Below are 72,089 nucleotides of genomic sequence, written 5' to 3'. Positions count from 1 at the left end.
CTGCAATCCAAATTTCAGTAGAGGGAGGGTAAACCCGTTAAAACAGATGCTTGGGCAAGTTGGTAACTCATTTTCACCGGAACAGCGCGCACTAAGACACGCACAAGAAGGGAGACACGACACACACGAGCGCTGACTTTCAACTGGTGTTTATTGTTTGGAACGAGGCATATATACACAGTTCCAACAACACAAGGAAAACAACCATCCATTCATAGATTCATAGTCAATTCATGCATGGCACACTGAACAAGAACGATAACAATATTATCATTTTCCCTTCACTAAAAATGCCAATTCTTTTGAACTGATCGATAAAGAGGGGCTACTGACGCATGCGTCTTTAGACCAGGCGATGTGCGCTGCTTCGATTATTTCGCGTGTTAATTGGTCACTGTGTTTACTTAAAATTCGTGTGCTAGTGAAGTCAGGGTGGCAAGTTTTGTTTTCACAGTCTCTACAATGAATCCCGAGATGCCCTTTTACTGTGTTATGCACGTTATTATTGTGCTCCTTCAGGCGTTCATTGAGGCATCTCCCCGTCTGACCCACATACAGCTTGCCGCATGACAAGGGAATGGCATACACTACACCTTCTTCACATGACACGAATCGATTTTCATGCTTGATGTCGCATTCTCTGGGAACGAAATCAGTATTAACCATTTTGCACATCTTCCCAAGCTTATCTGGAGCCGAAAATATAACCTTAACTCGTGCTCTATTCGCTATCTTCTTTAGTCTGTGGGAGAAATGATGAATGTAAGGTACAACAGTAAATTTTTCTTTTTCCTTCCGCGTCTCTGAATCTGCCTGCTTCCCTTTTCCATTTTGGCTCAAGCTACTGAGAATAGATTCGGACACTGATACTAGTAGCTGCTTCGGATAACCAGCCTTAACGAGCCGATCGGTTTGGAGAAGGAAACTATCTTGTATGGAGTGCATGCAGGATTTGTTAAGCGCGTTGTGATAGCATGACTTCACCACGGCACGTTTCACCAGCTTAGAATGAGATGACGTAAAAGAGAGCAATGGCTTTCTGCTTCGTGGCTGGTAAGACCAACACATGTGATGGTGCATTAATCTGAGTTTGAGGTCTAAAAATTGGATGACATTGTTTTCTGGCACTTCAGTAGTTAGTATGAGGGGATGAAGGCACTCAACAAAGTTAGCTTTGATCTGCGTAAAGACTGCGTCAAATTCTTCCACATTAGAGTCTATAAGAACGAGCAAGTCATCTACATATCGAAAACATTGTACAACCTTTCACCCTTTCAATTTTTCTTGAAGCATTCTACCCTTTTGTGCTAACAACAAGTCACTAAGCACGGGAGCTATGCATGACCCGATGCAAACTCCTCGTTTTTGCAGGTAAAACTCACCATCCCAGGAAATGAAGGTAGAAGTTAAATACACTTGAAGTAGTTCTAAAAAGCCTTCGGCGGATATGCCGTTCTTGTTTTGGAATTCAATTACTCCTTGCTGGTCAATACATTCTTCTAAGCACGCAAAGAGCTCGTCATGTGGTAGTGAATAATATAGGTCCTTGATGTCAAAAGAGCAGGCCATCAGTCCCTTGTTCTTGTTAGTTTCTAAAAACTGGATTACATCCTGCGAATTTTTTACCTGGAAAGGATCGTCCAACGTGAGCGAATTTAAGATCTTCTTTAGAAAAACGGCTACATTTTTCTGCCATGTGCCTCTCTCAGATACGATCACACGAAACGGACACTCTGGTTTGTGGGTTTTTGCGCTAAAAAACACTTGTAAACTAAGGCCTTCACTTTTATCGGCTCTTTTCGTTAACAGATCAAGGTTAAGTTTTTTGCACACTCTCTCTTGGCCTTAGCTTTAATTCTTTTCAGATTAAGGTTCTTGGCCACAGAAAACGAAGACAGAATAGCTTCCCTACCCTTCTTGACGTACAAATGGGAGGGTAGCACTAGGAATCCCCCTTCCTTGTCGGCTGGGAGCAAACACAGCGAATTTCCCTTCAAATAGGAGACAGTTCGCCGAACCGAGACGGTGTTCACTGGGGCCTTGCAACGCAGAAGCGCATCAACTCCTTCAGACACGCACCTATCGGATTCTGCCACCGGTGCCAACCTGGACACCTGCCTCACCATGCTCAGAAGTTCTGCGGGCGACCTTTTGGGTTCCGTGGCGTACTTCGACCCCTGGGAGAGAACACGACGCACTTCCGTAGGCAGCGACACGTTCCCTGCGGTGTGGATTACATTCTCTGTCGGGTGCTTCTTTCTGGCCGGTGATGCCCGGAGCTGGAAAAGGGTTTGGTGCCACAAGAAGTCAGCCGTTGTGTTCGCTAAATCAGAAAGCTCTTTCCATTTCTTCTTTCTATGTGGTGGGGCTTCGGTTCTTTGCAGCAGAAGAAAAAGACTGCGCCTGTAAAACCGAGCTTGTCTGTTCCATTCAGCCTTCAGGATGTGGCAAATTCTTGAGCAATGGCCATGCGAAGGCTCGAATCCTCCAAACAGCTGCAGAACGTATGTTGGAACACGTTTTTCCTTGACGAGAAAAGCCAATGATCGAGCGTTGCATACGGCGACAGCAATGTAGGTGACGAGAATACATGGATGGACGGACAGACAATTAATAGGGCCCGATGTACTAGAAATGAAATTCGTTAAAACAGATGCTTGGGCAAGTTGGTAACTCATTTTCACCGGAACAGCGCGCACTAAGACACGGACAAGAAGGGAAACATGACACACACGAGCGCTGACTTTCAACTGGTGTTTATTGTTTGGAACGAGGCATATATACACAGTTCCAACAACACAAGGAAAACAACCATCCATTCATAGATTCATAGTCAATTCATGCATGTCACACTGAACAAGAACGATAACAACATTATCATTTTCCCTTCACTAAAAATGCCAATTCTTTTGAACTGATCGATAAAGAGGGGCTACTGACGCATGCGTCTTTAGACCAGGCGATGTGCGCTGCTTCGATTATTTCGCGTGTTAATTGGTCACTGTGTTTACTTAAAATTCGTGTGCTAGTGAAGTCAGGGTGGCAAGTTTTGTTTTCACACTCTCTACAATGAATCCCGAGATGCCCTTTTACTGTGTTATGCACGTTATTATTGTGCTCCTTCAGGCGTCAGACGGGGAGATGCCTCAATGAACGCCTGAAGGAGCACAATAATAACGTGCATAACACAGTAAAAGGGCATCTCGGGATTCATTGTAGAGAGTGTGAAAACAAAACTTGCCACCCTGACTTCACTAGCACACGAATTTTAAGTAAACACAGTGACCAATTAACACGCGAAATAATCGAAGCAGCGCACATCGCCTGGTCTAAAGACGCATGCGTCAGTATGTATCAGCAGCGCGAACACCACACAGGAAGAAGAAGGAGAAGAAGGTAAAGAGCGCTCTTTACCTTCTTCTCCTTCTTCTTCCTGTGTGGTGTTCGCGCTGCTGATACATATGGATCGCAACCAACTAGCCCGACAGATGGTGTTATGCGTCAGTAGCCCCTCTTTATCGATCAGTTCAAAAGAATTGGCATTTTTAGTGAAGAGAAAATGATAATGTTGTTATCGTTCTTGTTCAGTGTGACATGCATGAATTGCCTATGAATCTATGAATGGATGGTTGTTTTCCTTCTGTTGTTGGAACTGTGTATATATGCCTCGTTCCAAACAATAAACACCAGTTGAAAGTCAGCGCTCGTGTGTGTCGTGTCTCCCTTCTTGTCCGTGTCTTAGTGCGCGCTGTTCCGGTGAAAATGAGTTACCAACTTGCCAAGCATCTGTTTTAACGAATTTCATTTCTAGTACATCGGGCCCTATTAATTGTCTGTCCGTCCATCCATGTATTCTCGTCACCTACATTGCTGTCGCCGTATGCAACGCTCGATCATTGGCTTTTCTCGTCAAGGAAAAACGTGTTCCAACATACGTTCTGCAGCTGTTTGGAGGATTCCAGCCTTCGCAGGGCCATTGCTCAAGAATTTGCCACATCCTGAAGGCTGAATGGAACAGACAAGCTCGGTTTTACAGGCGCAGTCTTTTTCTTCTGCTGCAAAGAACCGAAGCCCCACCACATAGAAAGAAGAAATGGAAAGAGCTTTCTGATTTAGCGAACACAACGGCTGACTTTTTGTGGCACCAAACCCTTTTCCAGCTCCGGGCATCACCGGCCAGAAAGAAGCACTCGACAGAGAATGTAATCCACACCGCAGGGAACGTGTCGCTGCCTACGGAAGTGCGTCATGTTCTCTCCCAGGGGCCTAAGTACGCCACGGAACCCAAAAGGTCGCCCGCAGAACTTCTGAGCATGGTGAGGCAGGTGTCCAGGTTGGCACCGGTGGCAGAATCCGATAGGTGCGTGTCTGAAGGAGTTGATGCGCTTCTGCGTTGCAAGGCCCCAGTGAACACCGTCTCGGTTCGGCGAACTGTCTCCTATTTGAAGGGAAATTCGCTGTGTTTGCTCCCAGCCGACAAGGAAGGGGGATTCCTAGTGCTACCCTCCCATTTGTACGTCAAGAAGGGTAGAGAAGCTATTCTGTCTTCGTTTTCTGTGGCCAAGAACCTTAATCTGAAAAGAATTAAAGCTAAGGCCAAGAGAGAGTGTGCAAAAAACTTAACCTTGATCTGTTAATGAAAAGAGCCGATAAAAGTGAAGGCCTTAGTTTACAAGTGTTTTTTAGCGCAAAAACCCACAAACCAGAGTGTCCGTTTCGTGTGATCGTATCTGAGAGAGGCACATGGCAGAAAAATGTAGCCGTTTTTCTAAAGAAGATCTTAAATTCACTCACGTTGGACGATCCTTTCCAGGTAAAAAATTCGCAGGATGTAATCCAGTTTTTAGAAACTAACAAGAACAAGGGACTGATGGCCTGCTCTTTTGACGTCAAGGACCTATATTATTCACTACCACATGACGAGCTCTTCGCGTGCTTAGAAGAATGTATTGACCAGCAAGGAGTAATTGAATTCCAAAACAAGAACGGCATATCCGCCGAAGGATTTTTAGAACTACTTCAAGTGTATTTAACTTCTACCTTCATTTCCTGGGATGGTGAGTTTTACCTGCAAAAACGAGGAGTTTGCATCGGGTCATGCATAGCTCCCGTGCTTAGTGACTTGTTGTTAGCACAAAAGGGTAGAATGCTTCAAGAAAAATTGAAAGGGTCAAAGGTTGTACAATGTTTTCGATATGTAGATGACTTTCTCGTTCTTATAGACTCTAATGTGGAAGAATTTCACGCAGTCTTTACGCAGATCAAAGCTAACTTTGTTGAGTGCCTTCATCCCCTCATACTAACTACTGAAGTGCCAGAAAACAATGTCATCCAATTTTTAGACCTCAAACTCAGATTAATGCACCATCACATGTGTTGGTCTTACCAGCCACGAAGCAGAAAGCCATTGCTCTCTTTTACGTCATCTCATTCTAAGCTGGTGAAACGTGCCGTGGTGAAGTCATGCTATCACAATGCGCTTAACAAATCCTGCATGCACTCCATACAAGATAGTTTCCTTCTCCAAACCGATCGGCTCGTTAAGGCTGGTTATCCGAAGCAGCTACTAGTATCAGTGTCCGAATCTATTCTCAGTAGCTTGAGCCAAAATGGAAAAGGGAAGCAGGCAGATTCAGAGACGCGGAAGGAAAAAGAAAAATTTACTGTTGTACCTTACATTCATCATTTCTCCCACAGACTAAAGAAGATAGCGAATAGAGCACGAGTTAAGGTTATATTTTCGGCTCCAGATAAGCTTGGGAAGATGTGCAAAATGGTTAATACTGATTTCGTTCCCAGAGAATGCGACATCAAGCATGAAAATCGATTCGTGTCATGTGAAGAAGGTGTAGTGTATGCCATTCCCTTGTCATGCGGCAAGCTGTATGTGGGTCAGACGGGGAGATGCCTCAATGAACGCCTGAAGGAGCACAATAATAACGTGCATAACACAGTAAAAGGGCATCTCGGGATTCATTGTAGAGAGTGTGAAAACAAAACTTGCCACCCTGACTTCACTAGCACACGAATTTTAAGTAAACACAGTGACCAATTAACACGCGAAATAATCGAAGCAGCGCACATCGCCTGGTCTAAAGACGCATGCGTCAGTAGCCCCTCTTTATCGATCAGTTCAAAAGAATTGGCATTTTTAGTGAAGGGAAAATGATAATGTTGTTATCGTTCTTGTTCAGTGTGACATGCATGAATTGACTATGAATCTATGAATGGATGGTTGTTTTCCTTGTGTTGTTGGAACTGTGTATATATGCCTCGTTCCAAACAATAAACACCAGTTGAAAGTCAGCGCTCGTGTGTGTCGTGTCTCCCTTCTTGTCCGTGTCTTAGTGCGCGCTGTTCCGGTGAAAAAGAGGGTAAACCCCCTCACCACCAAAATTTTAACACAAGGAGCGATTGATAGGACGACCAACATCATCTGGACCCCGGCGCACGAATCTGTCAGAGGTAACGAGGTGGCCTACAGTGCAGCTCGAGATCTTTACCTCCGAGCTGTACAGGGAGGTTCGGCTCAGGCCGAGCATGATAGAGATGGGCGATTAATCTCGTATCAAGAGATTACAGAACACTACAAGCAATGCCGGAGATGTTTTCCCCCACCGAACACGGCGTTAAATAGGAGTCAGGCGACGGTGTGGGGACGCCTGCAGACTGGAGTATACCCAAACCCAGTACTAAATAAACATATCCGATCGGACTGCGAGGACGATAAATGTAAAAAGTGTGGGGCGAGAGGAACCCTCGAGCATATAATTTGGGAGTGCCCTTACTCCCCAGGCAGGGCGCAAAACATTAGCAGTAGGGAAGCCTGGGAAACCTTGTTGCGGAGCTCGGACCTTGAGCTCCAATTTACCGCCGTCCAACTGGCAGAAGAGGCCGCTGGCGAAACCAACCCGGCCAGCATCGACTGCGACCATCCCGTGCGGCTGGGCCGCTCCTAAGTCCCCTCCCCCGTAAAGGGGGATGAGACAGAGCGGCCCAGGCGGAGTGGTCCTTCTCTGTTGGACAGTAAAAGTTTTCAACAACAACAACCGCTGGCTGGGCCCCCGATCGCAACAGTCTCCACATTTGGGGTGACACTTGTCAATGATTGCAACGCTGAACGATATTCTTCCGGAAAAGCGCTGCGAGAGAACAGCCCGAAGACCAGGTGCACACAGGAGAGATGAAGGTTACTAAGTTACATAGAACCATCAAAGCAATGCCGTTCTTTATAGGGCAGTCCAACTGCGGGCAGGCATGCACCCAATGGCGAGACCCTGGTGATGTGGTTAGCGTCTGCTGCCTTACGCGTGCACTTCTCATGGTGGCTGACAGTACGGTCATGATTTTGAACGGCGGCACGCATAGGCATTTTCCCTCATAGGAAGATTGGCGGATAAAGAGCTGGTCTTCTGAGCGTATTCAAATTTTTTTCGGGATGTGCTTAAACAGCGGCCTACGCGCCCAGTCTATATTCTGCTTCATAAAAACGATTCTGCTATTCATGTAGTGGTTTCTCCAACACTACAACGTGCATTCCTTCTTCGCGAGAAACTAATTGCTCCGCTATTACAAGCCTGGCGCAAGATATTGCGTGTGGTCGTTAGAGCACTGCATGGACCTAAGTGTAAGGCCAGAGCCCAAGCCCAGCCCGCCAAGCAGAGCATAAGGCAAGGCTCGGGGCCAGCTCAAAAATTGAACTGCTCACTGCGTGCAAGTATCTTACACAAGTAAAGAAGCTGCCGGCAAATACGCTCACATCGCACCTACACTTAAAGAAATCGGTTTCGTAAACAAAAAAGAGGACATAAGGTGGGTTGGCCCACTTGACATTGCATAACGATCTCATCTGCGAGCACCTATAAAGTTCCAAAAGCGAAATGAAAAGTTCTGCATTCACGCATAACATATTGCTTTGCGTTACCTCTAGAAGTTTAACAAGAGTCATTTTTCACATTCAGCGATGTATATATACTGAAACGTCCTCGCAGCCGTAGCAATGACATCTTGTATTTTTGTTATTGAACACGATTTCGAAGGTTGAATTCATGGTCCCACGATGGCCTTGTTTCAAAACAGAAGAAATGTAAAAACACTTTTTTGAACGAAAACACCTTTTATTGCGTAGTACGTGCATGCTAAGAGACCTAAGTCACCTGGACCAATTCATCATCTTTGTCATCATCATCAGCCTGACAAGGCCCACTGTAGCGCAAAGGCCTCTCCCATGTCTCTCCAATCAACAACGCTGTCCTTTGCCAGTTGTGGCCACCATGTCCCCGCAAACTTCTTTCATCCGCCCGCCTAAATTTCGGCCACGCCCTGCTACATTTGCCTTCCCTTAGAATCCACTCCGTTACCCTTAAGGACCAGCGGCTATCTTGCCTTCGCATTACAGGGCCTGCCCAAGCCCATTTTTTTTTCTTCTTTACTTCGACTAGGGTACAGGGTGAGGGAACAAACGCGGGTTAATGACATCCTAGTCGAACCAATTTACTCATCCCAAATAATGTTTCTGATAGCGCACAGATGTGTTTTGTGGCGTGGGGGGTGAAGAAGACAATCGAATAACACAATCTTAGAAAGAGCGGCTGCCTGTCGAGTGATCGAATGAAGGTCCTTCTCCAACGGTTTCTATGAGGCTTCATTATCCAGTCGCGAGGGGCAACAATAAACTGAGCGTATCCGGAGAATCGTTAGCAGAAGCGAGAGCCTGTTTTCGCTGATAGGTGAATTAGTCCAACCACATTGGTGCACAGTACTTTTGTAGCCGAAAGCACTCGTGCAAATGAGCCATATTTCAGCCGTTGCAACGCTCTTAAGAACACCGCATTAGTTCAGTGGTCTGGTGGATTCTGAGGTTTAGAACCTATGGGAGCGATCTTTCTTTGCCGCTCTTCAATCCCAGAAAAGCGCCATTTAACTTCTCTATAGCATCATTCAATGAAGCCGGGGCGTGTCCGAGGTTACTTGACCACTGCACTGTCACTGACACTAAGAGCCTTATGTGAAAATACTGGAAGGTATCTGGCAACTGCATAGCTACCAAAGTACTTCATAAATTCAGCAATAAAAATCCAATAAGGAAGCGTCACGCAGAGATAGGCGATCTCGCCAATGCTATTCACCGCCTGTTTACAGGAGGTATCCCAAGGCCTAGGTTGGGAACAGTTCGGGATAAGAGTTACTAAAGAATACATAAGTAATCTGCGATTCTCTGATGACATCGCCTTGCTGAGTCACTCAGGATATGAACTGCAAAGCATGATCAATGAGTTAGACAGGCAGAGCAGAACGGTGGGGCTAAAAATTAACATGCAGAAAACTAAAGTAAGGTTCATCAGTCCAGCAAGGGAACAGCAGTTAACTGGTAGCGAGGTGCTCGAAGTAGTAAGAGAATATGTCTACTTAGGGCAGGTAGTGACCGCAGATCCGGATCATGAGAGGGAAATAACTAGAAGAATAAGAATGGGGTGGAGCGCATATGGAAGGTTCTCTCAGATCATGAATGGCAGTTTACCAATATCCCTCAAGAGAAAAATCTACAACAGCTGCATCTTACCGGTACTCACCAACGAGGCAGAAAGGTGGAGGCTAACGAAGAGAGTTCAGCTTAAGTTAAGGGCAACGCAGCGAGCTATGGAAAGAAAAATTATAGGTGTCACGTAAAGAAACCGGGAACGGGCAGAGTGGGTGAGGGAACAAACGCGGATTGATGACGTTCTAGTGGAAATCAAGAGGAAGAAATGGGTTTCGGCAGGGCATAAGATAATCGTTGGTCCTTAAGGGTAACGGAGTGGATTCCTAGAGAAGGCAAGCGTAGCAGGGGGCGGCCGAAAATTAGGCGGATGAGATTGAGAAGTTTGCGGAGACACGGTGGGCGCAACTGGCAAAGGACAGGGTTAATTGGAGAGAGACATGGGAGAGACCTTTGCCCTGCAGTGGGGGTAGTCTGGCTGATGGTGACGATGATAAGCAGTCTAGTTCAGCTTTCTTTCATTCCGCATCAACGAAAAACTTTCTGGTGGTTATTTTAATGCTAGGATTCTTAAGTTTCCAAGCGTTCCAAGTAGCAAGCAAAAAAAAAAAAGACCTGCATAGTTCCTCGTTTTTCTCTCGGCTCTGTTTCATCCGTGTCAGTACTAGAACGCCCGAAGTGCCGCCTCTAATAATAAATAAGAAGCCGGACACATGCCGTTTATGTACTGACCCGAGCCCGCAACCTCAAGCCCGGCTAGGCCCAGACCCGGCGAGACATCGCATTTTCCAGCCCGTTGCTGTCCTTGGGGCGTGCTGGGCCCGTGCTTTCGGGCTGACCCGAGCCCGTGAAATGCTCTAGTTGCCATTAGAAATGACTTATGATGAGAAAAAAAAAGGCCACTGCGTATTATTTGCTTCCTCCAAATGCACGATTTTGTGTCTAACAGGCGACGGTTCTCAGAGCACTTTTAAGTGGCGTTTTAAATTGCGCAGGATACTTAAGTGCAAACTACGTGCGCGTGGAGCTTCACACACATGCAGCTGACTATAAGCCGAGTAGAACAAGCATGAAAACTTCATATACAGTCGAGTCTATTTATAACGAACCTGACGGTCGCGCGGATTGCTGGTTGGTTTGGTTAGTTTATTGGGGTTTAACGTCCCAAAGCTACTCAGGCTATGAGAGACACCGTAGTGAATTTCTCCGGAAATTTCGACCACCTGGGGGTTCTTTAGCGTGCACTGACATCGCACAGCACACCGGCCTCTAGAATTTCGCCACCACAGAAATTCGACCGCCGCGGCCGGGATCGAACGGATTGATTCGTTGTATCTTAGGTTCGTACTTAATGCAAAAGTGTACGGAGTCGGACAGTGTGGCGTTTATTGTTTTGAATAGTCTGTTAAGCACGTCTGCTTTTTCAAATTAGACGCTATGCGGTGCTTTCCGAGGTCACCAGAGCAGTCACATACTCATCGCCCGATCCGCTTGCTACCAACAAGTAACCGCCGAGCAAGCGTTTACGGCGGGTGATGGTAGCTCGTCCTCTACGCCGTCCTCTTCTTCAGAATCATTTATTTATTTATTTATTTATTTATTTATTTATTTATTTATTTATTTAAGCGAAAAGCTTCACTGCGCGGGTCAGCCACACTTCGCGTAAGCCGAACTGGTGAGTTATGCGCATGCGCGAAACCTAGTGATGTCACGCGCAGCGTAGGGGGTCACTCCTCGCCGCCGCCGATTCCGTCGCCTGACCTTTCGGCACAGCCACGCACTACTGCGCATGTGCGTCACCTCCTCGCTGTCACTACAACTGCGCGCTTCGCCTCCTCGCCCACCGTTTGACCTCTCATTGCAGCCGAGTGTTGCTCGCGTCGCGGCCGGCAACCCTCCTCTCCGCATTCCTGCGGGCAGTTTTAACCGCGCCGATTTCCATCTCCCCCTCCGCCTCTGTACAGGCAGTGTGTGGACGGCCGTCAAACCAAGCATAACTGAAGTTTTTTGCTTGTATATCCAGGCTTAACCAGAGCTCAGCCACTGCCTGTTTTTTATTTATTATTTATTTATTTATCACAGTAAACACACCGCTATAAATGGCATACTGTGGGTGGGGACGGGGTGAGGTGGAGGGTTTACAAAGAAAGGGGAATAAAAAAGTTAAGGTGAATTGTCATGTGGACCAAAAAAACACTGCTAAAATTAACCACAAAATTAGACCTTAGACTTCAATCAACCAAATGACCAGGCAGGCTTTCGTAAAGGACACTCGACAATAGACCATATTCACTACCATTCAGGTGTTAGAAAATGTGCAGAACATACCCGACTATACCCGAATATATATTCACTATCATTCAGGTGTTAGAGAAATGCCCAAAATATACCCGACCCCTATATGATTACGAGAAAGCATTTGACAAAGTTGAAACCTCGGCAGTCATGCAGGGATTGCGTAATCAATGTGCAGAAGTGTCTTATGTGAAAATACTGGAAGATATCTATAACCACTGCAGAGCTATCATATTCCTCCAGTAAGTTAACAGTAAAAAGTTGGAGGACACTTAATCGGGGGAGCCGGCGACCTAAAATCGGGGGCTGCATAAACAAATCGTATCATGCGTGGTTCAGGTGTCCACCAAGATAAGTGAGACTGTTACTGCATCATTTCCTTTCCTCAAAAAATTCGATTTGTCCAATGAGCAAGGCGTCGCGCTGAACGGTCGATGACTTCCGTGGACTCCCTGGCAGCGCTGCAACACGCTTTCGCTGTCTCTTAAAAGGCGGAGCGTAATCTTTGTTTATGAGGGATTAACGTCCCAAAGCGACTCAGGCTGTGAGAGACGCCGCAGTGAAGGGGTCCGGAAATTTCGACCACCTGGAGTTCTTTAAAGTGCACTGACATCGAGCAATACACGGGCATCAAGCATTTCGCTTTCAACGAAATTCGACCGCCGCGACCGGGATGTCTAAGTAGTAAGCTGGTTCACTAATTTCTGATAATTTACTTTTGAACTATCACAGCTAGGCATCCTGTTGCAATTAGAGACTTGTAGCCGGTCGTTAGTAATAACCAAAACAGTTTTAAGAATTTCGAAAACGCGATTATCTTCGACGCTGTGGCTCGACAAAATTTGGCTACATCGTGCTGAAATACATGAGCTTTCGAAAAGCATGGAGCCTAAGCAAACTTTCCAGCGCACGTAACTAGTCAAAAAAGCCAAATTTTCCTCAGCCACAATGTCAAGGGTAATGGCGTTTTCAAAATTATAAAAACTGATTTCGCTATAAGTAATGAGTGGCTGCAAAACTCTAATTGTAACTAGGCGCCTAATTCTAATAGTTAAGAAGTGAATTATTAAAAATAGTTAACCAGCTTACTACTTAAGACGATTCACCGGTTTTCTGGTGTCCGCCAACACTGGTAATACTATGCTGAAAAAGCCATATTTTTACCTCAAGAAACCTATATTTGCGAATCAGTTAAAGCTTGCCTGAAACACCTACACAACCGGTAGCTGTGTTTCCCCAGAACCTTAAATAAATTATTCGGTTTTGTATTTATTTACGCATTTATTCATTAATTTATTTATTTATTCAATCAATCATTCATTCATGCAGCTACACTGCTTTTAAGGGCGTTAGTGTAAGGGGCAGGGAAAGAAACAACATGTGAGCCCGGATGACAATATAAATTCATAACAGACCTTCTTGTTGGTCGAGTAGGTAGCTGCTCATTGTATATATTTAAAGGCGCCAAAAAACACACGCACGCAAGCGAGGACAAGGAACAGAGCGCCTCGTGATAAGCAACGCTCAAAAAACTTTTTCCTGGCCTTATGCAATGATATCGAAGTTTCACAGACGCCCTATCTCGTTGTCTTGTGTGTTTTATGGCACGTTAAAATATTTGCATTATAAATTCGGCTGCAGACAGACGAGAAAAAAACACAGCCGCATACCAATGTTTACCATGACAATCAAAGTATAACACGATGACTAGAATAAGATGGAGCAGAAAAAAAGCAGAGGTCAAGCTTCATCAATCAGAACATTTCTCAGATCTAAGATAAAAGATTAAGAGGTCAGGTGACGCAACGTGAGTCTTAAGCTGCGTTTTGTAACATTTATTTCAGAACAGCAGGGCGCTTGTGGGAAATTTCATATTAGGCATGAAAGTAAGAATTGTTGTTGAAGCAATCATGGCCGGTCTCGCCTTGTATTCGGTAAGTACGTGCGATTATGAACACAATGTAGTTCTTCTGACGTTTCGAAACAACCTTGACATTGAGTCTTCGGCGAAGCAGCACTACAAAGCTGCACCACATCTGAAACCTAAGCAGCTGAAAGCCACGTAAATGCTGCAAACATGCGTGTGCTTTTAAAGTAGACTGCTTGCGCCAAAAGAGGTGGCTGAAGGACCAAAAACGCATTCAGAGCGCAAGAATAGCAAAACGCATTCGTCATGACGGTGTTTCTTATTATCGACCTGATGGTATATGCATGCACACTTTTACTCCGAAAAAGCTGCACGCTGTCTCAATTGTGTCTAAACGATAGAAACACAGTTTCAGTAATCTGGTGGTAGGAATCTTGTCACAAGAATTAGCGTGTAAGGCGCAGCTCCTACCTAAGCCTACTGCTCTATAATGCTCTAAAAAGATGTGTTAGTTTTTTTTTATAAATAAAAAAATTCAGGGCTCTCGTGAGTTTCCAGACCTCGAAGAATGAATCTAAGCCTATGTGGCGCTCTGGCGTTCTGAATATGCGTGGACGAAAACGTTTTCTCAGCCTGACAGGAGCTTGTGCCCCCAGCAGTCCCTCAAAAGGCGACCAATTCCAAGTCCAGTGCCCCCAGCGCACAGTGCAATTATCTCATTTCGGGAGCACCACGCAGTACGTGGCGCCCGCATCCTACGTCGACCGAACCCTCTGTCGCAGTTTTTGTCCTTTTTCTCCGTCTCCCAACTGGACTCCTACTAAAAGCGGTGCCTCCGGCTGCGAGTGTCCTGAGATTCGCAATGTAGGCGCCTGCAGGCTGCGTTTCTGGTTCAGGCCCAGGCGATGAAAATTATGCCGTACCCCCAAGAAAGCTGTGCTTGGCAGCGCTAGGCTGTAGCATCGGTCATAAGAAGCCAGCTGCAATAGACACACCAGAAGCTTTGCGTACAAGGCGCGACGGTGCCTGGAAGGAAAACGTCTTCGCGCCATGCGAGTCACACCTTCGCCATTGCATTGATGCTCCTTCCGGCCTACCAGGTATTCTGGTACCGCAGACATGGGCTTAATATTCATCATCATCAGCCTGACTACGCCCACTGCAGGGCAAAGGCCGCTCCCATGTCTCTCCAATTTAATCCTGTCCTTTGCCAGTTGCGGCCACCGTATCCCCACAAGCAATTCATCTGATCTGCCCATCTAACTTTCTGCCGCCCCCTGCTACGTTTGCCTTCTCTTGGAATCCACTCCGTTACCCTTAAGGACCAGCGGTTATCTTGCCTTCGCATTACATGCCCCGCCCAAGCCCATTTCCTCCTCGTGATATATGGCCTTTCAATCTGTTAACCTATCAGGTGTCCTTCTGGTGTATAGCTGTTAGACTACAGAACATCAACAAGTGTTTCAACGTAGGCGACTGCGGCGACCAGATTCGCCGATGCGTGCATACCACAACATCAAGACCATTAAGAATGGTACCACTCATGTCATCATTAGCAGGAGACCTAGATGTCTTTTTGACGCATGTAATACGATAAATTAGATATCCCAGATATTTTCTTCCTGCAGGAATAAACCTACAACGTCTAACCACACACGGGTTCTGTACCTTTAGCAAAGGTTCTCAAATTGTAAACAGGTTCTATAACACGTTGAACGTCTTTTAGACATAGAATGTGATCAACATTTGCCGAATTCATCGGTTATCTTTTCAGTTTTAGCATGGGTACTTCTGAAAGACGGACAGCACTCCGATTAGGGCGAAATTAGTATCCCAGTTTCACGCTCTTCAAACATGTCAGTTGATGAAAGCACGAGAATAAGAAGCAGAAGCATAAAAAGATACTTTTGACAGAAGGCAACCGATGTGCTTTCATTGTCAAAAATATACAGCCCAAGGGATTTTCTTCGAAGCCGCGTAGCACGGGACCCTTATGCACGTTTGACAGTCCTAAGCTTAGAACGCTAGTAGCTCCCGCCTTCGTGAGGTTAGGGTCCCTCAGCATGCAAGAGGAGCCGCGCTGCAGGGCTCAGCAGTAGACCCCTTGGGCTGTAAACTTTTGACAAAGACTGTACATATCGTATTGAACAAGTGCACATATTGAACGAACAAAAACGGACAAGACGCTACTATGCCCCGTTTTTGCGATAATTTTGTATGTCATCTGAACGTCCGACTTTATGCACTGCCGATGTACAGTCTTTGTCAAAAATATACAGCCCATCAGCTGCGTGACTCGTTTCGAATGGCCAGCGTTCCACATGTGTCGAAGGTAAGAATCCCCGTCTTCTACCCACCAGTGCTCAGGACGTGCAAGGCTGCAACAAAGCAGCAAAATGCGGTTTAGTACGAAAACCCTTGCGCTTAATAGTTTTGAGAAAGACTGTATGTACATTTAAACTGAAACCTTCTTATCAGCAATGTACGAGTATGTTTCAATTATTTTTTCTCGTTTCAGTTCTACAACTCCGGAAAAAAGGGATCCCTGCACGTAAGTTGATTCATAATGGTCACACGCGCATCTTTTCGTTGGTTGGACAGGTTGTAAGGCTGCATTGATAAACGGCAGACACCTGGAGATGTGTAAGTCTTTATTCCTTACCGTTGTGGAACATATCCCCATTGGTTCTGTTTTGCAAACGTGCCAGACTGACATGTGTTACAAACACGTACGCGACAATTCTTCAGGTAGAAAGAAATGCTTATGGTGAACACAAGTTTATGGTTTGTTGGGATACTGCCCGAACACAGGCGTACGCAAATCGCAGCCTGTGCTTCTGTTTTCATGGCAGCCGCATCCGTTGATGCCGCACAGTCGTGACCCACCAGGCTCAAATAGAAAACTTGACAGTCAGGAAAAGCTACCATCGCAAGAATAAAACATTTTCATCGCTTGACCCGCCATGGTGGCATAGTGGCGTTGGGGTTGGACTATACTGATCCCAAGGTCGCGCGTTCGATACCGTCCGCAGCAGCCGTATTTCAATGGATGCGTAATACAAATGCGTCCGTGTGCTGTGCGATAAAAGCGCACGCTAATGAATCACAGGTGGTCGAAATTAATCTCGATCCTTCCACTAGGGCGTCCCTCATATCCGCATCGCTTCGGAACGTTAAACCCCACAATCAACAACCCACATTCACTTTCATCGCGTCTAAGGCCGAAAAACAACGCGTAACTCTGGAGGCTGGTCGCACTACAAACTACGGGAGAGGAGACTACTGTGAATGTTCGAGAGCAAAAAAAAATGCTTTATCGCCAAAAAGCCAGAGCAGACACAGCAGGCATGCTTCAAAAGCACAGACATATAACGGAAAGGAGCCAGGCTGCTGCGCAAGAGGCAAGACATATGGCGGAGCTCACACAAAGTAACAGTACGTAATTAACAAACACACGCGGCTTATCGTCTTTTAGCCGCCGCGGTGGCTCAGTGGTTATGGCGCTCGGCTGCTAACCCGAAAGGCGCGGGTTCGATACCGGTCGCGGCGGTCGGCGAAATGCCCCCATCGATGGAGACATTTCGGTACAAGAGAAATGCTAGAGGCCCGTGCGCTGTACGATATCTGTGCAAGGTGAGGAGCCCCAGGTGGTGGAAATTTCCGGAGCCCTCCAATGCGGCGTCCCTCATAGCCTCAGTTGCTTTGGGACGTTAAACCACCATAAAGCAATAAACCAAAACGAACCCGGCATCGGCGGATGTATTTCGATGGAGGCGAAGTACAAAAACTACCGTGTGTTGTTTGATTTCCGTGCACGTTAAATAACCCCAGGTGGTCTAAACTAATCCGGAGACCTCCACTACGACATCCTCCATACCGTGTGATGCTTTGAGACGACAAACGCCAAAATTTACGATTTACAAAATCACAAGGAAATCTGAATGCCTTTTTTCTCTTTTACGAAGTTTCAATGTTTTCAGTTTCCTTCTAGAGTCCAAGTGTCGTTGGAAAACTCGCAGAAAAGGTAAGTACGATAGTACCTGCGCGAGAAACAGTCTATTCACGAAACGAACAACCAGTAGTATTCATTGTACTGCTGAATGTCTGATGCGAAAGCTCACATAATTGCCTCGCTGGCATGACAGACAAGTCGTAAATCAGCTCACACAATTCACAATTCCAGAAATCAGTACCACGGGGATTGCGTGATTCCCTTAAAGCAAATTATGCATGTGTCTAGGGTCTAGCGACCCGAGAAGACACCTGCAAGAGTTGCTCCAGTTTAGCGCTACGACCTGCACTTCTTATAGATTGTTTTCCGCCACATCCTTCACCGTCTTCACCATTGACTGTTTCTTCGGACGTCATGGCTAATAGCGACCGCAGCCCCTTATTCGTGACAGTTCCAAACTTCCCAAGTGCATTTATAATCGTCTAAATTTTAAGAATTACCTTACTATCGCTCTACCTGCATCATCATCATCATCGGTCTGACTACGCCCACTGCAGGGCAAAGGCCTCTCCCATGACTCTCCAATTAACCCTGTTCTTCGCCAGTTGCGGCCACCGTATTCCCGCAAACTTCCCGCGCGGCCGACAGTGGCAACATGCCGTCCATCACGTCCGGGTCACCACGTTGTGGAAGTCTGTGTGGAGGTCGCCCAAGAGGCGACCGCGGCCACGTTTATCTAAAGGCTGCCGAAGAGATGACAAGGGCAGAGCGCCGGCGGCAGCGTCCGGCCGAGGCCGAGGTCCAGAGCGTTCTCTGTTGCGCCAGCCGGCGTTCTCCTTTGCACGCGCCCACAGCTTCGTCCTCTTCGGCATGTTGCCACTGTCGGCCGCCCGGATCTGCAGATTTATTCCCTTTATAACTTATTTAAAATGCATTGCAGCTACTGAAGACCAAACAGGAGGACAATACAGGTCAGAATAAATGCAATTCAGCGCCCCCACGAGGAAACGACAAAAAAAATATAGAATGAATATCAATGCATTGGAAACACGCAGTATAGCACAGAGGAAAAGGAATCAGCAAACAGCAAAGAGGAAATTCAACACGGGGCTATTGGTACAGATTCTTCAAAAATAGGTGCATCATCAGTGGAAAAGACATTTATTGGAAGTGGATCATTCTACTAGGATATGTTGCCTCGAAAAAACCAGTGCTTAAAAGTGTTACTTACGTGGAAAAAATGAGTCTAGATTGTTAAAATACCTATGCCGAGTTTGACACACCGCACATGGGTGAATGAGCAATTGTAAATGGATACTTAGTTGGCGGTTGCAGAGCAGAAACAGGAGCCGCAGTATGGAAAGCATCCTTCTACATCCAAATGTCGAAATGTTGTTTGCAGCCATGAGAGACGATTGTGAATCTATTCCTTGATATCTAGTTTGCATTTCGAAGTGACTCCGCACCCATCTATCCCTTCGTATAAAAAAGTCAGCCTCGAGCCATACCCACTCTTATACACAGCCGGACACCGCAACCCACTTGTGGGCCCATTAAATCGAGCGTAGAGATGCTTTAAATCGTCGCACGTCGGCCCAAAGTGAAGCTTTGTTCTGAAAACTCGAGGCTGGGTCACGTGATCCACTGCCAGAGACCAGCGAGGAGCCGCCGCGGTGTCTCAGTGGTTATGTTGCTCGGCTGATGACCCGAAAGACGCGGGTTCGATCCCGGCCGCGGTGGTTGAATCTCTTTGGAGAAGAAATTCTAGAGGCCCGTGTGTTGTGCGATGTCAGTGCACGTTAAGAAACCCCAGGTGGTCGAAATTTCCGGAGCCCTTCACTACGGCGTCTCTCATAGCTTAGTCGCTTTGGCACGTTAAACCCCATAAACCAACCAAACCAACCAGACCTGCGAGGAATCATTTCTCTGGCAGCTGAAGAAAGAATGCAGCTAATCTGGAAATGAGGCTCAAGTATAAAAGGGGCCGACGACCCCTCTTCTTTCCTTTCGATGAATGCTCCCCATAAGCACCCATCATTTAATCTTCGCGTCGCTCAGCTGCAAATTAATCAAATTAATTAATTAATTTAATCTTCGCAGCAAATTGGCGCCCACGGTGGGATAAGGGCTAGGTTGGCGTACACCTGCTTACCGGCGAGCACCTCGAAGATTTGGGACCAAAAAATTGAAGGGAACACTTTAGCTCCGCCCTGACGGTATGACGCGATAGCTTAATGGATTAATTCCCACATATGCAGAATTGATCTTTCTCTACTTTACATTCACAGATCCCTTGTAGTCCTCATGCCCCTTTCCAACTTTTTAACACTGAACACAACGACATGGCCCACTTCTTTGATTTTGGAGTACGTAATAACGCTCAGCCACTGTAAATGTGTATCCCCTGTGTATGGGGTGAACGGCAACCTACAGTCTGATGACACAATAGCGAACAAACGCCGCGTCATGGTACGTCAGTACAGCTTATTCGACCTTCTTCGGATCATCATTAATCAAAACGCCGGCGTCTTTTAGCAAGTGTTCTGCGACCTTTAATGCGTCACTCTCTCATTTCTCCCCTTCTCCAGAACGCATTCCTCTTCGACAGGTCGTGAAGTGGAACAGTGTAGTATATATGGGCTCCTCAAGAACGCGGAAAGAAATCATCAGAATAGGTTTATATTGTTATAAGTTCTGAACCCATTACAGAAATGGCTTCGGATAGTGCGTCGATACGTGTTGTCCACTGCCGTGTCCCTCGATCACAGCGGCGGACGTAGGAACGTCCTGCTCTAGACCTAGCCGCCGCGGTAGCTCGATCAGTGGTTATGGCGCTCTGCTGCTGACCCGAAAGACGCAGGTTCGATCTCGGCCACGGCGGTCGAATTTCGATGGAGGCGAAAATCTAGAGGCCCATGTACTGTGCGATGTCGGTGCGCGTGAAAGAACCCCAGGTGGTCGAAATTTCCGGAGCCCTTCACTACGGCGTCCCTCATAGCCTGAGTCGCTTTGGGACCTTAAATCCCCATAAACCAAAAACCAAACCAAACCTGCTATAGACCTCATGCAGGCAACCGTAGCGCGCAACAACATGGCGGTCGCATAGGATCGAAGCCACACCAGCGAGTAGCGAGACAGCTGCTGTCCAGCAAGTCCAATAACGAACCCGCCCAAAGGCGTGGTGGAGGGGGCTCTTGTCACTACCCTAGAACGTACAGCCTTTCTCAAAAGTACCCAGGCTGCATGGTTTGCTTCTCATTCGCATAACAGAGCCCTCACGGCTTCCCTAAAGATCAAAAAGGTATTTCAAGGTGAGAACAGGGTTCTTCTTACCCTACAGAGATTCAGAACTTGTGGGCTGGCAAATAGCTTTAATATACGACTGAGAAAAAAAAATGTGCAGCCTGGTTACTTTTGACAAAGACTGTACCTATTACAGAAGCAGGGTGGGCTGCCCCCTTCCTACGTCCGTTTGTGCAGCGCATTTAGGGCAGCGAGCAGCCCTCAGATTGAGCGTTTACTTTCGAACCTCACAACAGCATGGCGGCTGACGGAGCACAGGGTTGCTACGCTGGAGTCTCCTGCCACCCGCCAGATCTGAGAGTGAATACGGTCTAACCGCAATTGCTATGTAAGTTAAATCGAAAAAGGTATCCACGGGCTGCGTCACGGTTAGGTTTCGTATCGCAGCGCGTAAGCGTTACGTAGTATCGAAGTGAATAAAAATGTTACTTTCTTTTCTTTCGACAGCTCATCGCCGCTGTACCTCCTGGAAAACGTGACAGTATCACGAATACATTACGTGTAAGATGAAAATGTACGCTGATCTCTTCTAGAGGAACGGTGTCACAGAACCTGTTTGTACAGAAGCGACTTCTGCCCAAAGATGTGAAAACCCAAACGCAGTTTGCGTCTTTGTCTCTTCGGCGTCCGTGTCTCGTTCGCGCAGTTCTTCGCACCTATAATGAACCAAGTAGCCCGACAAGTTCTACCTCGATATGCAGCGCCAAATATATGAAGTCGCCTCAACAAAATAAAATGCGCTTGCTTCTAGTATATCGTTACGTTATATAACGCCCTGGGTAATTTCGAGTATGCATGGCGCGCCTGAGGCTATTGGCGCGCACTCAGATCATGGACTGCACAGGTTATATATTTGTTAATTTTGTGCACATGAGTTTGTGTTCCTTATCGCAATGGAAAAGACGACGTCCAACGCTGAGCAATAAAATAAACATAGGCTTTTGATAATCCATATCGCAGTGCGTTGCGTACACGCAGGCTGCATTCTACAGAAAATATGAAACCGAGTTACCGCACTAGTACGGGAGTTGAAAGTTTCAGTGAACCTCTCCCGACAGCGAAGGAAGAGCTGCGCTACAAGCAAAAAAAAATTCCAAGGTGATCCTGGGTGGGTCGTTGTAACGCTTCAGTAGCGAAATGTTCGTTATATCCGAGTTCGACAATATTTAGGTTCGTTATATCCGAGGTCAGCTCAATAAGTTCGTTACAGCCAAGGCCCAAACACGAAAGTTCGTTATATCCGAGGTGGCATATATATATATATATATATATATATATATATATATATATATATATATATATATATATATATATATATATATATATATATATATATATATATATAGTTCAGCTAGTATATCCAAGGTTTAATGAAACGTAAAACTGCGCGAAGGACAGGACATAGGTACACAATGTCCTATCTACCTCTGTCCTGTCCTTCCCGTATTTTTATGTTTCATTATGTTACACCCACTAATCCCCCATCCTACACTCCTGATAACTCAGGTTAACATGCTAAAGGTCGTTATATCCAAGGTGGTATACTAAGGTTCATTATATACGAGATTAACTTAGGAAGGGTCGTTATATCTGAGATAGTATTCTAAGGTTGTAGCCCGCTTGTACAGACCCTTCTGATGCTAATGCATTATAAATGAACTACACTGACATTGCTGCGTAAGTTGCGAATCTCATCGGTAAACGTAATACTAAACGTTTTTTGTTGAAGACCGCTCCCAATTTCACCACTTTATCGCTCTCTTCTTCACGAAAACGTCTTTCCTGCTCCCGCATCGTCGCACACGACGTAGACTTCCACCGACTCAGGCAAATACCCAGCCCAATAGCAGTGTAGAGCAAAAATTTCCGCCAAATTCCACCGCTGTATACAATTAGAGCGCGAATAAGTCAGCGGTTTAGCCGAGAGAGGCGGCGCTCTGAGCCTTGCGATCTGTAGTGCTCTGCAGACATTTGGTAAAAGCGCAGAACCACGCCTGACTGGCGAGGAAAGCTACTGAATCGTCTCTTTCTGTTTCGTACGCAGGAGAAGGGAGTCTTCATACCCCAGACGATAATTGGCCTCCTGGTCGACGTAAGTAACCGCCGGCCATTCAACTGCATCCTGCTACGACGCAACGCTGCACATGCTGACATGCTTTTTACCAACAACACAACAGAGGCTTAGTGAGCTAATCACTCTCGCGCACATCTGCGCTGCCCATATGAGCATGCAACGTCGGCAGCTACTTTCCAACAGAGGCATGCTCATCAAACGCTTGACTTTACTCGAAAGGCGTTTATCATATCAAGTAAACTACACTTGAGCTTTTTCTTCGATATTGTCTTTGTTAATGCATACTGCAGGTACTCACCTATGGGCAGAAACGTGGAGGCTAACAAGGAGGGTTCAGCTTAAGTTACGGACAACGCAGCGAGCTATGGAAAGAAAAATGACAGGTGTAACGTTAAGAGATCGGAAGCGGGCGGAGTGGGTGAGAGATTAAACGCGGGTTAACGACATCCTATTCGAAATCAAGAGGAAGAAGTGGGCTTGGGCAGGGCATGTAATGCGAAGGCAAGATAACCACTGGTCCGTAAGGGTAACGGAGTGGATTCCAAGAGAAGGCAAGCGTAGCAGGGGGCGGCAGAAAGTTAGGTGGGCGGATGAGATTAAGAAATTTACGGGAATGCGGTGGCCGCAACTGGCGAAGGACAGGGTTTATTGGACGGACATGGGAGAGGCCTTTGCCCTGCAGTGGGCGTAGTCAGGCTGATGATGATGATGACTGTCAAATGAACCCGAGCTAGATTACATCCCGACGGTGATGGAAGGCACCCTTTCCGCCTTCGTACGGCCTTTTCAATCAAAGGCCTCCATTTTTCTCGTGAAGAGAACGGCTCATGTGTTCATTTTATTGTTATTTTACACTCGCATTTCTGAAAGAGATTGCACGGGTAATAAAGGTTGTTTGGAGTGGTGCAAGCGAGACAGAGGCTCCCGGCAACGAGTATATCTTACAGTGGTATACGGCACTGGGGACCGCAGTACCACCGATGTGAATTATTAAACTGAGGCCTCTGAAAAGGTGGTAGGAAAGAGAGGGAGGCATATTTTTAGAGAAGTCCGCAGGTGGAACATTGTTTAATAAGACAGCATTAGACTTGTCACACCGAAAACCGGTAATGCCCAAGGCAAAATTCGCTGATTGATTAAGAGAGGTCAGGTGATATTGTGACGCCACCACAAGCTGGCCCGATGGGCTACCCTGATTAATCGAGAGGGGTCGCGTGACCTTATGGCGTGATCCAGACCTGCCCACCGGGTTGTGAATAACCTAGTTTCTAGGCAGCAACCTAGATAGAGAATCGAAATCAAAATGTGACTAAAATGTGACATAGGTATGCAAATTACGGCACTGTCAAAGCACAGCGCATAGCTGCTACTCAGCTAGTAGTCACATTATGGCGGTTGATGGACTGACAATTGCAATTGACAATTGTTTACACTCCTTCTTATAACTTTCTTTCCCTTTTACATTATGCCTAATGGCAAACATCTCGAACAAAAAAAAATTGCTAAGAACTCGCACAAACACACAGATGTTGCGACAAATGTTAAATTTAATACTACCGCATTCCATCCGTAAGGTGACTAAAGCGTGTCCATAGTTATTTTTGTTCTCGTAATCGCGACAGCCAACTGCAAGATTCCTATCTTCCGGACAGGACATAAATGCTGTCCTTTCTCCCAACAACTAGCTCACTATTACCCGGCCTCGTTTTTTTGGGGCCCATCCCTGTGTTTGGGCGCCTGAATTTTCGCCAAAGTAAAAGCAGATTGAGACTGCATATTCTTTCTTTGCAGCAAACTCTTAACTCTCACGCCTAGATGAGCTAGCGTTGAAGCATCTACGCGCCAGGAGTTTTGCACTCATCCCTAAGGGTCAGATAGGTACCGACTCGATCTCAACTTCACATATTACTTCGAGCGGCACTGTTTAAACCTTATATTTTTAACTCATTTTTAATGATCTCTATGAATAAAAGAAAACGTGAACAATCATCAAGAAGAGAAAAAAAGACGAATTGCATAGGTGTCCTTAAAAGTACGAAGAATAAGCGAATAACCGAGTCGGAAAGATTTTTTTGACTCCCAGAGACAGCAACTTCTTAAAGAAATTTGAGGAGCCCATCTAAACTCAAGCTTCGATGTCAGACAGATATACTGCCCCGCAACACACCTCGCCCACAATGAAGTCTTGAATATGAGAGTTCAACCTTTTTTGCATCACGATTCATTTGTGCAGTCGGCTTCACCTCTGTAGTTATACTTTCTGCCCGAATGGCGTGCTTGACTCCGGGAACTACTTGCGCCCTCTTTCGTCACTCTCTCTCTCTCCAGCACAGCCATGTGTGGGCAATGGTTATAAAACCAAGAAAAATAAGTGTGTAATTAAACTGCTAGTGGCTTTTCGTACCATAAAGAACTGCCGCAGTTTTTCACCTGCAAACGGACACACCACGTTTTATGTGCACAAATTTCTTCAATATTACCGCAGCGTACATTTGTACGTTTACGAGGTTCACATATTTATAGTAACAATCGCAAGAACTGTTTTTAGTTCGTCTGCTGCAGTATTAATGAAGCCAGAGGGCAGCATCATGTTCATGTGTCTTTCTTACACGCCGGGTATTTTTTGGAGGGTCCAAAATATTTAAGGATAAGGTTTTTGAGGGAAAGAGAAGCGTTTTGCTGACGGTAAGAAGCAGGCGATGCAACTAGTAAAGTATTAATAAAATTCTAATATTTTAACTATTACCCACAGGCACTTGATTGCAATCGGAGATTTGTAGCCGGCCTTTAGTAATAACCGTATCAGTTTTTAGAATTTCGAAAACGCGACTACCCATGCCGCTGTGGCTCAACTATCTTAGGCCATTTCTTAAACCATTCGAAAACCGCACGCTTGCATGAGAGCGCTAAGTAACATCAATGAAATCGCGACTCTTCGCAAAAAGCTTACCTCAAAAACCCTATTTTCAAAAATGTTAGACCTAAAAAAGTAGTAGGGTTCAACAGTTCATAGTTCAACAGAGTAGACGTCCGAAAGCATGTGCCTGGTTGGCTTATGGCTTTGCTTTGCTGGGTCGTCGGCTCATCTGGCGACGACACTACAGTCAGCTTAAGCTCTGATCGAGGTTAAGCTGATCTCATCTGTTCGCGCCACAGATGGAAGTTGACGAAGACGACGATGTGTAACGCACAACGCGAGAGAGCGTTGCATTTTAACACTAGGCGTCATCGGCTGCGACGATAGCATACTGTTCTTGTGCAGTGGCCACCGAAGCTGATCTGTTCGCGTCCCCGCGGATTGGAACACAGTCGCGGCAATATTAAGGCGAAAGCCTTTAACGCCTCATACTGTCGTTAGCAGCCGTGTCGGCAGATGTGTCCGCGTTTCAGCGTCACTACTTAGAATCGAACCAGGGCCTTTGGCATTTGAAGTCATTAACTACTCACTTGGCATTTGAACTAGTCATGACGCAATTAGTCATGAATGGTTAGTCATGACTAGCTAGTAGTTAACCAGTCATGACGACTGGTTAGCCATTAGTCATGGTTATTAATGACTGGTTAGTCATGACTAACCATGACTAATGACTGATTAGTCATTAAGCAGTCATGGCTAGTTAGTCATTAGCCAGTCAGCAGTTATGACAGGTTAATGACTGGTTAGCCATCACTAGTCATGACTGGTTTGTCATGGCTGGTTAGTCATGACTAGCCAGTCATTTATCAGGCATGACTAGTTCGTCATTAACCAATCATGACTAGTTAGTCATCAACTAATTAGTCATGAGTAGCTAGTCATTAACCAGTCATCAATTAACTAGTCATGACTAGTTAGTCATTAACCAATCATGACTGTTAGTCAATAATCAATTATGACTAGTAAGTCATGGGTCATGACCCAATTAGTCATAGCTAGCCAAACCAAGTCGCCCCATAGCCGCCTCGTGTGTGCCAACGGCCGTGCGGCCAAAGTTGTGTGGAGAGGCGTTCACCTCGCGCACTTTAGGTCGTCAAAGTGGCCCCTGAATTTTTTAATTTCATTTCTCAGCCCTCAAACTCAGGGACGCCACAAGACTCTCGGTTGGGTTTGACCCCATGATGGCTTTGGCACTAGAGAACAACCAGTATAGATCCGTGCTTTACGCCCAGTACATTTTCCCGCACAGCAGGCCAAGGAAAGCGGACAGCCAGCAACGCGTGGGGTCGAAGTGAACGAGAAAGGCTAACGCAGCGCGCACATTTGGAGCGGCTTTAACTTCTTGCAGGTGTCCCGTCATGACTTTCTTCTGTACTTTCATTCGCAGTGCTTCGTCCTGTGGCGCATACAGGTCTACGCTGACCTTATGGAGCAAAGGTGACGCCGCCAAAACAACCGACCGAGCAGGCTGGCTTCCAGCGCCTAGCCTGTTCCAGGGCCTGCAGTTCTCGAAACCATCTCTAGTTCTTCAAAGTTCTCATAATGCTCACCGCGTTATCAACATAATAAAGATGATGATGATGATTAAGGTGGCGCGAAAGCATCTATAGCCAAAAAGCGCCATGGAGTAAAAACCCATTTCCTAAGCCATTTCAGCCCAAAGAAGCCTGGCACCAGGCCAGCGGGACGCTTGTACCCATTGCATCACCGGTGGGCACCCCTGGGCACGGGGTGCATATCCCGCATGTGAGGCGGTTGCCAAAAAGTAATAAAGATCGGAGGCCACAACTTTGGACACACATTTTCCGCCTCAGAGGTGGAATTTCCGCTTTTATTGTTTTCATATACATTTTCACTTCGGGCTCGTTTTGTCATGGCGAGAACAGTACATACACAGATGGTAAGGTGAGCCCGAAAGAGGAAGGCCCATACCTGCACCAGTACAGCATCGCGGGTAAGTACATTCGGATAAACTGAAGGTTGAGGTCGATAGAAAACATCGTCCGCACTACCATGCATGTTACAACATCCTTATCAAATGCATTGTGTGATTGTTTCTTTGGCGATGTCAGTGAGCCCAGCAACTAAGAATTCTGATTACGGTCGGAGTCTCCTAACATGCTGGGCATTTCATCTAAGATGTCCTGCAATTTTTAAAAATAGGATTCCTTGTTGAGAAGAGCGCTTTTTCTGCACAGCATTGCCAGCAGTGTGGGGTGTCAGAATACAGCTAAGACACACAAACTACTAGGTTAATTAACTAATATTGAATGGTTAACTTTTTAACTACTACTCTAATTAGTTTCCTTATTTATGCAGGGGCGTATATAGATGAAGAAATGCGCAGAATATAACCAGCCCCTATATATAGCGTTCATTGATTACGAGAAAGCATTCGACTCAGTAGAAACCTCAGCAGTCATGCAGGAATTGCGGAATCAGGATGTAGAAGAGTGTTATGTGAAAATATTGGACGATATTTATAGCGATTCCACAGCTACCATAGTTCTCCATAAAGTCAGCAATAAAATTCCAATGAGGAAAGGTGTCAGGCAGGGAGACGTGACTTCGCCTATGCTATTCACTTCCTGTTTACAGGAGGTATTCCGGGGCCTGAATTGGGAACAGTTGGGGATAAGAGTTAATGGAGAATACCTAAGTAATTTGCGATTCACTGATGACATTGCCTTGCACTCAGGACATGAACGGCAAAGTATGATCAATGAATTATACAGGCAGAGTTGAACGGTGAGGCTAAAAATTTACATGCAGAAAACCAAAGTAATGTTCAACAGCCTAGCAAGCGAACAGCAGTTCGCATTTGGTAGCCAGGTGCTGGAAGTTGTAAGAGAATATGTTTATTTAGGGCAGGTATAGTGGCAGCTTATCCCGATAATGAGAGGGAAATAACTAGAATAAGAATGGGGTGGAGCGCATATGGAAGGTTCTCTCAGATCGTGAATGGCAGTTTACAAATATCCCCCAAGAGAAAAGTATACAACAGCTGTCTTACCGGTACTCACCTATGGGGCAGAAACATGGAGGCTAACAAAAAAAGGCTCAGCTTAAGTTAAGGACAACGCAGCGAGCTATGGAAAGAAAAATTATAGGTGTAACGTTAAGAGATCGGAAGCGGGCGGAGTGGGTGATGAGAACAAACGCACGTTAATGATATCCTAGTTGAAATCAAGAGGAAGAAGTGGGCTTGGGCAGGGCATGTAATGCGAAGGCAAGATAACCGCTGGTCCTCAAGGGTAACGGAGGGGATTCCAAGAGAAGGCAAGCGTAGCAGGGGGCGGCAGAAATACGGTGGCCGCAACTGGCGAAGGACAGGGATAATTGGAGAGACATATGGGAGAGGCCTTTGCCCTGCAGTGGGCGTAGTCAGGTTGATGATGATGATGATGTATAGCTCGCCGTAAGTAATACCCATATCAGTGCTTAGAATTCCGAAAACGCCGTTATCCTTGGCGCTATGATCGAAGCAACTGATCATCAGCAGCAGCAGCCTAACTACGCCCACGAGAAATTTCTCGTATCAGCTCCTGATTAGGCAGCATGTAAATATCGATGGAGCATTCAAGAAGTTAGCAGCGGTCACAGTCGAACTTGGAACAGGCCTGTCTGCTTTCTTCCCCCTTGAGGTCCTTCCACTCATATGCCTTAAGCCGAACTCCTTACATTCGACAGAACCCCGTATTAGAATGCATCTTAAATTGCGCAAAAAGACAAGGGACGAGGGAGAAAGCAACAAAACAGAGCGCGGATCCTGTACAAGGCTGAGCGCGGACCGAAAGTCCTGTACCAGGACAGGAACAGGGTTCTCGCCGGGTGACTCAGCATCTACCATGTGACACCGCGCTGTCTATTCGCGATGCGCGAAATATTTTAAAAGCGGTAGTCGGTTTTGAAACGCGTGTTCAACTCTTGGCCCGTCCACCGGTTGATACATTGAGTTTCCCAAGTAATCCACAAGCTGTTGTCGGTGGCGGGGAAAGGGGTGGCAACAGCCAGTTAGGCATGTGGCTACCAAGGTAGGTGTCCCGCTTGCATAGGCGTTGAGAGGCTGTATTCTCGTGTTCGTTGCAGCCCAAAGTCATTTACCAGCATTGGACGCATCGATGGCTCAGTGGTTATGGCACTCGGCTGCTGATCCGAAAGACGCGGGTTCGATCCCGGCCGCGGTGGTCGAATTTCGATGGAGGCGAAATTCTAGAGGCCCGTGTGCTGTGCGATGTCAGTGCATGTGAAAGAACCCCAAGTGGTCGAAATTTCCCTCGCAGCCTGAGTTGCTTTAGGACGTTATCCCCAATAAACCAAACCACCACCTTCTGCGGAGAATTTCGACCACGTCGGATCCCTGCTAGTGGCCGTGATCTCCGACACTTGTACCCAGATTGGCAGAGAACTTGTCTAGTGCACTGGTCACCCCATAGTATTGCAGAGCCGCAGCAGGAAATTCCTAAAATGTGCACCCTCAAACAATGCCCGAATTCTGAGTGATGCCCTCTACAATGACGGGCGGCAAGCTGGATGTGAAACAAGAACCGCACCAAGTCCGGCAGCTCCCGTATCATTAGTTGCAGCAGGGAGTGCCGGCACTGCAAAGGAGGCGCATAAGATGTGCAATGCCAATATGTCTGAAACATGCGAGTGCCGTGCAATTCTCATTGAATCATTGAGCTGTGTGCAACAAGACTCAACCGCAGTACATCATGAGTGCGGAATCGCAAAAGGTTTCTGGCGCACCTGCCGCATAGTTTGGTGCCTAACTTACTGACTGTGACTCAAATGACCAAGAAAATCCGAACCTCTTGAAATGTGTTGTTTGCAACCCAGGAGCTAGTGAACTGGAGCTGTTCACATGGACTTTCTGCTCAAAACGGGCGCATTCGCTTACAGAAGCGGCTTCCAACTCAGCAACGAGACAATGATTCCTGTGGCAGGCAGTCACTGGCAGTTACAGGACTAGAGATCCTGCGCGGCTAGTACGTGTTACCACAATATCTCTGCCGAACGAGATGCATATCCATGTATACGTCGATTTTTTTAATGTCGCCTTGATTTGTACGTACGTAAAAAAAAACAAATTTTGTCCTAATTTTAAAACCAGGGTGTCGAACCGGAACCGAACCGAAAACCGGAACCGAACCCGAATTTTTGCCCGGAACTGGAGCCGAACCGAACCCGAATTTTTTCCGCCATCTTGGAACTGAACCTGAACCGGAACAAATCGAAGGAACCGTTCCGAACCGGTTCGGGGCACGGTTCTGGACCACTTTTGCTGCCGACTTGTATTGATTTTTTTTTACCACAGCGTATAACGCGCTGTTCTCGCTCATTTAAAAAGCGCCACTGCGGAAACATTAGAACCATTTCGCTAAATTGTCGCTTGCAAAAAAAAATGAAAAGAACAAAGGCAAATATATTGCCCCATGCATCCCACCAATCTTCGTTATTGGGCTATCGCTTCATCGAGAACACGGGTGGTCGCTGCACTGCGCAATGGCGCCGCCCATGGAAAAAGTTCCACCATTTGAGTGCTGTCCTGTAGATGACAGCATCTAATTGGGAAGTTGAATAAATAAGTAATATGGCACTCATGTACAATTAAAAAAAAACAAAATGTTGAATGTGCTCAAAAAAAAAATAAACGTCACGCTAATGAATTTCATTTATCTATCGTTTGACGACGTCGTAATGAGTCGCATTGCACTTGCATGGTAGTCGTATACGAGGCGACGCAAGCAGATGCAATTTGTTCGACTTAGACGTCAGAGTGGTAAGTCGGCGCTGATGGTTGGAAGGCCGCCTTGGGCAGTAATTCGCCTGTCCGTTCTTGAGTTGTATGCAGAAGGGTTGAAATGCGGGCCAGTTGGTATATTGTAAAAGGAAAAAAAAACAGTCACACAAGACGAGGCACAAGAGGAGTTTGGACGCCACAACGACTGGACTATCAACTGAAGTTTATTATAAAATACATAGTCCGAGCAAGGCCAGCATAGCATGCGCAACAGCATCATCACAAATCACTGAGCATAAGAGACAAGAGACAAGAAATCTCATCTATCTTGAACGACCTAAAAAGGCAAATTCTTTTTCGAGTAAGCGCACCGAGGTTGTGCTCACATAATCATGGCCTGACAAACTAATAAGATATGCTTGTATCTCAACCTATACCTCGAAGATAATTCCTTTAGTCGATTTCCCACTTCGTCTCCTATTTCGTTTGTCCCTCACGAAAGGCGTGCGAATGATAAAAGGTCGTGAGCTTAGCAGACATACGAATGAGTATTTTACAAGCCATTTAAGTGCAATAGCAATAGTTTGAAAGTATCTCTAAACGATGTAGGCATGTGGAAGGCAGTGAAATACCAGTTTTTGAAAAGAGGGAAAAGTCATTTCTAAAGCTGTGAAGCACGAGGAAATTATCTTTTTTTTTCCGAGAAAAATCGGGACAGAGTACACGAGGTGCGCAAGAACCTTTGTGCAAAAGCAACATTCGCTGATGATGTATTTAGGCGCCCACGACGCCCGCCAAAGTAAAACTGCCTGCGCAAATTGTACCAATGCGCAGTTTTTAGCATCGGCGCTTGCTGCGTGTCTTTATTTTTGATAGCGACCAAGGGAAACGAAACTAGATTTGATGGCACAAAGGAATAGGTTGATTGGATTCCTGCGCCGCAATTACTGTAGCAGGTCGTCAGCAAATATTCTGTTTGCGCGGAGCTCCCTGCGTGTCTCGTGCACTCGGTTTTATTTTGTGATGAAAAAAGGGCCGCATTTCCTCTCGCTCCAGAACTTCAGAAAACCACACATTCGCCGCTTGAGAAACAAACCTGGCATGGCCTTGAGTATGGCTTCTATCCCTCTTGCTGCTAAACACATGATTGTGTCAAGTAAAATGCTAGTTAGTAAAGCTGGGACAACTAGCTACCTGATTAAGGATATTTCATAGGAAACAACGTCCAAATCGCGAACAGTTTGAGCCTCATAAATTTTTTTTTTTATTTTAAGCTTCGCACAATTAGGAATTTTTAAACCTGATTACTGGGTCTCCATATGTGTCGGCCTATTTATTGTTCAAATAGATTTCAGGAAAAAACATCCGCAATAAAAAAAGTAACCCTTGTTTCTTGCCAGGATAGGACATCCGAACAAAAAAATAACATATCGTACTTGCACGGGTTGCGCTGTTTTCTTGATCCAGCGTCCGACGCTACTACTAATTATTCGTCTAGTACTCGTCTTGCATTAATGTACATATTTTCGTGAGGAACTGTCCCATAATGAAACATTGTTGGAACAACTAAAATGAAAGAATTAATTAAATTGATGTGATTTTTTAAGGAAACAGGGCAAGCTAAAATTTTTTTAATTGGATTTTTTTATTTTTCCAGCATACGAAATTGTCGCTATTTTTCTGAACGAGACTCACTGTCACACTCGTGTTAGAACAATTTTTTTTATACAAAATGACATTTTTATAAACACAGTTGGTTCATGTTGAATGGTACGGCAAAACAGCGCTGACGGACGGGACGGAAGAAGACGGGACAGACACATGCGCTGTGATCCGTGCCCCATTTTACACACATGGGCGTTATGGAGTTCTTCTATGTTGGGAGAAAATAAGAAAACAGGTATGCTGATTTTCTTCAGGCTTAGAATGATTATTGCTTCTTATCTGGCGCCAGCTAAAATGTACCTAGCGTTTTGTTTTGAGCCAGATTTAGCTCACGCTATCCGACAGCCGTGAAGTGCACTGACTAGATTTGATTCGGTGCGATTTCACGAGCAGTATAGATTTATTTTTGGCTCTGGGCCTCGAATTGAACAGTTTCTGCAATGACTAACGCCAAAGAATTTGTGCTAGGAGCATTGAATCTGCACTAGTCAGCGTATGTTTACCATCATGCTGTTGAATTCTGGCAGTGCCGTCCAGCGCAGGGCCCAGCGCCTGTGTGGAGGTTACCTAGAGTCTACTATAAATTCTTGTTCTTCAAAGCTCTCGCTGTCAGCAGCACACACAGACGAGACGAACGTGCTTACTGATCGCAGCTATACACTGGTTGAGGAGAAAAAAGAAATGCCTCCACGGAAAGGAAGAAAACGCAAATGAGTATCCCGCAGTTTTGTCTGGGAGGGCGCTGCAATATGCGCTTACTTGCATTTAGGCGCTGAAAATATTCCTGATGAATGCAGTTGTTACTTTTAATCACGGCTGTATTACCCACCGGGACATTTTTATGTCATCTGGTGTTTCACCTGGATGACATACGGTCCAGTGGCAGTTTAAGTTCGACTGGCAATTACTGCTTCGCTGAAAGTTATACGCAGCACATCACAAAAACGGCGCACAAAAAAGGGCAGCAAATAAATGAGAAAAGTAAGGAATGTTGGGATGACTCCCATGCTACTGGCTGTTGAAATCATACATGAAAATGCATTTGTTGAGGGCAGTTTTGTAATGGAGCTCTCTTTTTCACTTATAGCCAATTATCTGAAAACAAATTTTTCAGCATTTGATCCTTTTTCTCAGGAACCGCAAGATCTAGAATCACTATTTTGCCCAGTTTATATAAGAAAGACAAGGGAAAGTCTACTGAACCAGAATTTATGTAAATTACTGCAGGGTATTTTGTTTCAGAGAATTTTTATTGCCGATTTTGGCCGAAAGATAGCGAGGATCCTGTAAAAAACACGCCAAAAATGGCAGACAGCTATTTCTTCTGGTTCAGCAAAAAGTAATAAAAAGCTAATTATAATGATACTAGTGTCACTGCTGTAACCCTGGTAGATGGCCAGAAAAAGGGTCGCAAAACGTATCTAAAAATACATGGCAGGTACAGGGCCTAACCTGTCCAGTGCCCGAAAGGAGTAGCAGGAAGCATTGTATTGTTTTCACTTGCTTTTGGCGCGTGACAACTCTAGTCGGTTATTATGTGCCAAAGAAAACAATCACAATTATATATTGCCCATCCTACTGTAATTGTCGGTCACTCATTATACACGTTTTGCTGCGGTCTGCACAATCAAGTGGGCCCCGTCACATCTGACTGTAAAAAACAAGACACACTACTTTAGGGATATTTAAGTTTTATAATAGAAAGGAACTAGAAATAAAACTCAGTATTATAAAGTGTAGTAAAAAAGCAGCTCACGTTTTTTTTTTTCGGAACCGTTTGAACCCGTTTGAACCGGTTCGGGCTGGGTCGAACCGGTTCGAACCGGAACGGAATGTGTCTCCGGAGCCGAAACCGAACCCGAACCCGAAAGGCGTGAACCCGAACCGAACCCGAAAAAATTCCGGTTCGACACCCTGTTTAAAACCCATTTTTTGCACTTGCCTTGGTTGCCTCAGGCTTTACACTGCAGTTCGTTTTGTCCATTTCAGTGTTAATGAAAGTAGGAGGAGGAAACTTTATTGAAGACGAGATTTTCAAGCGCGGTCTGGTGTTCCCCGCCCCGTGGTGGGCTCTTCTCGGCCGGACGCCAAGTGCCCGACCGACGATGTTGTTCGGCGACCTGTTCGGCCCGATCCGCGACTCGCAGTTGAACCTCCAGGTCCAAACTGAGCAGCACAGCCTCCCAGTGCGACTGGGTAGAGAGCTGCAGACTCTCCGATGACTTGTCTTGATTACATGTATAGGATGTGCGGTGTGTCTGCCTTTAGGTGCCCGCAGAGAGAACACAGGGGCTGAACTGTTCCGGGAGTCAATGTACGGATTATAAAAAGTGACCGTTGGGAGCTGCCGCCAAATGACTTTTGTTTACTTAGAGATGTACGTGGTTCTGGGAAAATTCGTGTATCCTCCTTGAGACGGGTTGTAATTTCTTAGTAGGTTGTCACTCGTTCCTTTGCCGACCGACCTGAGCTTGGGGTTGCACAACTCCCGGTCCCAGTCAATTATGAATCCTCGGGCAAAATGGACCCCAGCCCCCCCCCCCCCAGCAGATTGGCGCCTATATTTTATTTTATTGATTGTCGTCAATGCTAGGGAAGATCTTGGTGACCGACGACTCCCATGAAAAATGCGTCTCTGTCCGCATGTTCTGCACGTGTGTGTGCGCCGTTTCTTTGTGAACTGAAAACCTTCATGCCATTTTTGTGCCGTAGCCTTTATTCTGTTTCTTCGACTGCCATATTCTATGACCACAGCTTTTAGGTTCAACATAAAGGTGTTCGCATTGGTTCGGCCTTAGCCCCTATTTTGAGCGACATTTTTTTGTTGTATTGACAAACGTATCAAAGATTAGCTTCATTTGACCTCTGATGTTGTTAAGGTATTTCGTTGCATGGACAACTATCTGATTGTACTCATTGATCACGTAAGCTCAAAGCCAAGCATCACTGTTGATGACATCGCCACCTTGTTTACCAGTGCATCCAGAAGGCTGTGTTTTACCTGGGAAGTGCCTAACGATGACAGCTTCCAGTTTTTGTTTTTTTATTGCGAAAGCAATACTATGCTCATGAAAGGCCTTTCGCGTAGCGGCGGCCGGTAGCCACGTTTGACGTCATACCAGGGTGAGAGATGGGTTACCAAGTCGAGTCGTCGCGTGACATTTAGAATGACATACGACTTCATGCCATGCCTAGTGACGTCATAGCGTGATGTCATACAAGGGTGAGAGATGGGCTACCAAGTCGAGTCGTCGCGCAGCAGCGGCCGGTAGGCGCGCGTGACCTTTAGACGCGTCGCGCCGCGTTCCTTTCGTTAGTGGCGCTGCGCTCGCTTTCGCAACCTACCAGGCTTAACCAAAGCTAAGCCCCCGCAAAATTTTATTTCCGGTGATTAGGCGAGAAAAGCCGGCAGCAACTGTGTGTGTGGAGGTGGTACAAAAAGAGGGTGTTGTCCACACCAGGCGGTTCGAGCACCCAAGTCGCCTGATGACGCCATCGGCAGTGCCAATGGTGTCATCAGTAAAGAAGGATTAGGATGCATCATTAAAGATGGATTAGGACGCGGAAGAAACTTCGAGGACCGCAGGCCGCTATTAGTTCTGCGCTGTACAACAAGCACATTGGCAAGAAACTGGCCCCGTATTTCTGCGACAATTTGGGGAGTCAGGCGCGCCGTTATTAACCGGGGCACGTCACTAGTTTCCACTTCTGATTTAGCTCAGCTCTCTCGGTTGGCATGACTTCCGGTCTGATGCGTTGCACGAATTACACTATGCTAATGAGTGTCAGACATTCTGCGTGGCTGTGCAAACTTCCGGAACGTTACAGACCCTCGCGCTACCTCACGAGAAGCGCTTAGTTCCGTCTCGTGGTAGGCGATGTAGTGGCGCCAGCATGAGGCGGCTACCTAAAAGCCCCACGATCTGATGTACGGCTGTGCCAGAATAGATGGCGCGCGAGCAGCGAAAAGTGCGCGCCATCTTAGTTCATTATCCGTGTCTGCTTGTAGAGTCCACTAAATAAACACATCAACGCTGTCACAGCATAGCCTGGTCTTGAAAATTTTATTAATCCAGTCATAGTTATGAAATTTCCAGGGCACAATATATTTTTGTGCGCTGATTCTAGATATGCCACTTAATTTCATGTAAAACAATTCCTTGAGCATTTATGCAATTTTTATGCACGTATTTTCCGAACAGTTTTGAAAAAAATTTGCTTTGAGAAACTCGCTGAAATGTATGCCATTGGGTTCTTTTGATACCAAGGAATGCAATAAGGGTAAAATTATGATCCTGGCTATCACAGAACCATAGTTATAGGGTACTGAAGCTGCCACTTCAGAAACAGGAATATACACACTTTTCTTCTCATTTCTGAAGTTACAACTACAAAACTTTATAACTTAAGTTCTAAGATAGGCAGGAAGACAATTTTACCCTTATTGCATTCCTTGGTGTAAAGAGAACCCAATGGCATACATTTCAGCAAGTTTCCCGCAATATATTTTTTGCAAAGCTCTTCACAAAATGCATGCATAAAAATTACGTAAGTGCTGAAGGAATTGTTTTATATGAAATTAAATGACATATTTAGAATTGGCACACAAAAATACATATTCCCTGAGGATTTCTTAGCTGTGACTTCATTCATAAAATTTTTTTTTCAAGACCAAGCACCCCCCTCAAAAAATGAAGTGTCTAACTCACCAAAGTTTGCACAGGCAGAAATGCAGAGCAACCTCTGCGAATGGCTTTGCTGCCACAGCCAGTGGCTAGTCAATACCAGAGCACACCATTAGCAACAGGCTGCACGTGAATGCAGAGATTTATTTTACTACAGACAAACAGAACTCCGACTCATTGGTCATCAGTTTGAGATCAATCAGCAGTCATTGCTGAGGTAGCAAAGGGGACTTCGCCAAACTTGTTCCATATTCGGTATTCCAGCGACTGCACCTCATAGTCTGCAATGGAAAGGAAGGCATTTTTTTGTCACAACACACCAGGTCGTCTCATACTATTTCTCGAAAATGAGCAGCGACAGATCCCACCAAAGGTGACAAGTGAGGCGTCAGTATTTGCAGCATCTCTTTCAAGAAAAATATCATTATTCCACAAATAGAATTTTAAAAATCCACGTTTCGCATCCAAGTCCCCCCAGACTACGTGAGCACAGAAGACACACTCTTGATAGCTGTCACATTCCACCAACGCATCATTTAGAGTTCAGGCCCAAGTATGAAAAGTGCCCTTTCTTTAAGCAGAGCCTTCTTAGTAATGAAGAGCAAATGCGCAAAGCACCATGAAACACATTTCATCTTACGTACTAATTCCAAAAGTGCAGTGCATCAAAGACAAGGAATGAAGAACAAGGTGAACACACACAGCAATTTGTATGCTCGCCTTGCTCTACGCCCTTGTCTTTGATGCACTGCAACTTGGAGATACGAACCAATAGACTTGAACATCAATGTTATCGGCATACCAAGTTACGTTACACTGAATTCTAGGTTGCATATTTTCTGCTCTGTAATAATACGAGACATTAATTCATCTGAACACTGGTGTTAAGCTTCCAGGTGTTGCATTTTTCCTGGCAGCTACATTTTCATGAGCCAGTCTTTGACTAGCTCACATAGAAACCCATGCAATATAAACTCGGCTGTTACATCACAATAGTGGTAGAGTTCCCACGTATTACCTCACGAATGCCACCTCACACTAGTGTCTTACCCCACACCAGCACTTTGACAGCCTATGTTTACTGCACGACCCACGGCCAAAGCGAGACTCTACCCGCCATCAGCAATGAACTACTGGCAAGTTGAGTGGGATGTCAGGGTAGCCAGTATTGGGATACCTAATATTGGTCGGCATTGGGATATCTTGGGATATCTAATATTGGCCAGCATTGGGATATTTAAAATCGGCCAAACTAATGCAAATGCAAGCGCGAAAATTAAGCTATGCTGGCACAGATGGCACGCGGGCAATGCTGGTTGCACTGTTTGGCTCCAAGGTCTTTGTTGCTGCCACTCGCCTTTTTCTTGACCGCTGCAGCTTAAACGACGCAGTTACTAGATTCTAACAGATGAGCGTCCTGCAGAATCAAAGCACCCGCTACGAAAAGAGTGCAGATGCACTCGTGTGCCACAACCTAATCTAACCTAACATAACGTAACATAACCTAACCTAACCTAAAATTTGAAGAGTGGGATTCTGCCAACATGACAGAGGATTAACCATGGATTGATTGCAATATTATGAACATCGGTTGCCACCATTGGCTGGATGGCCTCCTGCATGGAGAATTCCCGCTTTGTTCCTGAGCTGTACCCAGCTACAGAATGAAATTTAAGGCCTTAACTTGTTGCGAGTGTAAGATGGAAAAAAAATCAAAAGAAACACTGCGTGTGTTTACCAACGTTTGATGCCTATCTTGATTAAACACAAGTTTTAGAGAGAAAGACAATGTTTAAACTGCCTTTAATCTGCTATTACGAACTAGCAATTTCAAAGAAATCTCCGAAGAAAAACATTCTGTAAAGTATACAGGCTATGAGAAAGCGTCTTGCAGGATTAACAAGGAGCTTTTGGCACCCCTTCTAGACCACCAGTGCTTCACTCGTGCCTTGAGTGTACATCAGCCTCATTATCATCGAGTTTCGCCCACCCTCAGACAGGGTTCTTCTCTCAGCGACCTTCACTTTTGTTTAAGAACAGCTGCATCTATATTGGTGCAGGAAATTTCACAAGCTTGCTGCTCCACATCACTCCACATCCCCTCCACATCGCTCCATATCCACATCTACTCCACATCGCTCCACATCCGCATCACTCCACATCCACATCTACTCCACATCCCACATCCACATCGCTCCGCATCCACTCCACATCGCTCCACATCACTCCACATCCACATCGCCCCACATCCACATCACTCCACATTGCATTACATCCACTCCACATCGCTCCACATCCCACATCCACATCGCTCCACATCCCACATCCGTACCACTCCACATCCACTCCACATCCCACATCCACATCGCTCCGCATCGCTCCACATCCCACATCCGCATCACTTCACATCGCTCCACATCCACTCCATATCCCACATCCACATCACTCCACATCGCTCCACATCCCACATCTGCATCACTCCACATCGCTCCACATCCCACATCCGCATCGCTCCACATCTCACATCCACATCACTCCACATCCCACATCGCTCCACATCCCACATCCGCATCGCTCCACATCCACATCCCACATCCGCATCACTCCACATCCACATCGCTCCCCATCCCACATCCGCATCGCTCCACACCCCCCATCCACATCACTCCACATCCCACATCCGCATCACTCCACATCCACTCCACATCCCACATCTACATCACTCCACATCCACATCGACCCCACATCGCTCCACATCCACATCTACTCCACATCCCACATCCACATCGCTCCGCATTCACTCCACATCGCCCCACATCCCACATCGCCCCACATCCCAAATCCGCATCACTCCACATCCACATCGCTCCACATCCACTCCACATTGCATTACATCCACTCCACATCGCTCCACATCCCACATCCACATCGCTCCACATCCCCCATCCACATCACTCCGCATCCCACATCTGCATCACTCCACATCCCACATCTGCATCACTCCACATCGCTCCACATCCCACATCCACATCACTCCACATCCCACATCCGCATCGCTCCACATCCACATCCCACATCCGCACCACTCCACATCGCTCCACATCTCACATCCGCATCACTCCACATCCCACATCTGCATCGCTCCACATCCCACATCTGCATCACTCCACATCCCACATCCGCATCACTCCACATCTCACATCCGCATCACTCCACATCCCACATCCACATCACTCCACATCCCACATTCGCATCACTCCACATCACTCCACATCCCACATCCGCATCACTCCACATCCACATCGCTCCCCATCCCACATCCGCATTGCTCCACACCCCACATCCACATCACTCCACATCCGCATCACTCCACATCCCACATCCACATCACTCCACATCCACATCTACTCCACATCCACTCCACATCCCACATCTGCATCACTCCACATCCACATCGACCCCACATCGCTCCACATCCACATCTACTCCACATCCCACATCCGCATCACTCCACATTGCTCCACATCCATATCTACTTCACATTGCTCCACATCACTGCCCCAGTTACATTTCTCCTGCCTTCACATCCACTATGACAGTTGTGATACACCAAACAGAGCACACATTAGATTTAGTAGAGCAGAACGTTGGGCCAGTTGGTGTATCGACATATTCAAGAAAACTTTGTGCAGAATGACACAAGACGGATGGAGAAACACGTACACACACACGAGCACACAACCGAGCGCACACACAAGCGCTCGTGTGTGTGTAAGTGTGTGTGTACGTGTTTCTCCATCCGTCTTGTGTCATTCTGCACAAAGTTTTCTTGAACACACTAGATGCTCTGCACTGTGTACTGATGAAACAAATTTGCCTCCCAAATACACACAAGCGGTGGACAAAATGAGATCCTACGCCATGAAACAGTACCCAATGAAAACCGAATTCATCTGAAATGGTCAGTCTCATGCAAGAAAAGCTTAACTCTTTCGCTACCGCGCCATAAGCCATCGTTCGCATATGATCGATTCAAATCACCCGCGCAAAAAAGCTTATTTTGGAGAGTCGTGGACGTGCTCCGCCATCTAGCTAGCGAGCTCAACAACTGCTCTTTCGATTGCAGCCTTGGTTTCAGTGTTTTGACATGAGGGGGCGCCATGAAAAATAAAACTGAACGGCCGAGCGTCAGCCGGAGAAAATGGCGTCCGCGTCGCCGCGCGCTCCTCGCAAGCGAAAGCTGACGCCGAGCCCGTCGGCCGGTTTCGGTTTCGTTTTTTGCGACTAAAGCAGCGGTTATTAGTCGGGCAACAATGTACAAACGTCGGATTTCAGTTTCGACAGCAAGACTTCGCCTCGGGAGCCTGGAAAGTCAGCGCGTACTTGCATGTAAGTTCCGTTTTCGTTCGCTGTGAGTTTTCTGCAGTGCATACGGTTTGTAATTGATGACAGTGGTTTATTTTTATGCTTCAAGGTCTTGACAATGTAAGGCGAAGGCAGTTTGCCAAATGCTCAAGGTCGCGCCGCGTTTTTCAACCAAGACGACAGCTAGGTGTCCATATCGGCACATCGCTGCGGAGCGGCGCTCGGAGGTTCGCTCGACTTCTCGACTTTTTTTTGATGCTCTTCACGGCGGAAATGATGAAGACCGTGTGCGGAAACGCTAATAAGTATGCATTGATGAAGATTTTCAGCAAGTTCGGCGTGACGGCTCATGAGAAGATGTGAATCTGTTGCAGATGCTGATGTTCATTGGAATCATCGTATACATTGGAATTGTTGACCTGCCACGACTGTATCGCTACTGAAATACCAGAATAATCTATTCTGGCCCTCTGCCATCAAAAATAATTTCTCAAAATTGGTTTTTCGCTTTTTTTTTGTTTTTTTGCACGTAACGGACCCGGATGATTCTGTGGCGGCAGCATGTATTGGCAAGACTTGTAAAGTGTCCTGGCTTTTGAACCACATCACTAAAACTTATTTCATCGATCCTGATGTTTTAGAGCTTGCCTAAAAAGCCAAATTTTATCACCTGGCTTTCAGGGAGCAGCTCATTCGAGAAATCTTCGTGTATGATGAGGGAAAAGAAGTCCACGCCCCCAATCCTCCCATAGAATCCATTCAACACCAACCGAAAAAAAATGAAAAAAAGGAGAAACTACAAGCTCGGCTATCAGAGAAAAAGGGAGGAACAAAGATAAAACCTTATGTGAAGCACCTGTCAGTCTACCTCTGCTTCACACCTTCACCCCTGATTGCTCTTCACAGTGGCACCACAGTCATGACCCCTGGCTTGACAGGCCATGGAAAGTGCAGTAAATTTTTCTCATAGCTGAAACTGTGAATAATGACAGCTATAAACATGTGCAACAGTTTGTATATTCCAGTTTTCCTCTAATCAAGTTCTGGCTTAGTGCAGCTGGTAATTTTTGTTTTTGCTATATACTTTTTTTGTGTTTTTAGCAAATTTCACAAATAAATGTTCATTTACTTTCGCACACACAACTCTTCTGTCTGTTCCATTCAGAAGTGTAACTAATAAGCTACAATTTCATGCATTGCAATATGTGCTGGGTGTATTAGTTCTTGTGAAAAAAATTTTTCTTTCAGTACACTCCAAATCGTCCATTTTTCCGCGGTAGCGAAAGAGTTAATGAGGGTATGGCATCTTACCGACAGACAGCTTGTACTTCACCAGAGGTGTGACCAGGATAGACTTCGAGTCAAGGCTGCATCCACTCAATGTCCCATGGGTCATTCGGAAATCCACCTGCAACACAGCAAGAAATGCACAGACGATCATATTGTCACAGGCCAGACGGAGAACAGTCGTAGACGTAGAGGGGGACCGCAGAACGGCCGAGAGTTTTAATCGCCCAGAACAGAGCCAGCTCGAGCGCGCCTCACGCGAACGCGACCACTTCGTCCTCGTCACGGCTTAGCGTGCAGGTAGCTCGAGCCAGGTCCGTGGCAATATGATGTGATGCAACAGACATGCATTAGCAGTATTGCTTGTATGTTTCGCTTCTACACTGATCACCTTCCCAATGCATCTTCGGGTTTAATTGTGCCAACACTTTTTTGTACCACTCCTGCATGTGGATAGAGGCTTCTGGAGGTTGGAGGTGGGTTGGTGGAGCTCCTGAAGGGTGGATGTGGGTGGGTTGAGGCTCATGGGTGGGGGATGCATTTTAATGCATCAGAAGCCCCACTGTGAGCACCCACCGGTGTGGGCATACGTAAGACTGCGTACACAGAAGAGCTATCTGCAATGGTTGGCAGGTTTCAGAGTGGAGAGGAGGAAGAGGCCAGAAGGTGGCTGCCACAGGAAGAGCCCTCCCGAAAAACAGTCACGAATGACTCAGCAAAAATGAACATGACGAGGAAAGACTAAAACAAATGGGCAAGAAAACTGGAGGGAACAACAAGGCTTCGTCTTAAAGGAGCACTGAAGAGGGATCTGAGCTCGTCTTTTTGCCACGGGAACTTGATCTACACGTTCCCAGCATTCTCAGGAACTTCTATTTATTGCCCTGTGTGGCCGATTTCCCTAATTAAATTGGATTAACGTACGGCTCCCACCTTTTTTTTTAATTCCCTGTATATGGTGGGAGGAGTCCACCAATGCATGGAGTGTCTTTCAGGCAGTGGCGTGGCGACTTTGCTTTTGCTTTTATTTTGTTTTTTCAGGTTTCCGTGAATGAATAGGTCTAATCTGTCCGTCTAATCTGGCCTGTCCTTCGCTAGTTGCGGCCACCCCACTTCCGCAAATTTCTTAATCTCATCCTCCCATCTAACTTTCTGCCGGCCCCTACTACGCTCGCCTTCTCTCGGAATCCACTCCATTACCCTTAAGGACCAGTGGTTGTCTTGCCTTCGCATCACATGCCCTGCCCAAGCCCATTTCTTTCTCTTGATTTCAACTAGGATGTTATTAACACACGTTTGTTCCCTCACCGAATCCACCCGCTTCCGATCTCTTAACGTTACACCTATCATTTTTCTTTCCATAGCTCGCTGTGTTGTCCTTAACTCTCTTCGTTAGCCTCCACGTTTCTGCCCCATAGGTGAGTACCGGTAAGATACAGCTGTTGTATACTTTTGTCTTGAGAGATATTGGTAAGAAACCATGAATTAAATGGTTTTCAGACTTTACAGGCGTTTTTCTCGAAACATTTTTGGAGTTTTGTGCACCTTTCCCTCAGGAACTATAGGCAAACAAAATTTTCACATGTTAATTATTGGAATTTACTTAACTAGAATCAATAGCCTAGGTACATTTGTATTTTTCTGACTAAAAGAAAACATTCAGATGTGGCAATTTTACTGCATTGACAAAGATAAAAACATGACAAATCTATAGCTTTTGTTAGAAGTGCATAACTTTAGTTCAACTTGGGTAAAGCGTTGGTAGCTACTTTCAGACAAAATTGCAACCCTCTGCGGATAGTAGAATGTTAGAAAAATGTACATTAGCGAAAAAACTAAAAAATTCGAAAAATATTCAACAAAATTTAAAACTAGTTATGCGCTCTACTGCAAGGTGCATCTATGTTTAAGATCCCTTGCAAATTTTAAAGCCACAACTTCTATTGCAACTGCTGTACAACCAAGTTTTGAAACTCATTTTCAAAGTCTCACCCCACTTCAATGCATTGTAAACGCATAATACAATTAAGTGCTCCTTAAATTTTTTTATAGGTGGGTGCCCGGAAGGTACCCCAAATTGATAGAGTTGCTGACGTGACTTCAATCCCTCACGCACTCTCTCTCTGGCATGCACGCAAACACGCACACAACCCTGGTCCTTGGAGACATTGATGAAGATGTCAGTACTGAGATTCATGCCAGAACAAAGAGCACAGGACTCGGCACAACGCTGGTTTCACACAAAAATGGCCTTGAAAGGTTTATTGCCAAAGTGTTCTCTGCAATCTTTGAAATATGTAAGCTGACTATTCACCGGCGGAAAAACAGCCATCTCAGAACCATCTGGGGTGCACTAAAACCATGTCCCTTACTCACCAGCACACACAAAGTGAACCAGGGCGGGAGAAGCCTTGGGGTGCTTGCCAATCTGTTTCAAATAAGCACCCTGAGGCTTTCCCCTCCCTCGGTCACTTTGTGCGAGCCAAGAAACCGTCTGTCCACCCTCTTTCTACTCCAGACTCTGCAGCAGGCCACTGAATGTAGTCAGCGCGTGAAACACTTTGTGCAGCAAATATGATAAGCCCAGAAGGTCACCTCACATTTTTAAGTTTGCCATCGCCAGATTTCTATACTTCGTTTCATACATAGCAAGCAACGCTGCGGAGGTCGCTGAAGTAGTGCGTCCACAAAACTCCGCCGCGTATTATTCTGCCGCATATCAGTCGTTCTTCTCTAAACTCGGGTGATTGATTGGACGAATACAAAGAGCGGTATAAAATGATATGGTAACATTGAAAATGACAGTCGAAGCTGTGAGGCGCTCAGTGTTTGGGCTCTCTGGCCATAATTTTCATGGAGAGTGAACTACTTTTTGGGTGCGGATTTAGTAGGAGCGATTCGCCCTGCCAACCGCGTATCATACCACCAGGTGTACTTTTTGCTTCTCAAAATCTCGCCAAGTCGCAGGACGAAAATGTGGCAAGAGGTAAAACGAAGTCCAGGAGGTGCCAGTCATGGCACTTAAAGGCCTACTTGACCGAAATTTTTCAAACCGTAAAGAGGTTGTTTTCTCATAGTACACCCCCGTATTAGGCTACCCACAAAACATTACGCTCCAGTTTCAAGCAGTTACGGTGAAAAAGGCATGCAAAAATCGGAGTTTTCAATACCGAAACTGGAAAAATGGGCGCCATTGCTGCCCGCCGGAAGTGACGCACGTTTGAGACTGGAGTCCGGACAGGTTCGGAGCGTCTGCTCGTTGCGGCTCGTGCAAAGCACTGGTACCAGTAGCGCGTGCAGCGCTCTGTGCGATAAATACTGGTTATATATAAAAACACACATCTTAAAACGGATGAAACGCCCTAGAAAAAGTTTTAAACGTGTTTTATTTGCTGTAGTAGACTAGAAAACTCCTGGCTCAACCTCAGCGAAGACGATCGCGCCGCAAGGCTAGTGAGCGCTGTTTGCCTGGCAGTATTCGATTACAGCTTGTGCAAAGTTCGGATATAGCGGAGGAAGGAAGCATATTCAAATGGAGGCCAAGTAGAAGTGCTTGTATTATAAAGTCGGCTTTTTTGAGCGGGCACGCGCGTGCCAATAGCACATGTGCGCTCTGCTGTGCGTGCAATATGGTTGTTGTCTTGATAAAAAAAAAATGACCTGCCTTCTCCTTTTCCTTCTCATTTTTCTCCCCCGTCGAAAGGTATTGCTGCCTGTGCACATAAATTCGGAACAGGTGCTCTGAACGCGAGGTAAATCATTAAAAAAAGCCGGATGTCTAAAAAGGGAGCTCAAGAGAATTAAGCGCTGCGTTAAGTGAAAGAATATGCCAGAAGCAAAATTTTTGTTGCAAAATAAATATATATTTTTCTCTTCGAGGACCGCGGCATCAATGCGGTGCCGATGATGGGCTGGTTCATCATTGCGCGCCTCGGTCGGGCAAGCCACTACGCGTTGCGAAATACATGCCGATTCAAATGAACAAAAACTTACGAGCTACATTCATTACAGTATTTACCTAAAACCACTTAAAACCCATGTACTGCAGGGATGGAAAAGTTTTTCTAATCTTTTCAAACCACACAGCTGGGCAGAACGACGTGGTTGCCGAACCCCAGTCAACCGTATACGCCCACTGCGCAAATTACCGTAGGCAGTGTCTCTATCGATTGAGTAATAATGCAGAACATATAATCAAAATTGTTTGAAAATATCATCATTCAAATAACATGCATTCAGCTCTCTGGGATCTTGAAGACGCGGCTCGAATGGCAACGCTGAAGCTTCCTGTAATCGACCTCAAGTCTGAATGGCGAAGAAAGTCGACGTTTTCATTAACGCTCATGTGGCCTTCCAGGATTCTCAGCCCGGCCTGCAAATCTTCGAGGCAGTGGATACACTCGGCGCACGAAGGCATTATTGCGCATTGGGCAGAGCTGTACCTACAATAAACGCGTGCGTATGTTGATTCCTTTTCAGACGAAGCAGACCTTTCCTTAGACTTCTGCCTGGTGTAAACAACGTGCCGTCAAAAGGGCCTTGCTCGATGAGCAAAGCCGTCCACTTTAGCTTCTGAACGGGCTTAGCTTGCTTGTGACAAGCGGTTTCCTCGTCCTCTTTATTCTCCAGATTAGAAACGCTTCGAAGCCTTTCTTCTCCGAATTGTAATCCGGATCGTGGCATATGCTTTGCCGATCGGGCCAGAAACACGTACGTGCTCTGATGCATGATGCAGACTGGGAGAGGTCTGTTGACAAAGCCCAACCCACAAAAGGGGTTAGCGCGAGGCAGAAGCGTCAGTCACCCACCATTATCTTTTTTGAAGAAGAGAGGGGGAATTCACGTTAAAACCTGAGCTCCAGACAGCTTTCGAGATCGGGGGTGAAGGGCAGTGGCCGAGAGGTATACATGGTGCTTTCCGCATTCCTCGTATTCCTTTCCGTGGCCACACACTGCGTCGACATGATGCCATCAGTTTATTTTTCTCGGAGACCATCGAGCTTCGCGGTGAAAACAGCCAGAAACGCGCCTGAAGAAGAGCTTACAAGAGGCGCGCACTCACTTCAGAACGCCTGAAACTGGCGAGCCGGCGATGCCGGTGTCTCAATTGTGCGTCATTTCCTGTCAGGTTTGTTAGTTGTCCGGCACACCGCTAGGGGACTGCGTCGTCTGCTACAGTGGTTTTTGAATGCTTCTAACTAAAATTCTAGATGCTTCACAGCCCTAATATTAAATATAAATATTGATAATAACATGCACAATATATCGAGCGCAAAATTAGCCGAAGTAAACTTTCGGTCAAGTAGGCCTTTAAGATTTATCGCTACTAAATTTATTTATTTATTTATTTATTAAAAATACCTCAAGGGCCCTCGGGTGAGGGCTTTACATGAGGGGTGGGCTAGCAACCTGGTGTTAATAACAGATTTTTTGCGATGGCTTTCTTGAAATGGTCTGGGTTTGTATGAAGGATGGTATGACAAGTTACACTGAAGCAAAAGCTCTGCCCGACAGCAGTACAGGTGGAATTGAAAAAATATTCACTGAGCTCATCATGCTGTGGCTCCAGAATTTTCATCACAGAGGAACAGCGTTTATGGCCGAGGTCATGACTAATACTACACTGCAGCCAAACAAGCCACCAGAGACCAACTTAGAAGTACAGTTTTTGTCAAAAGTAACTAGGCTGCACGTTTTCCTTCGTATATTAGAGCTATTTTGCCAGCCCTCAAGCTCTAAATCTCTGTATGGTAAAGAGAACCGCTGTTCTCACCTTCAAATAACTTTTTGATCTTTAGCGAAGCCATGCAGGCTCTGTTATATGAATGAGAAGCAAACCATGGAGCCTGGTTACTTTTGACAAAGACTGTCGAATTCCTATGTCGAATTGAATACTAAACTATGTTTTTTAAAGGTGATCTTTGTACCATTTCCTAATCGTTGTTGTCAAATTGTGTTTGTTGCCAGAATTCATAACATATGTAGCCTTTATTAATAGGGAACATGGGCCCTGTCAAGCAGCGCTTTTTCCGGCTTTTTGCCCATGTTCCCGACATTGTGTACACATGATGTCAAATAAATCTGTCTGTCTGTCTGTCTGTACTTGTTGTTAGTACACGCTTGAAAAGAACAGTATGATACACAAAGATCGAGACTCATGAGGCGACACAGGATGATGACACAGGCACTCATTGGGCGTTCTCTTTCTGCGCGTATGCCAGATTTTTCTTTTTGAGAAAGCAACCGCTTCTTGGAATATGAAGCCTCTGTACCACATGTGACATTTGTCTGTGTGCAGGGGATTCTGCCGCGAATGTGCCATGCAGCCAGAAGTGTGTCCTATGTGAGATCCAGGAACGGATGAAAGCATCACCGTAAACAGCACTGCGGTTGCGCTTGCAGTTCTGCCTGGTCCCAGAAATATCGAACTAGTGGCGATAGCTTTGCAACAAAATGACTGCTTGCACGCTTGCAACACATGTCGATGTTGAACACAACAGTTCAAATGCCATTCTGCCCCAAGTGTCTACCATGTGTTCAGTTACTGCAACATGACGATGCTGGCATGACAAGGGCAGCTTGGCCAACCAGTGCCATGGCACAAGGTATTCTCCGTCTACTCAATGTGGGGTCAGAGGTCCACAATCATCATTAACAGATATCGTATTTACTCACATAATAATCGCACTTTTTTTTTTTCAAAAAAGTGACGCAAATTTAATGACGCAAATTTAATCATTACGAGCGGTAAATTTTTTACAAAATATTTTTTTGCACCGGCAACGCAAACAAGTTGCAGGCAGACAACCCTTGTCACACAGGCGTGCTACCCGCGGTTGCGCCACTAAATGCAGTTATCTCAAACAGAGCTCGGCGACGTTTACATCATTAACCGAGAAGGTAGAGTGCGAAAAGCGCACCAGCTGGCCCACTTCTAGAACGCACTTTCTTCGCACTAAATCCCATTCCAAGAGCAATGCATCAAAATAGGCAGTGTGTATAGTGCTGCGCGACGGCGCTTTTAGGCAGCCTTCGATCTCGTATGAAGGCGCAGCAGCCGCATACAACAGCAACATCCCGCAGCGCTCAAGCTACGCATTTTACCGCCGTTACGCCGAAAAATGTCCGGTCCCTGCCGCATTGTTGATGTACAGGGTCCGTCAAAAGTTCCCAGGCCACAGGGTCTGCTTTCAAGCGGCGTATACTGCCACTTACGATAGCATCAAAGACATCAAGGGTCTCAGAGGTGAGAATAGTACTTCTACTATCCGCTACAGAGATTTTTGGCTCCAGGGGTGTCGTAGCTGCCCAACTATAGCGCTCTAAAGCAGACCCTGTGGCCTGGGAACTTTTGGACGACCCTGTACTTAGGTGACACATTCACAACGCTTGGAGCACTGGTTTCCGTGCACTTACTGCAATGTTGCCGCTAGCGAGCGCAGCGGACCACGACTCTCTGTACTCCCTAGCAGTCGCTAGGCCTAACTTGTTTCGTATCGAAGCCACAGTGGACGGAGCTTTCGAATTGACCAACGCTATAATGAATGGTCTACTTATGGCGCTGCCTTACTGACAACCTGATTGTTTCATATTAAAAGAAATATATACGATCGATTTCAGTGACGCCTTAGCAGCGGAGCTGGCGTACAAGCAGATCGGGTCATCCGCGCTGCAACGGCGGCCGCTGCTATGCGGCTGTGAACGTAAAACTAGCTTGTAACGCAGTTATTACTCCTAGCAGCAACTCAGTACAAATCAGTGATCCTCAAGGAGGATTCATTTTTGACATTCCCATATCTCAGGCCTTATTATTTACGAGAACAAGAAATTTTAGCTGGATCACCGCATCACTTTGTTCGTTGCACTGAAACCCGGATTGTTGGCAAGCCTTGTGACACCGGCGAACCGTGATTCGAGATAATCGTAGTTAAGTTTGGTATCCGCGGTTAAGCATAACCGCATTTAGACTGCCCATGTGACCGCAGGTCAACCATCAGGCGGCTGCTGCTGTAATGCTGACAGAGTCAAACAGATGGCAAGTACGATCATCGTCGGATAGACTCGACATTTTCGACATTGCAGCGGCAAGTTCGGGGTGCTATCATTACGCGGAGAATAACAAGAAAATGAATTTTGACAACAAAATTCGGGGGTACGATCATTACGCGAGTGCGATAATTATGCGAGTAAATATTGTGACGAAGACGAAGCTGGCAGTGGCGCGGGACGGAGCGCCCGCGTTAGGCCAGCGGCCATTAAATCATCTCATAGCCATCGTTCACCACGCCTCATTCTTCGGCAGGCCGCCGCGTTACATTTGGTGTGAGGTGCTGGGGTCCCTTCATCGCCAGCCTGGTCACGGAGCTTCGGCGTCCTGGGCCTGCCGTGGACGTCGGCCGTGAGTACCTGGTCAGCACCGCACGGCCGTGCCCCAGCCCGCCCGACCTGAACCGACCTCGCCGCTCACCCCAGCCCCGTCCCCCGCCCGGACCACACGACACGACGACCCAAGACCCCACCGACCCAAGACCCCACTGACCCAAGACCCAAACGTGAAGACACCGCCCCCCTGCCCCCGCCGTTCGGTGCGTCCAGAGACCTCGGCCGTCAGCTCCTGGCACCCTACAGCACGGATGCTTCGTGGACCGGGACTCATTCTCCCATCTTTCTCATCGTGGCGGCCAGCACTGCACCATCTTCTACATATTGTTCGATCCTTCACTCAAGACCATCGCCATTTCGCCGTCTGTTCGTCACCGATCGGGACGATTGCTCGGAGGCCCCGGGTAGTGTGACGAAGACGATGCTGGCAGTGGCGCAGGACAGAGCGCCCGCGCTAGGCCAGCGGCCATTAAATCATCTCATAGCCATCGTTCACCACGCCTCATTCTTCGGCTGGCCGCCGCGTTACAATATGATAATTTTCAAGCTTTGAACAACTTTGTCCTAAATTAAACGAATACCGTACAATACCTTCACAGCAGCGGTTGTGACTTCATGACCGTCAGGAGCTTGTGTGCTCCAACACATCGGCTGGGCAGTCCCCTCACAAAGGCGTCTTTTCACTTCACTGAGCAGGCTACCACCAAAAAAATAAAACCTCCACGTGAGTCCCCAGTGATCTGACCTGTGCATAGGACGTCAGGCCCGCGTAGAGGGCAGACGCATTTGTGTCAGAGGGTCTCTCCTCGAAGTGCACCGTGCCCGTCAGTGAAACTTCCTGGGAAGACGCCGGAAACTTCTGGCCTGAAAGGGACAACCAAGCATAAAGACACAGTAGAGATTAAAGGTGCACTGAAAAAGAATCTGAACTCGTCTTTTTGCCACGGGAACTCGATCCACACGTTCCCAACACTCCTAGAAACTTTGATTTATTGCCCTGTGCGGCCGGCCAATTTCCCTAATTTAATTCAAATTAACATCTGGCTCCCGGCTTTTTTTTTTGTTTTTAATTCCCGCATACGGTGGGAGGAGCTGACCAATGCATGGAGTGCCTTTCAGGCAGACACGTGGTGGCTTTGCTTTCACTTTTATTTTTTTTTTAGGTTTCTGTGAATTAATAGATCTAGTCAGAGGTTACATAGCTGCAAATTAGGCCCACAGAAATAAAAATAAGCGTGGACTCTTTGCTTTCGCCGATCACTACATACTATCACTCTGTCGATGGCAGAGCGGCAAGCCACCATGGGACTGGGTGAAAGGTTGGTCGACTCCTTCCACCGTCTGCGAGAAATTAAAAAAAAAATGCAGGAGCCGGGACATTTAATTGGATTTAAATAAGGGAAATCGGCTACACAGGACAATAATTTGAAGTTTCTAAGAGCGATTGGAACAAGTAGATCGATTTCCAGAGGTAAAAATACCAGTTCAGATTCCTCTTCACTGCGCCTTTTAACGCTTTGTGCAGCAGCAAGAGGACACGTGTCCCATTTGCTTCAACTGCTGGCAAACAGAAAACGGAAACACCTACGTACCATATTTTTGCACGCGGAGTGCTACCAAACTATCAAACAAGCCATTCGGTGTGGTTTCATATTTCATTGATTGGCTTCCTTAGTGTTCTGTGTGTGGGGGTAAAGTTTGGATAGATGCAACTTGGCGGGAACAAAAAAAAAATTCAAAACCTGTGGAGCTTTAGAGCCTTTTCCATCAGGCGACTGCCTCAGAATACTTCTTGAAGCAATTTTCATGTCTAATGCAGATTGTGTTAAATGTCCAAAAGAATGAGGCAAGGATACATACCACATTCGAGGCCTTTTTACATTGGTATACAAGTCACTACTGTGTACCCCCTTTTTTTTTTTACAGAACCAGTAGTCAAAACAGCTTCAATGCATGATGTCGTTTTCAAAGATGTTGGCCAAAACAGGTGCCGCCTGTTTTGGGTAACATCTTTTTGAGCAGTGCTGGCAGGACGATGGAAAAAGCATTGGATGAATTTCGTCGTTCGGATTTTCCGGTTCGTTAAAGACTACTTGGCGTTTACACGACCAGGCAGCTTCTGGCAGACGTTTTGAAGTTTTCCAATGAATGTAAACGTGGGCTGAAATTTACAACTGAGGCACCCAGCAACACAGAACTGCTGATTTTCGATTTGGCACCAGCACATGTGTGCTGGTGTTATCAACAGAGACCAGTCAAACCCTTGCTAAACTTCCAATCCGGTCACTCTGAGCTCATAAAAGGGAACACTGCTGCTTCGTGCTTGTAATCAGCTCTCAGGAAATCTTGCCACGAAAGGATACGGGAGAGCGTACCAGTTCAAGCAGGCAGGCTGTGCACGAACAGCTGCCTCACTCAATTTATTTCAAGGGCGGCAGAGAAACTAATCAGACAGCTTAAGAATGGGGCTCCGCCAAAAGCGGAAAGGAAGAAAAAGGCTGGCAATGGTTTTGTACGTGCATTGCATGTATCATAGGCTGAAGAACGTCAGAGGTAGATATGACATTGATGTATGTTTTCTGCTCCTAGAAAACTGAGCACAGTGTGTAAACAGGTCATAGAGAGGCAAGATGGAAAGAGAAATGCTTGTCAGGTGCGTCATGTATCACCAGCTATTCCTTACGAACTAGGAGTGGTTTTTCAGGTCCTCTTTTCATGCAGCACCATGGACATTGAACATGTGGTAATAAGCCACTTATAGAACATGAAAACACAAGGAAAAATGACGACTTGCCGATGTAAGCATGAAAAGTATTACGAAGAAAGGAGAGCAAAAGGTGACCCTGATGCACAGTCCACGTTTCTATGCAAGAAGTGTAAATGCGTCCCAAATTACGAGAACATGCACGTCCCATTCCACCACAAGCAATAAGGTAACATGCGAAACAATGGAGGCCTTCTACATTCATCACAGGCCCTTCCGTTGCATTGTCTGAGAGGGAACTGGGATACCTGTCCTCCCACGTATCTTCCCAGGTGGGGAAGATGCACTCTTTCTCTCTCTCTTCTTTCACTCCTACCTTCCTCCCTTCCCTTGGTTCAGGTTCAGGTGTCCGCCGAGATAAGTGAGACAGATACTGCGCCATTTCCTTTCCTCAAAAACCAACCAACCAACCACGTATCTTTTAAATAACTTTCTGCTAGCAAATATTTTCTTTCAAAGCTCATATTGGTGTCTCATTCTTAAATAAACCCAGCTGATAGTCGGCGCTTGTTCACGTTGTGTCCTAGTCTTTCATCCAGTCTTTGGTGTGCTGTGAGCAAAAATGAAAACATACCAACTTGCCCAAATTTCTGCTTTACTCAGCATTATCTAGTACTACCTACTGCTGTTCTCGGCTGATTTTACGGCAACAAAATTTCTGCTCAGGAGATATATTCACACCTCCGGCAATTTTTCTTGTAGTAAAACATTAAGCATTATCATGGCTTTAGAATAAAGCTCTAGAATGAGTGCATGCATCCAACATAAGGTACTTACCTTACACTGTACGTAATTAGCAAGGAAACAAATTACCAGACCACATCCTTGGAGCCTTGCTATCACCAACAACCTAGATAGTAAAGACGCTGACAGGGTAAAGGTTTTTGGACGGTCCAAATGACTGCTACAAAGGGGTTGCACTGCCCGAAAGACACATCCCACAGAAATGTATACCCACAGGCCGACAACTCCTGGTAAAATCAAATCAAGCTGGCTTCACCGCCTACAATCAAGCAACCGTGGAAGCTACAATGCAGCACTTGTCACCAAGCTCGTAAAGGGATACTGAAGCAAAATCTTAAAATTGAACAAAAACGCTGCAAACAGACTCTCGGAATATGATTACACCGATATCTAGTCGTCACTGCGCACATTTTTCAGCAGATGGTTTTAATATTCAATGTTTTAGGAGCGCGTGCCAAGCCCTCCCAGCCAGCGCGAGGTGAAGAGCGTGATGTCGTGACACCATCATCCAACAGGCAATAGGATGGCGATTACTAAGTTGCATTCCCGCGGCGACAAATATGGCGGCGTCCTTCGAGGCATGATGCCTCACTTCGGACTGGATTCGTCGTTGTTACTGCCTTCTTCAGTGTGTTCAATGGCCATAAATGGGCCGCCGGTCTTTCGTTTCGTCTCCTGTCGCCCATAAGACAATGCACGATTAATAAATTTGCTTTATTTTTTTTATCTAGAGTGACAACTCTGCCTCCTTTAGGCTTAAGTGGGGTGTCGGTTTGTTGACAACAATGGTTTTCCTCCTAACCGCCAGATGGCGCCACTAGTCTAAACATTGTCACACCCCTGTTTTGAAAGTGACAATGGCAGCAATGGCGTAAGGTCTGGAAAAAATAGCTGCATTTAGCATATGTAAGCGTGCGTACGGTTATTGTACATAGACAGCATCGATTAACATCTTGACATATCTGTGCATGCTGTGAGCAGACAACAGACAGATGACGAGCGGCCGACGCAAAACTAAAAACTGGAAAAGCCGCGAATAGCGATGGCAGTCATGCTCCTCGGGAACGGTGGGCGCGCGGGTGTTATGACGTCTAGTCGCAGCTTCCACAGGCCGCCACCAAGCGCAACGATATGGCAATAAATCACGAAAAAAAATGTGTTTATCCGGCTTTTTTGCTAAAATGCTTGTCGCATTTATCACTTTTAGCAGTCAAGCTCTTGTTTACATGTAAAAGAGCAGCTCCAAAAGTTTGGATCAGTATCCCTTTAACCATTCCCATCACACAAACAGTGCGCAATGCAGTTTTAAGCAGTGGAGACTACTCACCAACTGCCCAGAGCAGGTTGAACTTGTCCCTGGTCACGGAGACACTCCCACAGCTGGGCGTCAGGCTCGACTTTCTGATGCAGCCCCTGTAAGAAATGGAGCACAGGTGCGTTCATTGGGCTGCCAAAGGGCCAGTCACAAATAATCCAAGCACCAGTCAACATTTGTATCAACATAGTGCCACTGCCTTTCGTTGTGCAGGCTAACGGAGAGGTTTGAAGTTAAATTAAAGACAGCACGGCAAGCCTAGCGAAAAAGAATAATAGATGCAGCCTTAAAGGAGTGTAGACACCCCACTTTTGGGTACATGTTTCTTTGTTTTCAATGATGCATATCATGTTGAATGGTACGGCAAAACAGCGCTGACGGACGGGATGGAAGAAGACGAGACAGACACATCCGTCACTTCGGTCAGCGCTGTTTTGCCGTACCATTCACATGAACCAACCAGCCTGACTTAGCCCTCTCCTTGAATGCATATCATCATCATCGGCATCAGCCTGCCTATGCCCACTGCAGGGCAAAGGCCTCTCCCGTGTCTCTCCAATTAACCCTGTCCTTCGCCAGTTGCGGCCACCGTATTCCCGCAAATTTCTTAATCTCATCCGCCCACCTAGCTTTCTGCCGTCCACAGCTACGTTTGCTTTCTCTTGGAATCCACTCCGTTAAAGGACCAGCGTTTGTTCTCTCACCCACTCCGCCCGCTTCCGATCTCTTAACGTTACACCGATCATTTTTCTTTCCATAGATCACTGCGTTGTCCTTAACTTTGTTAGCCTCCACGTTTCTGCCCCATAGGTGAGTACTGGTAAGATACAGCTGTTGTATACTTTTCTCTTGAGGGATATTGGTAAACTGTCATTCGTGATCTGAGAGAACCTGCCATATGCGCTCCACCCCATTCTTATCCTTCTAGTTATTTCCCTCTCGTGATCCAGATCAGCGGTCACTACATGTCCTAAACAGACATATTCTCTTACTACTTCCGGCACCTCACCACCAATTGCGAACTGCTGCTCTCTTGCTAGACTGTTGAAATGGATTGCTATGTGGTATTCTCCCATGACAGCTAAACAATTTATCGTCAAATTTATTTCCCGTGCTGTTTCGGTTTCAACAGCCGAACAATGACTGTGACTTCAAAGTGTGGTTATAGGTCACGTGAGGCACGAAAAAACTGTGATATAACCACTGCTTATACATTCATTGTCATCCTGTCTCTTGAGGAAGGCTGGCTTCAGCATTGTAGAGAATTTAAACGCTGAAGCAGCGATTCTATCGCAGTTTTTCCATGTCTCAGGCGATGTCTAACCACACTTTAAAGTCGCAGTCATCAGTCGGCTGTTAAAACCGAAGCAGCATGGCAGAAAAATTCGATTATAAATTATTTAGCGGTCGTGGGCGAATACCACATGATGATTCATGCATAGTAGTGCCTTCCACATCATGTACATAAGAAAACATGCCACCCAAGATAGGTGTCGATACTCCGCAACTGGCAAAGGGACAGGGTTAATGGGAGAGACATGGGAGAGGCCTTTGCCTTGCAGTGGGCGTAGTCAGGCTGATGAGGATGATGAAGAGGCCTTTGCCCTGCAGTGGATGTAGTCAGGCTGATGAGGATGATGGAGAGGCCTTCGCCCTGCAGTGGGCGTAGTCAGCCTGAGGATGATGAAGAGGCCTTTGCCCTGCAGTGGACGTAGTCAGGCTGATGAAGAGGCCTTTGCCCTGCAGTGGGCGTAGTCAGGCTGATGAGGACGATTGAGAGGCCTTTGCCCTGCAGTGGGTGTAGTCAGGCTGATGAGGATGATGAAGAGGCCTTTGCCCTGCAGTGGGCGTAGTCAGGCTGATGAGGATGATGAAGAGGCCTTTGCCCTGCAGTGGGTGTAGTCAGGCTGATGAGGACGATTGAGAGGCCTTTGCCCTGCAGTGGGTGTAGTCAGGCTGATGAGGATGATGGAGAGGCCTTTGCCCTGCAGTGGGCGTAGTCGGGCTGAGGATGATGAAGAGGCCTTTGCCCTGCAGTGGACGTAGTCAGGCTGATGAAGAGGCCTTTGCCCTGCAGTGGACGTAGTCAGGCTGATGAAGAGGCCTTTGCCCTGCAGTGGGCGTAGTCAGGCTGATGAGGACGATTGAGAGGCCTTTGCCCTGCAGTGGGTGTAGTCAGGCTGATGAGGATGATGAAGAGGCCTTTGCCCTGCAGTGGGCGTAGTCAGGCTGATGAGGATGATTGAGAGGCCTTTGCCCTGCAGTGGGTGTAGTCAGGCTGATGAGGATGATGGAGAGGCCTTTGCCCTGCAGTGGGCATAGTCAGGCTGATGAGGATGATGAAGAGGCCTTTGCCCTGCAGTGGGTGTAGTCAGGCTGATGAGGACGATTGAGAGGCCTTTGCCCTGCAGTGGGTGTAGTCAGGCTGATGAGGATGATGGAGAGGCCTTTGCCCTGCAGTGGGCGTAGTCAGGCTGATGAGGATGATGAAGAGGCCTTTGCCCTGCAGTGGGTGTAGTCAGGCTGATGAGGATGATTGAGAGGCCTTTGCCCTGCAGTGGGCGTAGTCAGGCTGATGAGGATGATGGAGAAGCCTTTGTCCTGCAGTGGGCGTAGTCAGGCTGATGAAGATGATGAAGAGGCCTTTGCCCTGCAGTGGGCGTAGTCAGGCTGATGAGGATGATTGAGAGGCCTTTTCCTTGCAGTGGTGTAGTCAAGAGATGAGGATGATGGAGAGGCCTTTGCCCTGCAGTGGACATAGTCAGGCTGATGAGGATGATGATGGAGAGGCCTTTGCCCTGCAGTGGGCGTAGTGAGGCTGATGACGATGATGGAGAGGCCTTTGCCCTGCAGTGGACATAGTCAGGCTGATGAGGATAATGATGAGGGTGATGGAGAGGCCTTTGCCCTGCAGTGGGCGTAATCAGGATGATGATGATGAATCACCAACCAAACTGTCGCACAACACAACACTGACATCTGGCACTTATCGAAGGACTGCACATCAGAAGATAGCAGTTCACTGATCTTATCAATGGCCTGTGTGTGGCAATGCTGCTTCTGAAATGCTGCACAAGGCACTCTGCTGCTGCCAATGTTTGATCCACGCAAGCAGCCATGCTCTGGTTGGACTTCTTTTGCTGTATTCGATACGGTTGTCCATAAACGAGTAACAAGTCACATGCTCCAATGCTGGCACTCGGTTCGATGTTTCAGAGGGAGTTTGCCAACATGGAGTAGGAATTCAGCAATCTGAAGCTTTCAGGGTCCAAGTGACAACTTCAGGCCCACTTGCATGAAACAAATCAAACAGTCTAGTTCCCAGTCTAGCCTTATTCACAGTCTAGACTCTTCACTAGATTTCAGGAAGGGAAAGGTGCACACTATCAAAAAAAAAGAAACAGAAACACGGACTTAAATGTTCAGGTGCCAGCTAGCATTTGTGGTTTTTGGAAGTCTTGAGCAGAATCACAGCAAAAGTGTGAAAGCTGGAGCCCATGTGCAGTTCAGGTGTTAAGTTCCACTGACAAAGAGGGACCGATATATGTGCCTATTCTTTCCTCATATTGAACAGAGAGTCCAGGTTGCAAATAAGGCTGGAATGGGAACTAGACTGAACTATACCATCTTATATGCTTCATGCAAGTGGATCCAGGTCTCATGTGAAGCCCTGCCCCTGCATCTTCGGCCAAATCTTGTTTTCATCGCAGCCCCACCAAGGCACTGTTTCCACACACTGTGTTGGACGAGCTTCAAACGAGAATAGCTTCACGAATTTTAGGAATCTACCAGACATTTTCCTATCTAAGGGGGGAAGCTGGTCTTAGAAAAAAAAATCTTGTTAATGAAGTCACAATAATGGAATCTTCAAGAAACGTGTTTTTCCATGCTGGTTCCAAAGATGCAATTTAATTTTATGTACAACAAGTCATTGGGCACTTAAATAATATGTTATGTAACTTTTTGCCGAGAGCTTTCAATAAATTTTGCTGCAGGAAACTTGCCAGGACGCATTCCACTGGCTTGTCTTGACATCAAGCTATGCAATAAGGGCAAAATTAGTCGAGTTGCAGGCTGTTGAATTTGCCACTTCACAAACGGGAAGAAACTGATGATTTCAAAATTGTATAACTCACCTTCTATAACAGGCAGGGTGATAATTTTACCCTTATTGCATAGCTTGATGTCAAGGGAAACCAATGGCATGCAGTCTAACAAGTTCGCTGCAGTAGAACTTCTTTCAAACTGTTGGCAAAAGTTACCTAACATATTGCATAAATGCACAAGGACTTGTTGTACATAAAATTAAATTACATATTTGGAATCAGCACGGAAAAATGCATGTTCCCTGAAGATTTCATAGTTGTGACTTCATTATAAAAATTTATTTCTGTTTAAAAAGTTTAAAAAGGAACTCATTTCTGCCAGTAACTTGTACAACAGCAGAGCACGGGGAGAACAGTTAAGTAAAAGGGGGCAGTGGATCACCTGTTAAAGAAAGGTATCCGGACGTCCAGTGAATGGAAAGCATTCTTGATGCCGGCCTGCAACTTCAGCTGGAGAAGGAAATCAACATGCTTGTCCCCCTGCAAGGAATTGCCAAGCAGAGACGTTAGTTGTGCAGTCTGAGCAGCACTAAAGATACATAACTGCACCTTGTTACCCAAAATGTTTCGAAACATCAGTTGAGTCAAAAGTTTCCATGCCATACAATAACCTACACCAGGTGCCGTGCCTTTGCCATTGCTTACCTCGAAAGGTTTCATAATAAAATGCAAACAAGCTGTAATCTGCCTCTAAAAACAAAAACCAAAACTGTGCCAAAGATAATGGTGACAACTGCAGTCATCACGTTACCAATGCAGTCATGCCAGGAAGATTGTGTGCTTGTCTCTGTCGACTGTTATTTCCCGCACTGCCATCGCACTATGTGGGACTCTGTATAGGAATCTGTGCAACTAAATGAAGCTGAACACAGGACTCAAACTGCTAAATGCACCTACACTGCTTATCTTGAAATCATTTCAAGTCAACAAGGATTTGCTGTATTACCCAGGAGGCTTACTGCTCCCCAGTACTTCACTACACTGACCTAGCACTTGATCGGAACACTTCCCCTCCTTGGGTCAAAGGTGTGAGATTGGTGGGGGGGGAGGGGGGGGGTTCCTTCAGGGCACACGCTGCAAGATGACTTCAATGTGCACAAATCAAGAAATTAGCCTACACTGGCTACGAAACTCAGAATGTCCACTTTACATAAGCACTCACAACGTTCGGAAGAAGAGCCCGCCCAAACGGTGCTTGGGAAAAAAAAAAACATCATGGAAACAACAAGCATGTCCCCAGGTACACTGCTGAAGGCAGTGCCCTTGCAGCCTGTGTACTGTGTGATGTCAGTGTACGTTAAACAACCCCAGGTGGTCGAAATTTCCAGAGCCCTTCACTACGGCGTCCCTTAAAGCGTGAGTCTCTTTGGGACGTTAAACACCTCCATAAACCAAACCAAACCATTCTTCTTTCACTCATCAACCTATTCCAATTCTGATTCTATTCCAATCCAGAATTCACCTTTCTCTCCCCAATCTATTCTGATTCCAACAATGCAAAATGTCTTGCACTGTTAGATCACAGCGAGTCCTCGTACCACAACCGGCATGGGTGGTACAGCAGTTAAGCAATGTGCCACCACACCACCAAGTGGATGCTTTAAACACAGCTACCAGTGGGATTTATGCGACCCAAGCAATGCTAGAAGGAACAGCTCCAGTAAACCTCATTTTTGCACAGATTCTTCTTCGGGAGGCTGTCCATTAAGGTGAAAGCCTTAAATGCCTCATTGTCGTCGACAGAAGGTTGTCAGCAGAGGTGTCAAGCTTCTTGGTTGGTCGAAATGGCTATGGTTGGCTTATGGGGTTTAACGTCCCAAAGCGACTAAGGCTATGAGAGACGCCGCAGTGGAGGGCTCTGGAAATCTCGACCACCTGGGGTTCTTTAACCTGCACAGACATCGCACAGTACACGGGCCTCTAGAATTTCTCCTCCAAAGAAATTCTAGCCGCCGCGGCTGGGATCGAGCCCGCGCCTTTTGGGTCAGCAGCCGAGCACCATAACCACTGAGCCACCGCGGCGGCCAAAATGGTTATGATGTCAGAGTGCGCGGATTCGAAGTACTAATAAGGTCACCCATGGATGCCTGACGCGCCCTTTTGGAGCAGACGACAACTAATAAAAAGTAGTTGTCGTCCGCTCCAACAGGGGGCGTAAGGCGTCCGCCAAACAGTGCGCGAGGAAAGGCTTTCACCTTGCAGCCCTTTAGAGAGCCAAAGTGCCCCCTGAATTTTTTGCAATTAGGCCTGCTATTGTCACAGCAATTTTCTTCTTGGTAGTTTTCACTTTTGTTGAGCCATTCTTCCGACGTCCCCCTCCTCTCCCTGACAAATGGAGAAGGGGAGGGGAAAATACCCCTAGACACCACCTTCCCCAATTTGCAGGTAGAGGCTTCACACAGTCCCAACCTGCGCCAAAGAGAGTTTTCGCCTTTATGACCCTCCTAACGCTACTTGCACTGAAATCATAATCACGACTCCCTCGAATAATGACAAATTTTCACACCACAGCAGCTACAAGGTAAACTTAACTCAAGATGGCAGCATGGCAGCACTACAAAAAAAGTGAGCACCGGTAAGATACAGGTGTTGTATACTTTTCTCTTGAGGGATATTGGTAAACTGCCATTCATGACCTCAGAGAACCTGCCATATGCGCTCCACCCCATTCTTATTCTTCTAGTTATTTCCCTCTCATGATCCGGATCAGCGGCCACTACCTGCCCTAAGTAGACATATTCTCTTACTACTTCCAGCACCTCACTACTAACTGTAAACTGCTGTTCCCTTGCTAGGCTGTTGAACATTACTTTGGTTTTCTGCATGTTAATTTTTAGGCCAACAGTACTGCTCTGCCTGTCTAATTCATTGATCATGCTTTGCAGTTTATCTTCTCAGCAAGACCGCTGTATGGTAAAATCGGATATAGCAAGAACTCTGATACAGTAAAGTGAAACTTCAGTTCCATTTCACCCTCCATAGACAACTGCACATTTTTTTTTCGTTGATAGTAAATATTTTTTTACAAGAAACAGCTCCAGTAAAGAGCGTCTGGCCAGAATGATGACCTCACGGCACGTCCGAGGTCGAGGACTGAGAAGCTAACGTTGGAGGCAAATGGATACCAAAAACAATAAAACGACACCATTTTTTCTTTCTCTTTTCAGAGGGCTTCACCACTAAGCTCACGAGCGCGAGGAGAAGCCAGCTATTCGAAGGCCTTTGGGCCGCGAAGCAAAGCACGCGGTGCGCGCGGAGAAAAGAATAAAATGTAATGCTGGTTATGAACGAAGAAAGAAGGTGGCGCGGTTCACTCAGAAAGAAAAGCTAGTAAAAGTGCAGTGATGAGTAGAGAAGGGAAGAAAAGGGCGAATGGTTTTGCTGCACTTAACTGTGTCATGTGCATATCTAAACTATTGGCTCTTTGCCGTTCTGAATGTATGTTCCGCCCATTGCTATCTGATGTATGAGTGCACAGTTGGCTTCTTTTTTTTGTACTTGCGCTGTCATGCCTTGTTGTATTGCTTTTTCTTCCTTTTTTTTTCTTTTTTCTGGCCTATTCTTCTGTTATGTATCGTCACCTCCCCCCCCCCCCTCCTGCAATAATGCCTACGGGTGCTGCAGGTATTTCCAGTAAATAAATAAATAGATGTCGCTGAGGCTTTGAAAGATAGTGCCATGTTCACTCAACTGTCCACGTGTATTTCTTCGCCGTGTGAAAGCGTCCTGTTTTGCTGGTTTTTTTATTAAAGCTTTGCTTTTTACATGGAATCAAACTAGCGTTACATTTGTAGCCACAGTGTGCTCGTGCAAATGCAGTACTTCCACAAGGCGTAAACAAATTTGAAAACGTGATAAAATAAAAATGTCTTAACTGCAACTAAATAATTATGTCTAAAGGGTGGATAAGAGCAAGCCGGAAGGTATTTCTGAGCGCTTCTTTCCTAAGCCAACACTCTGTCTTTAGCGAGCGCCCAAAGAGCATCCTCAGAGCCATGCCATCAACAACAATTGATATAGTAAAGACCCTGATATAGTAAAGATTTTTGCTTGTCGAGTGACTTTACAGGGGTTTTACTAAATGCGTTATTGCACAATAGAGATTGCCAGATATCGCACCACTTAACTGCCTGTGACAGACAGAGAGATACATGGTGCATGTGATTGTAGAATTGATAATAGCTAACTTCAGAAGTAGCGAGATAAAAGATAGAAGCACAGCTACTCCCAGCTGGGCGCCTTCAGAGCACTTGAAGCCTCAAAAATCAAGTCAGGAATGAAAAAAAGGAAGATAGATGCTGCAGAAGAAAGAGAACGAAAAAAAAAAGAAATGGTGAAAAAAAGAAAACTAGACCAATGCTGTTTTCAAATAGGATCAGGTGAGTTTGTTTCATGCCCTCACTGCTGAGCTCATTTCACGCATGGTGCCATAGATGTTGCATTTGCAACTATCCTCTAGCTGCAAGGTCATTTTATTGATCGCTTTTCCATGTAACACGTATTTGGGCACATATAGCATGCTCACATATCGTATCTTTTTTGGGGGCACCTTTATTGAGAACTTCTGATAAGACAAACAAATTTTCTGGTTCCTTCAAGCCTGTCTTAAAGGGAGTCTAGTGTATTTTACATATTTCTCATTTCAGTCTAAAAATGCACCTTTAGGTGCACTTTTTCACGAAAAAATTCACTGAACTAGGTTTTTTGTACTTTTCACACTTCTGATACAACTGGGAACATAATACTAATTCAACTCTGAAAAGCAGCTCTTATGTGGTATTTACTGAAATAGCTTTGCTCAATCTGGGTACATTGGTTTAGCTAGTTAACTAAAGTGACAAGCGACCTATTATATGCCGCACAGTAGTTCATGAAAGTGTAGCGCAACTGGCAATTTTCTGTAGTTTCATACCACATAAGCAGATGAAACTTCTGCACCCCGGCTGAATGTACCACACAGTCTACATACAGGGCACTGTTCACTTGGGTTCATTACGGAGGTGACTGGCTTTGCGAAGTGTGACTGCATGTAACCAAAGTGGAGAGCTTGAATCAGTAGATTGCACCCAAGAGCAATCCAGAATTTGTCAATGTCGAAAGCAATCTTTTGTGCATTCTTTTTAAGCATATGCAAGACTTCCTGCTATGCACCACTATACGAACTGTCCTTTTCTCCTTGCACAATAAACCAGTACATTAGCCTACCTGAGGATGTTGTTTCAGCCACTGACAACACATCTGCAGGTTTACTGATTGCTTTAGTGTATGGGGGTTTAACATCCCAAAGCGACTCAGGCTATGAGGGTCAAATGTTTTAGGGAAATCCCCCAAGGTGGAGTAGATTTGTAATACGGGAATAATTACTCGTTGACATCCACCCGAGCGCAGCCATACGGCTACAAAGGAAAGCTATACAGCTTTCTCAGAAACGTCGCAGTTAAAGAAAAATTCGTCCTGGTCCAGGGATCGAACCCGGGACCACCGCTTCACCGGAGCAGTCGCTCTACCAACTGAGCTAACCGGGACGGCAAGCTTATGGTGGGGCGAGAGCAAATTGATCAATAACTCGAAGTGGGAACTGTGCTGGTCAAATGTTTAAGGGGAATCCCCAAGGTGTAGTAGAATTGCAATAAGGGAGTAATTACTCCCTTAGGCTATGAGCGATGCCATAGTGAAGGACTCCAAAAATTTCGACCCCCATGGGGTTCTTCAAAGCGCACAGTGACAAGAGGGCACATGCATGAACCTGGGAGTCAATGCATTAAATCCTGTGTGATGCCCACAAGCAAAGTCCTCCACCGACCCTCATAGAGTAGAGGCCCAAGATTGGTGGCACTGCCAGGGACGGTGGTAGGAAGTAGCGCACGGCCTCGATGGGGTGAGTGGGTGGTGGGGTCATGTGAACGCTCCACGTTGAGGAATCTGCAACAACAAAGTTGAACATCAGCACATCAGCTCCAGATGACAGGTCTTTAGCTACAGCCTTATTTCAATCGAAACCAAAAAATATAGAAAGAAAGTGTCTTAGCGACCTGTAAGATTTTAACTGACAACACTTCAGTTATTTTCCTATAATCTGGGAAATAATCGAGGTATACTGAGAATAATTATATTTTTGAACACAGGAAGAAGAAACGCATGTACACACCTAATTTCATTACGATATCATCATTAATAAAAATGTCCACTTCAAGACCCGTGTCTCCCCTTAAGCGACAACAAGGCACCACTGCACAGTGGTGAACCGTCCACATCATAGAGGTGGTTCTAGAAGGAGTCTGAACAAAAGGACAAGTCACAGGCAACATTGTATTGTGTGTCATGAAATGTCTTCAAGAGGTAGAAGCAGACATATTCCCGACACGCTGTCCGAAGCGTCGAATTTCAATGCACATATGTCCCCTGCCTTTTTTGGCAGTTCTCAGAGACATCTCGGAGCATTATGAAAGACATCTGAAGTTAATCTGAAGTTAATATAGTGTTTAACACATTGGTGGATAAAAAGTTACTTTGTGCAGCAGTAAAATAAAAAAAATTGCCGAGAATTATGTAGTTTCCTAATGCAAAATTTGAGCGCAGCTCATTCGCTGTTTCAGCATTTTGATGGATTGAGGCAAAGAGTTCGAGCAAGACGTGTATGTACAATCACAGACAACTTGTCATTTTCAACACATATTGCTTCTTGAAGAAACACTCCACTAACAGTTCTTGATTATAATGAAGGAAGCTTTGTGGACGGAGAAATAGATGGATATATGCTCGACTTGCTGCACCAATTCCTGGTCCTCAAAGACGAGGTCTGCGCAAGTATTTCGTGAGGTTGTCACAGCTGTGGGAGCCGTTACAAGCGAGAGGTAAGAAATTCCCACTTGTCTTTATATCTGCATTAAAGTCCCCACCCTCCCTGCCACCCTGGCAGGTGGCAGCATTTCTGGCACAACATAGTTGTCAATGCCAAAGCATGCAGGGAACATAGCTTTAGGTGTCCACTGTTCCAAGAGGGCAGTTACACACCTTCCCTCTGGTTCAGGTGTCCACCGAGACATGGGAGACAGACACTGCCCATTTCCTTTCCTCAAAAACCAATTTACAAATGTTACCCTCTGCTTTCCAGGCCCCGCTTTATTGGTTTCACAGCTTGAAGGGTGTGCTCTAAGACAGAAGAAACAGCCCTGCATAATACTACGTGAGCTTTTCATGGTCCTCATGTCTTGTGCTATGGAACAGAATTGACTCGGTCTCACCCGGTGTGGCGCCCTGTTGGGTGGTGATGCGCACGCCCCTCGCCACGGTGGGCTTCAGGGCATTGCTGGCCGCCGTCACAGTGAGGGAGAGATCGCGACACTCCAGCTCCGCATGCACCCACAGGTGCCCCGACACCTGCGTGAACGGGCTGACGTCCGGCCGCTCGCACTGCGCACACAGACATTCCACACGTTGAAACCACGCTCCACACAGCCTCGGGTGGAGCTCTGCACAACGGTTTAGCTCCATTTTGTGGACGTAGAAGACTCTGAAACCTTTGGCGACAAGCATCAAACCTTTCCCTGTCCATCTTTTACCTCTCCAAAACAAGCACAGCTGTCAAGACGCTAAGACTGCTTGGCAGGCCAGTTCATTTGGAAGCATCACCACACGCCCAGCACAAAAGAGACAAAACAGTGAAAGCCAAAGAACATGAGACATATGAAGATTGGTTTATTGGTTTATTGGGGTTTAACGTCCCAAAGCGACTCAGGCTATGAGGGACGCCGTAGTGGAGGGCTCTGGAAATTTCAACCACCTGGGGTTCTTTAACGTGCACTGACATCGCACAGCACAAGGGCCTCCAGAATTTCTCCTCCAAAGAAATTCAACCGCCGCGGCCGGGATCGAACCCGCGTCTTTCGGGTCAGCAGCCGAGCACCATAACCACTGAGCCACCGCAGCGGGGTACATATGAAGAGGCAGTGGTACAGTAGAAGCTTGATTACATAATTATGGTTGATCTGAATTTTGGGATCATATCAATTTCAAGTGTCTTGGAAGATCTACATTGTACAGAATGTGGCACAATTCAGGATTATAGAAACAGCTTTTCAAGCCGGCACTACCGATATGAAAATGCGACCGACTACCCACGTATGCGAGCGGGCCCACGCAGCTGGTCTCATGGAAGTGCATGGACGGCTTAAGAATCCTCATCATCATCAGCCTGACTGCGCCCACTGCAGGGCAAAGGCCTCTCCCATGTCTCTCCAACGAACCCGGCCCTTCGCCAGTTGCGGCCACTGTATCCCTGCAAATTACTAAATCCCATCCGCCCACCTAACTTTCTGCCGCCCCCTGCTACGCTCGCCTTCTCATGGAATCCACTCCGTTACCCTTAGGGACCAGCGGTTATCCTGCCTTCGCATTGCATGCCCTGCCCAGGCCCATTTCTTCCTCTTGATTTCAACTAGGATGTCATTAACCCGCATTTGTTCCCTCACCCACTCCGCCCTCTTCCGATCTCTTAACGTTACACCTGTCCTTTTTCTTTCCATAGTTTGGCACAGAACTGGTGCCTTTCAAAACCACCTTTTCCCACCTGTGCAAAATGCTCACTAGTGTTACATTCGTGCGAATACGGTATCTAGGCATTTGGAAATGCCCTTCATAAGGTGTGCACTGATCCAGCTTTTGGTGCATCGGGAAGTTGGCGCAATGCCTCACCTGTGTGGAGTGCACCACTTCCCGGAGCTGCAGGCGGAGGGCAGCCTTGCCACGGTAGGGCACTGGTCGCCATGCGGGAACCTGCAGGGTGCGGTAATGCCACGCTACAGCCGAAATGCACTCAGCGGCACTTACACACGACACAACTGACAACATGCAAACATTGAAATGCCTCCTTGATGTCATTGTCACCATACGAGTCCACTTACGTCCACTGTAGGACAAAGGCATCTCCCAATGACCGCCATTTCATCCTGTACTGTGTCACCTGTGACCAACCTATTACTGCAAAGTTCCTAATCTGCTCCGCCCACCTGACTATTTGCTGCCTCCAGCTACGGTCACTGTCTCTGAAGGATCGAACACTGGTGAATCAAACAGCTTCGAGAACAGTTCTGAGGCGGTGCAAATGTTCAGTGAATATTGAGGGAAAAAATGATCATGTTGTCAAGATAAACAAGACATGTCCGCCACTTCAGACCTGTGAGTACAGTGTAGATCACTCTTTGGTATTGCAGTGCCACCACTTCTGCTCGCGCGATGAAGAAAAGCTTGGCGAGCACGAGCAGAATAGAACAGGTTAGATACCCGGCTCGAACGGCAGCCATTGTCTTCGGTTCTTCAAGGCTGGCACAAACTGCCTTCACCCACGTAATGGCATTAGCTAAAATAAACGTGCAGTTCGTATCACGTCCGGGTCACCAACTTTGTGGTGCACAGTGGTACCAGAAACGCTGCAGCCACGTTTATTTGAGCTAATGCCGTTACATGGGCGAAGGCAGTTTGTGCCAGCCTTGAAGAACCGAAGACGACGGCTGCCATTCGAGCCGGGTACCTAACCTGTTCTATTCTGCTCGTGCTCGCCAAGCTCTTCTTCATCGCGCGAGCAGAAGCAGTGGCGCTACAGTATGTCGCAGGAGCACAGCAGAGCCCGAATAGAGGGATGCAGAATTCGTACAGCCCGTCTGGTGTGACAAAGGCGGTTTTCTCACAGTCCCTCTCATCAACTCCTATTTCCCAATAACCATTCCTGAGGTCGACCGAAGAGAAGTACTTGGCTCGCCGAAGTCAGTCGAGGGAGTCGTTAATATGCAGCAGTGGATATAAGTCTTTCTTTGTCCCATTGTTAAGCATCCTGTAGTCGATGTAGAAGCGTAGTGTTCCGTCTTCTTCACGAGGAAGACAGAAGACTACCACGGACTGCTTGACGGTTGGATGACGCCGTCTGTGAGCATCTCTTTGACCTGCCATTGGATAGCACCTCTCTCCCAAGGGGACACGCGACAGGGCTGCTGATGGGTAGGCCGAGCGCCTTCATGCATGATAATGAGGTGTTTAACTATCGCGTTTGTTGCATTTTAGACGACGAAGTGAAACATGCGCCAAGCTAACGCAAGAGGTCCTGCAGTTTCCTCTTTACAGCTGGTGGAAGGCCTGGATTTATGTCGACATCGTTGACCGCCTCAGGTTCCACCTCATTCAGCATTCGGCCACTTCCTGAACATGGTCGATGTAAGCTATGACTGTGCCAGAGAACAGATGACGATGCTCATTGCAGAAATTGGTAACAAGTACCTCTGTCTAGCCGTCATAAATGAAGCCAAGACTCGTGTCACAGAAATTGCAATAGTGAGTACAAGGGATACATTAGGTTCAACAATGCAGAGGCCACGAAGTGGCTCGCCGCAGGCAACTCTAATGAAGATGCTGGCATGTGGTGGCACTATGATGTTATCATCGGCGACTCACAGTGCGGATCACAAACCTTTGTGCTCAGGCTTTCCTGTGGCCATTTTGATGAAAAGCATCACCAAGCGATTCGGGAGGTCTACAGTGGCACCATGCTCCCAAAGAAAGTCGATGCCAAGGATAACATCGTGAAAGCATTCGTGCAGAACAAGAAAAGTGGCGACGGATGGGCAGCCTCGAACTGTAATCCTAGGCCGCACACATGCCAAGTACCGTATTTACTCGCGTAATAGGCGCACTCGCATAATAGGCGCACCCCTAGTTAGGGCGCGAAAAATCTGATTTTTTTATTTCTGCGCATAATAGGCGCACCCCGAACTTGGCACTGTGATCAATACTGTATTTACACGATTGCAAGCCGACGCCTCACCACCCCCCGCTTCCCAATCTTTATTTAGCAGCAGCTGCTGCGGACCCACAGCACGTACAACGACATCGCGTAGAACAGCCGCACACAGTTTTCAGGGATGCTCACTTTAAACGTCTGTTTGGAAAGCTTCATCTCCAGCCGGAAACGTTCCCGACTTAGGCCCGCGAAAACCTCGGCGCTTGGAGTCGTGTACGAAAATTTAGGGACGCCGCAGTCGCAACTGCCGCACTTCTCGGCCACGTCATATTTTCCTACCTGCCGCACGCTTGCCGCTTTGGAGAGCAAACTCCCAGCCGTGTAGCTGTTAAGGTGCTTGCCCGTCGAGCTAAAACAT

The 72,089-nt window shown here is 46.4% G+C and overlaps 1 protein-coding gene across 1 annotated transcript; it reads right to left on the bottom strand.

Moving 5' to 3' along the window:
- Positions 1 to 38,091: 38,091 nt before the first annotated feature.
- Positions 38,092 to 69,822, bottom strand: LOC149327454 (AP-5 complex subunit mu-1-like). The gene is made up of 8 exons (XM_089564886.1): positions 69,637 to 69,822; positions 68,187 to 68,355; positions 66,746 to 66,864; positions 61,325 to 61,422; positions 56,849 to 56,934; positions 52,759 to 52,877; positions 43,656 to 43,752; positions 38,092 to 38,260 (listed from the first exon to the last, which is right to left on the bottom strand). Exons 1-8 carry the CDS (start codon positions 69,820 to 69,822, stop codon positions 38,175 to 38,177), a joined length of 960 nt encoding a protein of 319 aa, XP_089421012.1. The 3' UTR covers positions 38,092 to 38,174.
- Positions 69,823 to 72,089: the final 2,267 nt, after the last annotated feature.

The sequence above is a fragment of the Amblyomma mixtum genome, chromosome 10 (assembly GCF_055824585.1).
Source record: "Amblyomma mixtum isolate Tamu chromosome 10, ASM5582458v1, whole genome shotgun sequence".
In the NCBI taxonomy this organism is placed as follows: domain Eukaryota; kingdom Metazoa; phylum Arthropoda; class Arachnida; order Ixodida; family Ixodidae; genus Amblyomma; species Amblyomma mixtum.
Note: the sequence above shows the minus strand (reverse complement) of the source record. Positions and strands in the feature narration are given on the sequence as shown.

Coding starts and splice junctions, on each gene's coding strand:
- LOC149327454 (XM_089564886.1), bottom strand. CDS start 69,822: ATGACATCAAGGAGGCATTTCAATGTTTGCATGTTGTCAGTTGTGTCG. Junction 56,935..61,324: donor CGGATACCTTTCTTTAACAG/GTGATCCACTGC, acceptor CATTTCTTACAG/GGGCTGCATCAGAAAGTCGA. Junction 52,878..56,848: donor CAACCTGCTCTGGGCAGTTG/GTGAGTAGTCTC, acceptor TGTCCCTTTCAG/GCCAGAAGTTTCCGGCGTCT.